Source organism: Marmota flaviventris, chromosome 8 (assembly GCF_047511675.1).
Source record: "Marmota flaviventris isolate mMarFla1 chromosome 8, mMarFla1.hap1, whole genome shotgun sequence".
In the NCBI taxonomy this organism is placed as follows: domain Eukaryota; kingdom Metazoa; phylum Chordata; class Mammalia; order Rodentia; family Sciuridae; genus Marmota; species Marmota flaviventris.
The window spans coordinates 68,814,843-68,886,931 of record NC_092505.1 but is presented as its reverse complement, the minus strand read 5'-3'; the positions used below and the strand labels follow the sequence as shown (position 1 = coordinate 68,886,931).

The 72,089-nt window shown below is 35.6% G+C and overlaps 1 protein-coding gene across 2 annotated transcripts; it reads left to right on the top strand.

Annotated features, from left to right (window-relative positions):
* The first annotated feature begins 16,710 nt into the window (after nt 1–16,710).
* Trat1 (T cell receptor associated transmembrane adaptor 1) lies at nt 16,711–63,049 on the top strand. 2 transcript variants are annotated; one of them, XM_027943238.3, is made up of 6 exons: nt 16,711–16,882; nt 28,480–28,590; nt 34,717–34,753; nt 53,696–53,757; nt 56,488–56,573; nt 61,287–63,049. In XM_027943238.3, exons 1-6 carry the CDS (start codon nt 16,876–16,878, stop codon nt 61,566–61,568), a joined length of 585 nt encoding a protein of 194 aa, XP_027799039.2. In that variant the 5' UTR covers nt 16,711–16,875; the 3' UTR covers nt 61,569–63,049. The 2 variants fall into 2 exon arrangements, with proteins under 2 accessions (XP_027799039.2, XP_027799038.2); XM_027943237.3 differs by having other exon boundaries at nt 56,485–56,573.
* The last annotated feature ends 9,040 nt before the right edge of the window (nt 63,050–72,089 follow it).

Sequence of the window (72,089 nt, the reverse complement as noted above, 5' to 3'; positions counted from 1 at the left end):
GTCTCTCACAATCACTAGAAGTGCCAGCTACTTTATCTCTTCTTACAGAATACTTAAGTCTATCTAAACATGATTAGCTGATCTGCAGAGCAGTTTCCACTTGGGCTGGTGAGAACAATGTTGACATTTTTAATCTTGGGGTTAGTAGCAAGTCTGTCTGAGTTGGTTCTCGGGGAGTAGGGTGGCGAGTTGAGAAATATCAGAAAGGTATCCCTTTAACTTCTGAAATCTCTTAGTTATATTAAGATAACAATAGCCACACTTCTGATAAATGGTCAATTCTGTTCAGTCATGTCTTGCCCCATGCTTCCGGATATTGCATCCCATAAATATTTGTCGAATGAATAAATGTGTGAATGAATGAACGAATACCATGAGCAATTTGACTACCTCTAGGAGGTGTGGTCATAGAACTGGTTATTCTCTCATGCACTCTAGGTTGTTTTTAAAGGAGAATACTATATTTACTATGGGAAATTCATATTAGAGATAAAGCTAAATGACTGAATGTCATTGGCTATCATGATTATTTTTTTAAATCAACAAATATTTGGTAAGTATTTACTATATGCAGCCACTTCCCGGGTATTGGTCAACTATGGAAGGAGGAGCAGTCTAGGAGGACTTTTTGGATCTTGATGATATTTGGCTTAGATGTCGCTAAAGGAGTGCTGAAGAAGATAGATCAGGGCCTGACTTCTGGAGCTTAGAATCTATGGAGGAAAATACACAATAAACAAAAACTTGATCAAGAAAGTTTCTATTTCTATTTTAAGATGCTATCCAGAAAACAGTGAGATATAACTAGGTGTAGTATATTGTGAAAAATGTGTTCCCTACTTTATTTAAAGTTACGAAAGAAGGCATAGACAAATGCAAAGGCCAGAGGGAATAAAGAGTTTATCTTAATTACAAAGGGGAAAGGATGCTTTAAAGGAGTGATTGGCCAACTTTTGTCCTAAGAGGCTTGGTGTTAATAGCTTAGTCTTTGTGGGCCAAGTGTTCTCTGTTGCAACTACTCTAATTTGCTATTATAGCACAAAAGCAGCCACAGATGGTATATAAGTCAATAAATGTGGCTATATCATGATAAAATTTTAATTGCAAAAACAAATGATAGGGTGGATTTAGTTCACCAACTCTTGTTCCAGAGTACAGAGCAAAAGAAAAAGCATTAAGTGTTAAGATTGGTTACTGTGTAAGGTCCAGACCATATGGGGCCTTAAGGGATAGTAAGTAATTGGGATTTTATTTTTAGGGCAATGTAAGCCCATTAAGCAAAGGAGTGATTTGATCTGATTTAATTTTAATGTATTCTGGAGGTTATGTGGGGAAAGGATCATAAAATCCATCAATGTAGAAAAGAAGCAAAGAAGCTATTTGCAGTGCTCTGGGCAAGAAATGGTGATGTTTGTCCTGGAGGGGGCAGCAGAGAGGCATTCTAAATGCATTGGTCCCTGTGTGTCTTCTGAATATGGGCGAAAGATGCCCAAGTAGCAAAATGGGCTCCACCTTTCTTTTGAACTAGTAATGATAGCACTATTATCAAGATGTAGAAGCCAGAGATGTCATCAAAAGTTGAGTTTCTGAAAGTTTTTGACAGTTCTGTGAGACATCCTATATCACCTTGATGGAGAATACCTAAATAAATAATTATAAGTAAAAATGAATGACATTTTTAAAGAAGCAGGTGAAAGATTGAAGCAAATACCAAAGCCTCTCTTAACTGATCATGATATATAGAGATGCCAGGCTGTGAAGCTACATATCAAATGCAACTCAGGACTTTGTTAAAGTGTCTACAACCATCACTTTCTGTGTCAGAATAGATCTCCTTCTTCAGTGTAGGAAGTTGACATTTCCACCCTGTGTCTCTGTTTCTGCACTGTCAATAAGCAAATTGGCACAGCAGTAAAGGGGGTTTGATTGCAGATAAAAATAACTGGTGTGAGAGACACAGGATGTTACTTGTGACCAGCAAACAATGCTGCAAACATACTGCTATACCTGTTTCTCTGTTGGGTTTTGACCACATCCTAAAACACAGCTCAATGTGTCAATATTGCAGATTTAGTTTGCTTGCTTAACTACTAATCTTTCTTTGGCATAAGAAAAGAGTAACAATATTTTGTTGTTTTTTATTAAATTCAATTTAAACAGGATGCTCCTAGAAATACTGATTCAGCAATCTCAGAAATAGAAAATCAGTTAATAAACTATGAATTAGGACACATGTTAAATAATGTTTCCCACTCCATTCCATGTTAGTAGGTGAAGTTGAAAAAAGTGTCTGTTGGTTAAATATATTTAAGAAGCATATTTTTTTCTGAAGCACACTCTTTGTTTAGATCAGTTTATGTATGGCAGCACATTTGAATGGTAATCACTAATACCACTAATAAAGTGAAGCAATAGGAATGTATAGCTTTTGGTGCTTATGAACTTACTGAAAACACACCACAATTTGATAAACACACAAGCACACACACACACACACACACACACACACACACCATAAACACTACATATAGATTACATATTTTAGCAAAATCTTCTAATGAGTTATCATCCCAATTTATAATTATAGAATCAGTATGGATTATGCTTTGCTGAAAGTAACAGAATCCCCAATTTTACCTTGCTAAATCATTTGGGCTTATTTTCTTAAAGAGTAAGAATCCCAGAGTTATGTTTATTGCTTCATTTAATAGCTCAGTAATGGCAGAACAAAATCAAAATTTCTCTTGAGCCTTCCCCTTGTTTGCAAGAAGTCTGCTGCAGCTACAGGTATTCAAGAATCAGGATGAGGGAATCAGGATAGGTAAGAGATTGCCATCTACATTTGCTCTTTTTAGTAAAAAAAAACAAAGGATTTTTTTTCAGCATCCCTATTACAAACATTTCCTTGGGTTGTATTGTGTGGAATTAGGTTATATGACCATATATAACTACAGCAAAGGGTGAGAGGGTAGGGAAGACTCTAGAAAATCAGAGAATAGGATTCTAATAATTGGTTTGGACACTTCCAGTGGAGCCGGGTACATCATTGCTTCAAATAAATGTGACCATAGGGAGTAGCTGGATCTTGGGTAGGCAAATAATGGCCTCTGCTTTGAAGACCCCACATCAGGCAAGCTGAGTATACCTCATTTGTTATTTCTCAAATTGTACTGGACACTGGCAAGTACTATCCAGACCCCCTTTCAGGAATAAAAGACTGATTACCCAGTTGCTAAAAGATGGGTTGCTTAAAAATAGGTCTCAATAATACAAGGGGGAAAAACGAATGTCAGTAGAGGGGGCAGAGAGAGAAGAGGGGAGGGGAGGGGAGGGGAGGGGGGATAGTAGAGGATAGGAAAGGCAGCAGAATACAACAGACACTAGTATGGCAATATGTAAATCAATGGATGTGTAACTGATGTGATTCTGCAATCTGTATATGGGGTAAAAATGGGAGCTCATAACCCACTTGAATCAAATTGTGAAATATGATATATCAAGAACTATGTAATGTTTTGAACAGCCAACAATAAAAAATTAAAAAAAAAATAAATAAATAAATAAAAAATGAAAAAAAAAAAAAAAAGAAAAGAAATGTAGAAGTCTTATTGGTATCAATAAATTATATGTATGATAAAAAAAAAATAGGTCTCAAGCTCCAGGGATTGCCTCAATGGAAGAGAATCACCTTACCAAGAACACACCCCTTTCCAGTGCCACCAGCATGGAAATTGGTCCCTCTCTTCTCTTTCACACTCTTCCCATCTTTTATTCCCTCTCCCCTCACTCCTTGCTCTTCAGAGCTGTTTTACCCATGTTCAGCGCTGGGGGTCTCCCTCTGCCCAATCCTACTTTTCCTTTGCTTGTAAAAACTGTTGATCCCTATAGCACCCCTTTATCCAACCTCCTGCAGGCTGATATCCATTTCAGAGTCTCCTTCTGGAGAATCCACTGGCTTCAGAAATAGAATAGAAACTTAAATGTTCTCAAAACATGTTCCTCTATCTATTTTAGTTTTCAAGTTTATTTGGGATCTCAAAGTAAATTTTTTAAGAAATTTAAAGTTATTAAAGTTAAGATGGAAGTTTTAGAGACTGGAAATTCCAGTGAAGTTCTGTGTCACTCAGCATTGGCAAGTGTGATAAATATCTGCCATATGCACCAATTGTTCATTTCCCCAACTGAGTCAACAGTTGATTTTGTTTATAAAGATTTATTTTGGGAAGTAAATTTATTTTTCAGAATACAAAATTAATTCCCACTCATTGTAACATTACAAAAAGAAATAAAAGTTTAAATAAGAAAATCACTAATAATCTGAATACCTGCTCATTATTAACCTTTGGGTAATGTCTGTCCAGACTTTTAGAAAGAGCTAACAGCTGTCTCTTTGGCTTTTTAGTTAGTCTTGGGAGACCCTGAGGATTTCACCAATATTCAATCCTATTGATAATGTTACTGGAAGGAATTTTTATGAGTTTTACTAGAGCAGAGGCACATGCAAAAAGAATCTGGCTAAAGAGCAGATATAGGAACAACTACCACACCTCATTGTGGAGACATAGTAATGAATAACTATCATTAATGAGATGCAGCTGCCCCCAGAGGATTGGGGCTAGTCACAAGCAGCTGGGAGAGCAGTATGACCAATGAAGAGACATGTAGGAGCCCTAAGTTGAGATAGTCTGTACATTTTCATTTTCGTTTCTTTTGATTGTGCATGCTCTATAATCAGCATGGTGGAGACATGATATATTTCCCTCTAAGCATTGCTTGAGCTGTGTCCCATAAGTTTTGATCTTCTATTTTCACTTTCTTCTAGCTTAAAGTATTTTGCAATTTCCTTGTGATTTCTTCTTTGTTATTTAGAAGTCTGCCATTGAACTTTAAAATATTCGGAGATTTTCCCAAAATCTTTCTGTTATTGATTTCTAATTTAATTTCATTATTATTTTTAAAAGACTATTATTTTAATCCCTTTAATTTTTAAAAACTTTCTTTATGGACTGCCTTGCAGTCTATGCTGATGATTATTCTATGTGCACCTGAAAATAATGAGTATTTTGCTGCTGCTATGTGTAGCACTCTTTGAATGTCAAGTAGGTCCTGGAATTTAATAGTGTTATTCAAGACTACTACATTTCTTACTGATTTTCTCTTTATGACTACTAACTCCTGAGAATAAGACCTCCTAAATCGCCAATTATAACCACTGTATTTTCTATTTTTCTTTAAATTCTGTCAGTTTTTGTTTCATTTTTGGTGCTATAAATGTTATAGGCATGTATATTAGTAATTGTGTCTTTCTGATGTATTCAGCTTTTTATAATTAGGAAATATTAACAAATTTATTCTCAAGTGATATCTTTGTCTTGAAATCTATTTCATCTCATATTAACATAGTCATTCCAACTCTTTTGTCACTGTATGCATGCATATCATTTTTGATGTTTTTACCCTTACCTATTTGGGCCTATTGAAGACAAATAGTGAGGTCTTGATTGTTTATCCATTTTACCTCTGCCTTTTGATTAGGATATTCAGTCCATTTACATTTAACATAATTATTGATATGGTTGAATCTGTATCTTCCCTTTTGCTATTTGTTTTCTGTATATTTCATTTCTCTTTTTTTCTTTTATTTCTCTATTTCTGTCTTCTTTTGTTTTTAACAAGAACTTACGGAATGCTGTTTTCATTCCTCTGTTAGTATTTTGGCTAATTTTAAAGATTTTTTTTTAAAGATAGATTAAAACATCTCTCTAACTTTCATGATTTGGTTAATGCTAATAGTAACTTAACTCCAGGGAAATATAGCAAATTTGTACCAGTAAAACTTCATTTCATCTTTCCATTTCTCTGTTTTTATTTTATGCAATAATAAAGCATGGCAGAAGAATGTGGCAGAAGAGCACTTTACCATTGGCAGAAGCCAGAAAGCAGAGAGAAAGAGAAAGAGGGGGGTAAGAGAGGAGATATGGAGGGGCCACAGGAAAGACAAACCATTCTGGGGCACACCTTCAGTGATCTATCCTTTCCAGCCACATCCCAACTCCCTATAGTTAGTTCATTCAAACTAGGATGGACCAATTAGGTTACACTTGTTGTCATCTAATCATTTTACCTCCAAATATTCCTGCATTAATACAGAAACTTAGGACCTTTTAGGGGATGCCTTGTATCTAAACCATAACATACATAGACAGAGTCTTTTCCCTTACATAGTTTTTTGTGATCTCCATTTCTTCCAGTAGATCTGAGATACAATCTGATAGTGTTTTCATCAGTCTGAAGCTCTTCCCGTGTTTTTCCTTGTAACTAAAGTCTGCTAGCCATGAATTCTCTCTATTTTTGTTAATCTGGGAATGTTTTTATTTTGCCTTTTTTTTTTTTTTTTTAGGTATATTTCCCCATGGTATCAAAACCTTATTTTACTGGGTTCTCTCTTTCAGCATTTTGACTTTGTCATTCCTCTGGCTTATGACATGCATTGTTTTGGGTGAGAAGTCACCCATTGACCATATGGTTGCTTCCTTGTATATGATGAGCTGTTTTATTCTTGTCACTTTCATGATGTTCCCTTTTGTTTGGCTCTTAGATGTTTGAGTAGGATGTGCCTACGCTCTTCTTCCTTTGTGTGTATGTTAATTGAGTTCATTAGGTCTGGAACTAAACCAAAATGCAAGTTTTCAGTGATTATATTTTGAAATTATTTTCTGCCCCTTTTTTTCCCCTCTTCCATGACTCTCTGATAAACATGTGCTAGAATTTTTGAAATTGTGTCATAGTTCTTTGAGGTCACATTTTTTTTTTCTTTTGAATCATTTTTGTCCCTATTCATTGAATTAGGCAATTTCTATTGATTTATCTTTTAAATCACCAAATCTTCTACTATCTCAAATGTGCTGTTGAGTTTACTTTGTGAATCTTTATTTTTGTTCTTATTCCTTTCAACTCTCTTGGAATTTCCATTCAACTCTTTTCTATAGTTTCTATTTTTGTGTTGAGACTTTCATTAGTTAACTCATTGATTTCACATTGTTCAATTCTTTGGATATATTTTCTTTTAATTTTTTCAACATATTCATATAGCTGCTTTGAATTGTCTGCTAAATTCAATATTTGGGTTCCTCAGAGTTGGTTTCTGTTGGTTGCTAACTATCCCCACCCCCCACCCCCCCGCACTATGATGGGTCATAGTCTTCTGTTTCTTTGCATGTCCACATAATGTGTATGTGAAAGCAAAAATCTGAGGGGAATATGTTTTTATACCTCTGAATTCTATTTTATTTTTCTAAGGCTCCATTCTTGTTATTGTTTGTTTGTTTGCTTAGTAACTTGCTTAGACTTAACTACATAATCTCTGTTCCCCACAGTGTGAATCCAGTGATTTAAAAAAACTCATTTAAAAAACTCAGTTCTGCTTCTTTAGTGCCACCCCTATGTCTGTATAATTTAGTGAATGGCATCTCGATTACCTCTGACTTCCCCAGCCACATCCTACTGAGCTGTATGTGGACTGAAGAACACATTCTCAGCCAGTTCTCAAGTCTACCTTAGTTTCCAATAGACCCTGTTGGATTCCTACCACAACAGGCATAGTTTAGCACACAGGTAAGGATGTGTGTGTGGAGAACTTATGTCAGCTCTACTTTGTCACTTACTTTTACATTCGTGTCTAGTGCTACATTCCTCCCAAACCAGACTGGCACTTTGAACTTGCAAAATTGTAGTCTTTACCTATTATTGTGAATTAAAACTAATTTTAACCAGCAACATGTAGGTTTTCATAAGTTACCTCCATCAGACTTCAAATCAAATATACAAAGCAATGAAGGGTGAAGGAGAAAGAGCAGAAGGATGGCTAGTGTAGGGCAGATCAGAAGGCCATGGACTGTGTATTCTTACTCCAAGCTGTAGCAATTTTCAAAGAATAAACATTTATCTGTAGTTTTTCTTTGCTCAATGAGAGTTGTTTTAGACAAAACCTCTTCTCCTAGGCCAATCCCCAAATACCAAAGGCTGAATGTTTTCTCTGATAAGTGGATGCTAATCCATTATGGGGGTGGGGGCCATGGGACTAGTGGAGGAACTCTGGATTGGGCAAGGGTGAGGGAGCAGAGGGGAGAGGGTGGGGGATAGGTAAGATGATGGAATGAGATGAACATCATTACCCTAAGTACATGTATGATTGCACAAATGGTATGAACCTACTTCATGTGTAACTAGAGAAGTGAAAAATTGTGCTCCATTTGTGTATAATGATTTGAAAAGCATTTCACTGTCATGTATAACTGATTAAAACAAATAAACAAAACAAGATAAAACCTCTTCTCCCCTAGTTTTATAATTATTTTCTACAAAGGGGAATTCTATGATCTTTTCATGCTACACTACCAGAGTACCTCCTTCCTTTTGACTTTTAAAATAGTACATTTGTATAATTTTGAGAAAAGGCACAATCAGCCAGGTGCCATGGCTCATACCTATTATACCAGCTATTGGATAGGTGGAGGCTAGAGGATTGCAAGTTTGAGGTCAGCCTGGGCAACTTAGTGAAAACGTGTCTCAAATAAAAAAGGGCTGTGGATAGATAGCTGTATCAGAGGATTTGATGGTATTTCTTCAATATGATAGGATAGCTGTATTTTTTTTACTTAACTATTATCTCTGCAATCAAGAATCAATAAATGGATGAACTCAAACTAAAAAGTTTCTTCTCAGCAAAAGAAACAATCTGTGAGGTGAATAGAGAGCCTGCATCTTGGGAGAAAATCTTTACCTCTCACCATCATATAGAGCACTAATCTCTAGGGTATATAAAGAACTCAAAAAGCTAAGCACCAAAAAAACAAATAATCCAATCAATAAATGGGCCAAGGACCTGAACAGACACTTCTCAGAAGATAATATACAATCAGTCAACAAATATATGAAAGAATGTTCATCATCACTAGCAATTAGAGAAATGCAAATCAAAACTACTCTAAGATTTCATCTCACTCCAGTCAGAATGGCAGCTATTATGCATACAAACAACAATAAGTGTTGGTGAGGATGTGGGGAAAAAGGTACACTCATACACTGTTGGTGAGACTGCAAATTGGTGCAGCCAATATGAAAAGCAGAATGGAGATTCTTGGAAAATTGGGAATGGAACCACCATTTGACCCAGCTATCCCTCTCCTCGGTCTATACCCAAAGGACTTAAAAACAGCATACTGCAGAGACACAGCCACATCAATGTTTATAGCAGCACAATTCACAATTGCTAAACTGTGGAACCAACCTAGATACCCTTCAATGGATTAATGGATTTAAAAAAATGTGGCATATATACACAATGGAATATTACTCATCAATAACAGAGAATAAAATCATGGCATTTGCAGGTAAATAGATGGAGTTAGAGAAGATAATGCTAAGTGAAGTTAGCCAATCCCAAAAAATCAAATACTGAATATTTTCCTTGATATAACGAGACTGATTCATAGTGGGATAGGGAGCAGGAGCATGCGAGGAATAGATGAACTCTAGATAGGGCAGAGGGGTTGGAGGGGAAGGGAGGGGGCATGGGGTTATAAATGATGGTGAAATGTGATGATCATTATTATCCAAAGTATATGTATGAAGACATGAATTGGTGTGAGTATACTTGGTATACAACCAGAGATATGAAAAATTGTGCTCTATGTGTGTAATAAGAATTGTAATGCATTCTGCTGTCATATATAAATAAAAAAATATTTACCTAACTATAAACCTATACCTCCCCTCTATCTAAAGCCAAATTAGTATCATGTTCAATGTTGAAACGCTAGAAACATTCACATTCAGTATTTCACAATTAAGGGTGATGTGAATTGAATGGAAGGTGTTTGTGTTTTTTTTTTTTTTTTTTTTTTGTAAGTACTCTTAATTATTTTGAGGAAGTTCCCATGTTTTCCTACTTTCCTCAGTTTTATTTATTTTTTTTAAGTCAGGATACATGTTGGTATTTTGCCAAATCCCTTTTCTGCCTCTATGAGATGATTATGTTTTTGTTTGTTTTCTTTTTGATTTTTAGTGTGTTAATCTGATAATTTGCATCATCTATTTTGGATTCTAAGCCATTTTTGTATTCCTGGAATAAACCCCACTTGGTCATGATATATTATTCCTTTAATATATTGCTGGATTACTTGTTAAAGTTTTGCTAGGAATTTTTTCTATTTTTATGAGAAACAATTTGCCTGTAGTTTTCTTCTCTTGTAATGCCAGGATCTGATTTTGTTATGAGGGTAATACTAACAACATCAATACCAAGTGCTTAATGAGCATTTCACATTTACCAGACTATCCTAAGTAATTTGCATTTATTTTCAAATTTTTATTTTGACATGAGTTTTGACTTTATGAACAATTGCAAGAATAGTACAAAATATTCTTATATACTTTTAATTCAGTTGCCTCAAATATTACCCATCAACCACATCCACCTATTATTTCCTCATTATCTCTCTGTCTCTGAGGTTTTTCATTTTAAAGATTCGTATCTTTTTTTAAGCTCTGGGAAATTTTCATTTGTAGTTTACTAGGTCTTTCTGTCCATCATTTTTATTACAATCTGCAGTTAAATTTTATTCTTGATTTTGTTCTTCTATGCAGACCAGTTAAACAGTATTTAGGACATCTTAGGTATTGCTTCAGGGTCAATAAAATCAACCTGATGAATTTAGTTAAAAAAATCTCAAAATAAATAACTTTTATTTACTCTGGAAGATGTCTATTTATAAAATTATGAAGTCCATGTTTGGCAGGCAGGTAGTACCTGTCTAAAATTAAGTTCATTCCCTGTGCCCCTTACTCATATGTTTATAATTTCATTCTCTGTGCTTGACCCTTCTTTGAGGTAAAGAAGGGTGACTTCTATTGACTATGTCATCAGCACTGCCTTTCCCTGAGGAACAGAGGAGGGCAGGACTGGGCTGGTTCCTTGCATGGCCACAGCATGGCAATGGCTATGCTTTTTTGATTACTTATTTCTTACTTAAAGCCATGCCTCCTGTCAGGCAGCCCCTTCCTTCCTTCCTTCCTTCCTTCCTTCCTTCCTTCCTTCCTTCCTTCCTTCCTTCCTTCCTTCCTTCCCTCCCTCCCTCCCTCCCTCCCTCCTTCCTTCCTTCCTTCCTTCCTTCCTTCCTTCCTTCCTTCCTTCCTTCCTCAGTACTGGGCATTGAAACCAGCACTGCTACATTCCTACTCCTTTTTATTTTTCTTTTGAGACTGCATGTCTATAAGTTTCTGAGTCTGGCCCTTGAACTTGAGATTGTCCTGCCTCAGACCCACAAGTATCAGGTATTTACAGGTGTGAGTAACCACACCTGGCGTCAGCCCCTTCTTACAGTTACGTATCTCCCTGGGTTCCAGTCACTGTTACTCCTCTGAAACTGTCAAGCCAGGGTGGTCATCAGCTCCCTCTGTGGTTAACCTGAAGTGCTTCACTCTCCCTTGTGCTCTGTCATGCTGCTTACACCTTTGTAAACAGCCCCTACATTTAATTCCTTCTACCGCCTTTTTGACCCTTTGTGTTGTTTCCAGCCAGGACCCGGAGTGGTGCATCAGTTCTCCATGGTGTTCCTAGTTCTAGTGGTTCTCCAGCTAGATTCTCTCTGATTTTGATCAAAATTTAATCAGCTACATGAATGAACAACTAGAAGTAGATTCACTCTGTAAGTTATTCTGAGACTTCTAATTGTTACCTGCCCTAGGGCATTTGAAGTATAAGGGCTCATTTCTTTTTAATCTTAAGAAAATAATTTCTAATGATGCAACTTCATTTTTAGGTGGTAAATTTGATATTGTCGTAGTATCTCTCCAATACGCCAGGCCCTGCATGTAGGAGGAGGCCAGGAAGTAAGAGCTAGTTCAACAGGAACTAGTGTTAAAATACATACTTCACAACAGTAATCCTGCAAAAATCTTTACAAATAAAGGGATGTTACTTTGAAGCAATATTTTTTTTGAAATGCTGCACTGTCTATATTCCTTTCCAGAAATTGAGTATTTAGCCAACTAAAGCTATGAGAAGTCTTACAGTAAATAAACTGATTTACTTTGTTTGAACCAATTATATTTCAGATAAGAGCAAAACTACCTAGGATACTTCAGCTTTGTTGATAGTCCTTCCTCTAGGGCATTTCATAGAAATCTGCATAATGGGCCAAATTTTTGTTTTCCAGAAAACTTGAATGCTTATGACTCTCATGTGTAGGAAAATAGACTATATTTGCTATTAGAAATGTTCTGTACCGCTTCTGAATTTTTGTTATCTGTTCTTTTATTTTAATGTTTGATTTTCCAATAATTCTATTTCTGTAAGGCACAATAAATGTAGTAAAAATACTCAAGAATATTTTACCAAGTCCATGCATTTTCTATTGATTTTCAGTTGTTTTTTCTTTTCCATCTGAATAATTATATTTTTCTGGAGGATCTTAGTCTAGACTCACTGTAAATGTGAATTATAAATACAGTCTAATCATATGCAATTGTATTCACTAATTTTGAATATTTTCACATTTTAAAACAGAATAATTGGAAGCACAGAGATTGCTCCCTTTATTCTTCTCAAAAAGTTGTTTGCTTACTTTGCAGTAGCTTCAGTATGATTAAAGAATGATTCATCAGAATGAAGAAAAATTACAGAGAGAAAAGTTCTGTTTCCATAAAATGAAGGTATTCTAAACAGCCTTTAAAATAAAGGAACATCTTTTATTCAATTATAACAGTAGTATGTGTTATTGAAAACACTGTAAGCAAGAAAAAAGTACAGCTATAAATACATTGTAATATGTACTCTTAACAGTTTGGAACACTTTGAACCACATACAGAGAAAAGCATAAATATACTACATTGATAAAGAATAATTATAAAAACGATAGACGGTCATAAAAAATGAGGTTTGAAAACTGGGCGTCTTTCAACACTCTGTGACCCATTTTTTTGAGTGTGGAACTTTGAATGGCAGCTGCCTTGTTGATAGGTTTTTCATCTCCTTTTGGCAACAAAAACTTCAATTTTGTTGACTTTAAAATTCTAATTTCTTGACAGGTACCCATTAAAACCTTCTCCTGCCAAATTTCCTTTATTTTCAACTGGTTCACATTTGTCAGAGCATTAGTCTAGCTATCTTTTAAACTTCATTTTAATAACCCATCTCATTAAAAAGTACTACAGTGGCCTCTAGTTTATTTATTATTTGAACATGGCTCATGAAACTATTATTCAAATCTCTGAATGCACTCACTAATATATTCCACAACAAACATATATCCATAAGCCTTTTTATATTCTCTGTGTGCTCAGACATCTATATTTTAATTAAAAACTATCTTTTCTCCCCCTTGGCAAATTTTAAACATCTGTGGAGCTATCTAATACTGAGGCACAGACTTTCTGTGTGACCTTAGACAGTCTTATTATATATCCTAATTACATGTCTATGGAAAGGGGGCACATTGTAATGAAGATCACTTTTCAAAAATATAATAATAATTGACATCATGAAGCGGTTTGGATTTCTTAGACTAAATTTTACTATTTTGGAGACCTTGATTAACTTTTTAAAGCTAATAGGTAATTCCCTTATTGAGCTGAAGCAGGACATGCCCTTCCTTGGTCTCTGCCTGTCTATTCTGCTCTTGTCTTTGCAGATCCTTACAGACTTGTATATGTAAAATCACAAGCATTAGGCAGAGAAGCCCTGGGACAGTGGGCTTGGTCTGGATCTGCACTGGCTGGGCTGTTCTGAGAGATACACCTCCTGGGCCAGCCATAGAATTCTACCATTTTGTCTGTGTCACTCTTGGCTGAGTTTGACCTTCTCTACATTCAAGGCCAACTACTGAACACTGTTACTATTTCTGGAATTGCACTTCATGAACCAGCCAAAATGTAAGCATCTTTCTCCATTTTCTGCAAAATGTAAGCATCTTTCTTCATTCTTCCTGTTGTGTTCTAATAACAGGATGTTTACACCTGAATTTCTGGTCCTGACATTCTTTCTCTCTCCAGTGTCCTCTGCATGTTCCAGGTGATAAGTGATACCTTCTTCGCCCATGTTACAAATTCTTGCTTTGGTAACCTGTACAATCTCCTCTTGGGCTTCTACCCTCTTTTCCAGTTACCATCTTTTAGGATCAGAGCTCAACTCCTCAAGGCCCCCACACAAATGGACCCTCTGCTTTTGAACTTATGTCCTAGTTATCCAAACCTGCCTGGATATTTGGAATTCAGCTCTTCAGCAATCTCCATCTCCGTGTTCCATCTAATTCTAGGATGGCAACTTCTGATTCTTGTTTTCCTCTGGTCCCTGCATGACTACTTTTCCCTTGAAGTCTTGGTCTGTGAGCATTCAGGCCTGCTTCATTGAACCTGTTACACTGCTAATAGATGGCTGCTGAACAAAGTTCTCTGGCCAAATAAGTCTAGAAATGGCTCCAATAAAAAGATTATTTAGTTTTCCTTTTTGCAGGATATAGCTTTTAAACACTAATATGTATCAATACAGGTGAAAATGATATATAGTCTCTCTCTATCTATCTATCTCTCTATATATATACATAGAGAGAGAGAGAGAGAGATAGATAGATAGATAGATAGATAGATAGATAGATAGATAGATAGATATTTTGTACCAAGGATCAAACCCAGGGGCACTGTACCACTGAGCCACATCCCCAACCCTTTTTGTTTTTTATTTTGAGACAAGGTCTCATTAGGTTGCTTACAGCCTTGCTAGATTGCTAAGGCTGGCTTGGAACATGTGATCCTCCTGCCTCAACCTCCTGAGCTGCTGGGATTATAAGCATGTACCACCGTGCCCAGCCAATATATTTGTTTTGTAAGCATTTGTTTTCTATGAGTTTCTTAAAGGCCTATTATTTTTGAAAATGCTTTTTAAAGAAGATTAGATTAGGGAATCTCAGAGTCTCTTTCAGTTTATAGACCGATTCTGTGATTCACAGGGAATATTCTGGAGAAAAGTGTAAATTCTGTTAGTGTTTAGCCAACTCCTCCAAAGACTGAAAAAGCACCACACATTCATTACCAGAATGTTGTTTTCTATAAAGGAGCAAAGAGAAAGCAGAAGACTTTGCTATTGGTTTTTTTCTTTTCTTTTTCTTTTTTCTTTTTTTTTTTTTTTTTGGTATTAGTGTAAGATGTTTACAATGTAATATTTTTCAGCCACTAAAAGAAATGAAATCCTGTTATTTATAGCAACATAGATGAAACTAGAGGGTATCATACTGAGTGAAATAAGCCAGGTACAGAAAGACTAATACCACATAATCTCACTCATTTATAGAGGCTAAAAAGTTTATTCTTTAGAAGAAGAGGTTAGGGTAGTGCTTACTACAGACCAGGAATTGGAAGAGGAAAGGGAAGAAAGAATAGAGGGAGGTTAGGTACCAAAATAGGTCTAGATAGGAAGAATTAATTTTAGTATTCTGTAGTCTATAACAAAGTTGGGTAACTATGTTCTATAACCATTTATGATATATTTTAAAATAACTAAAAAAGAAGAGTCTAAACTTTCTCTACACATAGAAATTATATATGTTGGAGGAGATGGGAATGTTAATTACCCTAATTTGATCGCATATTGCATACATATATTGAATTATGTATTATATTGTATCCGATAAACATGTACAAATATTGCTCCAATTAAAATTTTATTAAAAGAGGGAATTGTTAGAGAATAAAAATAAGAGATTGAAAAAAAACGACATTGGAAAGAAATCGGTCTACTGGGCATCATTACCAATGGCATACAAAAAATAATAAAATAAACAGGGGTGCTAGAATATGCATATTCTAGGGCTCTACTTTAAATATTCTGCTTCACTAGGGCCCAGAGTTTTTAGCTAGTGCATTTTAAACTAGTGCCACATGGCATACTCATATGCATACTAACATTTAAGAAATTGTAACATTGAGACTCAGGAATGGCAGTGGCATATGAAAAATAATAAAATAAACAGGGGCCCTAGAATATGCATATTCTAGGGCTCTACTTTAAATATTCTGCTTCACTAGGGCCCAGAGTTTTTAACTAGTGCATTTTAAACTAGTGCCACATGGCATACTCATGCATACTAACATTTAAGAAATTGTAACATTGAGACTCAGGGATGGCAGTTGAGCTTGTTTAACAGGTGGCTCCAACTTAGAGAGACTTATGCTGGCTGATGTGAGACTAGCAGAAAATAAGTTGGGCTCTTAGTCTTCCAGTGGGTTACTGTACAGTAGACATATGGTGCATAATAAATACTCAAAGGTTTTAATTCTCTCCTCCATCATTGTCTCAAAGAAAACCCAACAAATAGCTGAGCACACCTGGGGCTGCTTACAATTCATCATTAGTTTTGCATTCTTTACTTTATTTTCATGTGAATTCCCTTGTGAGGAAATACCTGGATTCCAGAGATAAGAAAGAGTCCTCCTAGATTAACTCAAACTTTGATTTAATTATTCATTTTAAAATTAGACTCAGGTATTGACAAAAATTCAAATACCAGAGTATAGAGGCCTGAGGGATTTTTTTCTTCCCACGTTATTCAACAATTAAGTCTAGTGGTTTCAGATCTAAACTCTAGAAGCCTCCATCACCACATTTCCTGTTTGTAACTGAACAAAGTACACACAAAAGACTTTAAGAAACAGAAGAGAAGAAAAATAACCTGAGACACTGATAAAGATAAGTTTTAGTGTCATGCTGCTTCTAACATAACCGATCAACATTACTTAGGAAAAAAAAAGTTTGTGGGAGCATTTTTAATCCATCCATTTGCTTTATGGCTACATCAGGAGTTCTCTGAAAAAAAAGAAGCATGTTAGGTAAGTGGCATTTTCAAATCTTTTGTTAATTTTCATGTCAAAATTTCACTTAATTTCCAAGTCCTCACTAAAAGATTCTTAATATTTGGAAAGTAAACTAGTTAGCATAATTATTTTTAAAATGTGCATTAAACTTTATTATAGTTGGAAAATATGTTGAAATACATTACTGAGCATAAATTGAGAATAAATTGACCATTGTCTCTTGAATGAAAACACAGTGGGCACTGTTTTATAATAAAAAGTTGTTGTAGCTGTTCAATAAGTATTCATTGATAATCATGCCATCTGAAGTATTTGTTATTTTTTAAGAAACTATTTTATTTTGAGCATGCAAATTACTTTTTGGTTTAGATATAAAGCAGGAGAGGAGTAACTACATTCTAATTTTTTAGAAATCAGGCACTACAGTGTCTTCTTAGTAATCAATTCAATTGTCAACATTCAGAGAGACAATTTTAAAACAGTCAGTGAAAATTCAGTCTCTTGTGCCATGCATCATAAAGTTTGAATCAACGTAGATTTGATCCTTCGTTCCTTCTGCAGTCTTTATGTACATTTCATTTCTTTAACAAACATCTTTTTACTTAAGAGAAAAAAAAATTGCTTACCATGTAAAGTTGGAAAATTGTGAAATATATTTTTAAAAAAGAAATTAAAAAATCTTAGATATTTTTCATCATCTTAAAAACTACCAATATTATGTTGTATAGTTCCTTGTAATTTTTATTTTTATACATTCTATATAATTTGCATTTTATAACTGAAATAATAATGTGCATAAAATCATGTATCCAGCTTTTTTCACTAACAAACCTAACTACTTCCTTTTTATTATAAGCCTAATCATTTTAAATGAATTCACAAGATACATGTATTTTGTTAATTACAATTTTCCTGTCATTCAATTATGTTTAGACATTTATGCTATATCCAGTTCTTAAATATTTTAAAAGACAGAAAAATGACCAACTCAATAGTTTCTCCTATATTAAGGAACATTTTTTTTAAGGAAAGATAAGTAGAATTGGAATTACTGAATAAGAGATTATAAGCATCTTAAGTCTCATTATTGCCAAATTGCTTCTCCAAGGATGATGCAAATCCCCTCTTATCCTAGCAGTGTTCCTCCTTAACAGTCTGGTCTCATTTAAAAATTTTCGTAAGTACGACATGCTAGACCATTATATTACTTTGATTATATGCATTACTTTGATTATAATGAGGTTGAACATTGGATATATTGCATGGATTTAGTTTCTATATTTTTAGTTGTAGATGGACACAATACTTTTATTTTATTTATTTATTTTTAAGTTGTGCTGAGGATTGAATCCAGTGTCTCAAACATGCTAGGCAAGTGCTCTACCACTAAGCCACAACTGCAGCCCCTGCATAGATATTTAACAGCTTATAATTTTATCATCTGTGATTGTATCTTTTGCTTCATTGTTGTGCATAAGGGGCAGTCACAGAGTGAAGGTATCATATGTTTTAATTTCTGTGAATTTGCTTCCCAGTGTTTTGTTTGATGGATCTTAAAACCAATGGATTGGATAAATCACCCAGGGAACATAAGCTAGCATGTGATTTTCACAGTTCTCCTCCTTCTCCTTCTTAGCTTAGTAAAGAACAAAAGCGATTGCTCCAATTTGCTAGTGCACTGTAAGAAATTGACAGAGCAGTAGTACTGTCACTGCCATGAGCTGATGATGGGGAGCGTGGGAGGGTGAGAAGGCCAAAGGCTGAACATGACCTTTCACTATTTCCAGGACTAACGACTCTAAATGAAGAAGGAATATGATGAAGTTTCCTCCATAGCATTTTGTAGTTCAGAGTGTCCCTTCAGGTGCGATAGGAAGCTCCTTCATGTCATTTGAGACCTTTCACAATTTCATAGAAGAGGTACAAATTTAGTATTTGCCCTGAAAGCCTCAGAGACCTTAAAAGCCAAAACAAAACAATATGAAAGAAAAGAACCAGACTTTTTCAAATTCAGATAAGCAAGATAAAAACTACATTAGAACACAGACACAAAAGCACAATTATTCTTAATTAAGTAAAAAAAAAAGGCTGAAATGAAAGATGCAAACTTTTTTCCTTTTCTTTGTAGTTATTACATCATCAATAAACGTGCTGCTATCACGATTCAAACTATACTTCTACATTCACACAAAAAAATCAGCATTAGCTGAATCAAATGGTAAAAACAGTTTGGTTACTGATAATTTAAACAATGATTTACAATTTAGTTTACACATTATTGTTTTTAAAATAGGATTCTAATTGTGTTTACTAATTTTCTTTCCATAAGCCTCAATCACCTCTTTGAGAAGAACAAATCCTTTCTTTTAAAGACTTATGAATCATCATCTATATATGTATATATATGTGTGTGTGTGTGTATATATATATATATATATATATATATATATATATATTTAGATGTAGATAGACACAATACCTTTATTTTATTTATTTATTTTTATGTGGTGCTGAGGATTGAACCCAGTGCCTCACATGTGTTAGGCAAGGGCTCTACTACTGAGCTACAGACTCCAAATCATCTTTTTTTTTTTTAATTGGTTGTTCAAAACATTACAATGCTCTTGACATATCATATTTCATATATTTGATTCAAGTGGGTTATGAACTCCCATTTTTACCACGTGTACAGATTGCAGAATCACATTGGTTACACATCCACGTTTATACATACTGCCATAAATGCAGATGTTCTTAAACTAAAGATGGATCAAAAAGAAAGTTCCACCAGGTAATTTAAGTCATATTTAGCTGTGATGTTAAGAAAAGTCAGTCCAGGAAAGATTGACACTTGAAGGCCATGACTCTGAGAAATGTGTGCAGAAATTGCTGGTGGGTAATAGATCTCATTATTGTGTAATTCTCCAAACATTTAAAATTTCATGTAATTGTCTTGGCATTCCTACATTAAAAGTAAAAAAAAATTAACAGGACTTACTCGAAACATTAAAAGAAACATCGTAGGTAAGTATTTTGTGGGATTAAAGGTTTCATGCAATCATGCTGTCTTCTGAGTCTCTCCAAGGTATTTCTCTAATAAGAAAACAATAAGTACATACATAAAATGAAGTAACTGACTACAGATAAAGAGAAGTTCATTGACAGCAGGGCTTTTGGCAGCTCTTTAAGCCCAACAGGATTTCTGAAGTTTACTAATCTCAATTAAAATTTCATTGTGAAAGCAGCAAGGACACTAACACTGGAGAAATCTTAACACACTCTCTTAAAATCTGCCCACTACCTCACTCCCATGTGTACACTTTCTTAATTAAATTCCATAAGTACTGATAGAGAAGAATCATGATGTGTTAGAAAGGGGTGGCCTGATGTCACACAGATGAAGACATGAATTCCTGTTTTATAGTCAGTTTAGTGAGCTTCAGTGATTGGCACACAACCAGTCATACAACTAGTGAATTGACCACTCTCATTCTCTTTCTTATACTGTTGGAAGACATTTCACAGCCAGTATTTGCTATTTTTCCTTCCCCAGTACAGCCTACTCCACAACCCACACTATGCACATCTCAAAAAAATCCTCTGTTCATTAATAGACATTCATTAAACTTGGTGGGTTTCCAATCTTGCATTAAAAACAGTGTGTTATTTGCTTAAAAGACTCAAACTATTAGCCCCTGGCATTTGAAAGCTAGGTAGAAACTTAAATCATGATTTCCCTAGCTGTCATTTGCTTACTAATAATTTTTCAAGGCCTTTGGCTTGTTAACAGTGTAAATTGTTGAATTCAAATTGTGTGGATGTTCTTTTGAAATTGATAAAAGCTATATAATTGAAAGTAGCTACAGTTAATGAATAATGACTCTAAAGATTGCACTTGTTGGGCAAGAAGTTTTAAGTACTTTGTGCACACAGTGTTTTAAGAGGCACTGTCCCATCCCAAGTAGATTCCCACAGGCTATGGGAGACATTAATTCTACATATGGAGAGTTCTTGAATAAGAGGAGTAGGGAGTGTGTGTGTATGTGTGGGTGTGTGTGTATGTATTTCTACAGACTTGTTGAAAATGTCCACCATTTAGCTACTCTATATCTGCTCTTATGTGTTTTTATGCGTATTGTTTTATTCTTCAAAGTTGGAGTGTTTATTGTTGGTAATCAAAAATGTGTGGAAGGTATCAAAAATGTCATGAAATACAAAGCTTATAAATGAAAATCCTCCCGTTGAAAACTCAGTTCATATTACTAATGAAAAAAAAAATCTTGGGAAACAGAAGTATTAGGAACTAGGGACTCCTAAAATCAAGGGAGAACTGGAGACCCTACTGAGCTACCTTCTTCACATGGCTAGTCACACTCTGCCTGTTATGATTTAGTTTGGGTTTTAAAAGGCCTCCAATTACTTATGTGGAACAGATTTGCTTTTTCAATAAATGAAAAAAACACAATCCTTAAGTACTGCACACTGTGGTCCTAGTTCTTGATTTAATATTGTTGACATATTCCATGAAATTTATTAGAAAATTTCCTAAAATTTTTAGTATAAAATGTAGGTTTATGATATTGATTTAGTTGTTTCTTTGTAACTGAGAGCAAAATTATCTCCTTGTAGCAATTAATGGACTGTTATGACTTTTCCAAGCTTCCCTTTAGTGGAAGACAGAAACTAAAACTTCTATTTGAAATATAATTTTGTCCAAGTGATAGGATGATTTATAGCTAGATTTAGTGTAATTTTAAAAATAAGATTAGGGCTTTCTGCTTACGTCCTTGAAGTATGACTTTTTATATTGGGCTATATTTTATTTACCCAAACCATAACTATTTATTGAGAGTATGCAAAATACTAGATAAAAGAGGAAATGGAAAAAAAACCTAACTAGAAAAGAGATTGATTTTATTACTTTTCCCAAGGATCATAAATGCTAAAGATTTGTTATTATTTTCTATGTATTTATTTTCTCCTCCCCTAGAAAGAGGGGTGTTAGAAATGGATAATAATAGTGTAAAAGATAACCAAATGAGTCAGGGTAAAGGGAAAATAAGGATCAAGAGACACAATTGGGCAATGAAAGTGAGAATCATGTAATACTAGAGATTTACTTAAGGAAAACTGTAAAGTCAGAGATGGTGATCAATTAAAATATTCACATGGGCTCTAAACATAAAAATGTACCAGATCCTAAGGAGACACATGGGTCCTTAAACTTGAGACACCAAGTGATATATTAAGCGATGCCTTCTAGTCCTTAGTACACTATAATTAATGAATTTTATGGCAAGTTTCATAGGCTGCTTCTTTTTCTTAAAACATATATTATTTTTCCCTGATAACAAAGGTAGATAATATGGAAATTAAAAGAGTAAAGAGAGCGAGAGTTTTAGCTTCTATTTTCTGAATACAACCTGAAGTTCAACTCTGTTGCCACGTTGGGGTAGATTGTGTGCTTTAGTGATCTATCAGATGGATGTGGTGTTGATATCCTCCTCTTAAAGAAATTTTGGGAACATAACTGGAACATGTTGTAGAATAGGAAGCCATCAAAGCAAGCCCACTTAACTTCCTTTTGGGGGAAAGTTCAGATAGCTTCATTCAGGCAGGGTCAAAATTACTATCCAAAATCAATTCTACATCCTTTTCACACATGACAAGCAAAAGAGCATGTTCCCAAATTATATGCCGTAGGGATTTGATGTACCATTTCCATGCTGGATTATTTCCAAAGCAGAGTTACAAGTCCACATTGCCAAAGGTAAATTATTAATACATCAATTAAATGCTTAATTTTAAGCAATGTAGTGTTCTGCTCAACTTTATAATAAGTTAGTTGTAATATGTGTTATTAGGAAAGATATATTATACTATATATACTCAATAATCATCCTTATCCTACTTAATTGATAGATTTAAAATTTAAAAAAGAAAGATGGACATCTTCCAAAAAATAATTGGGATTTAATTGGTACTTTAATCCTTCTTTCTCTGACAATAGCAAGACAGAGTAAATATTTGGGAAGCTACTCTGGTTTATGAAGAAAGAACCATGTTACTAGCATATAGGACAACATTCTTGTTACTAGCATATAGGACAACATTCTTGTTAGTAGGACGGTAGAATTTAACTAGTACAGGTAAACATTTGGGATTTTAAGATAAAAAATTGAGAAGAAAGTGAAAACATATGCCCATTTTATGCTTCTAAAATTATTATGTATTCTGTCAGAAGAATATTTCTGCTCACGCTGACTTTGGTGATTGACATCCTGGTTTTATGCAGCCATGTATTTCCCAGGGTTCTCTCACAGAGCTCACAGAGTCCAGTAGTAGTTTCCAAATAGCTTTTCCCACATAATTTAGTGACACTAAGCAAACTCTCAAAAGAAAATAAATTTACATTTATAGTGATGGACGCCTCCTCTAGTCTAGTCTGATGGCCAGCTGTTAACACCAACTTCCTTATTTCAAGTTTCCTGGAAAAGAAATGAATAGCTTAAGTTTTCTTGGTAAATATAGATTCAGGGAAGACAGAATTAAGGCACTGTTGATCAGCACTTTAGCCAAAGCCACAGTGATTTAATGAGTTACTCTTCTATTCACAAGCATGGATTTCCCAGCTGCTGGGGTTAGATCTTTTCTTCTCAATAATGCTGGAGGTAAGTGGAAGGGAATCTTCAACTACTCCTTTTCTGGGTTGTAGATATGACTAGAACATATCTGGTCAGAACCTTTCTGTTGGCTCTTACTCATTACATCACCCTTTTTAATTTCATCTTCATTTCTTCAGGGAGCTGACACATGTGTAGTGAGCAGTTACATTTTGTTGACTTTGTTGCAGATACAATAGTAGGAGTCTTACCAGTAAGTTAGTAATCAAAGTTATTGATTATTAAGCATCTTACTAGTGAGCAACATTATTCTAAAAAATCTTATTACATCTTACTTCACTTAATCCCACAACAGGCACTATTATTATCACTATTTTTTTTCTTTTTACCAATGAGGAAATTGGGGCATGAAGACAAAGATGAATAGGCAGTTTCTTCCCTTTGCGGAGTTCACAGTTTACTAGGGGAGATTGATTGATACACAAAATTATTATTTTTTTAAAGGTAGAGGGGTCTGTGAGATGTCACCTGTTAGAGGACAGGCAGCACTGAGGGAAAGCTTCAAAGAGAAGGTAACCTTGTAGGATGCCTAGTTATGTTTTAGATGACTAAGAGGAAAGGCATTTTAAGCAAAGAAGTGAATATACAGAGACGTAAGCACATGAAGTAGAAAGCACACATCTATTGAAAATTACAAGTGCTTCAGAATAATAATAATGGGATATAATTGGGAGTTTTGTGAAGTAAATCCCAAAAGATATGCTGGAAATCTGAAGTATCATTTTGTGGAAATAGTTTTTGATAAGGAATGAAAGAGGTCATGTCCTCTGTGTCTAAAGCAGAGGTAGGAACAGGTACCTTTTCCTAAAGAATCTATGTCACAATCCACAGAAAAATTTTTAAAGGGACAGTTTTCTCTAGAGTCCATTGGAGAGGGGAGTATAGGGATATAGTGTACAGGAAGATAGCTTGGTCAGGAGCGGTAGTTAATGTGGTGTGGATCATCGGAAAGAGCAAATAAGCATAAGCCCCATGATATAATGGGAACAAAGGTCAGACTGGCCTAAACAAGTCCACATACCGTGGTATTTTAAAAACTTGGATATCAAGAAATCAAAGTTCTTTAATTTAGGTATATACTGTGGTCCAAACATTCATCTTCAAAATTTTTTAACCTGAAATATGAAGCTATGTATATATTTTAGCTATACAAACATTTGTCACAATTTGTTTATAACTAAAAAAAAGCAACTTAAGTGTTAAATGATAGATTGCTTAAATAAATTATGGAATATTCATAAAATGGAATATTAGGCTGCCCAAAGAAATGGAAGCATATTTTGTTCATAGGAAAAGAAAGACATAGTAAAATTATTTTGGGGGGGGGAAATAGATAACAATCTAGGGTTTAATGGAATCTTATGTCTGCATCCATAACAATTTCTACACAAAGAAAAATAGGTTTGGAAGTATAACTCTGAGGTTAGGTGCACCCCCTTACTCAGTTGAAAATTTGCATATAACTTTTGGCTCCCTTGAATGTAACTACTTATAGCTTGCTGTTGACCATGAGCCTTACCAATAACATAAAGAGTTGATGAAGACATTTTAAAAATATCATGTGTAATATTTATGGTGAAAAATATGTGAGAAGCTCACTGCCATTTGCAACTTGCTGGCGAGAAGAACAAATTTCTTATACAGGGATGATTAGAGTCATGGGATATTTTAAGCAGACACTTGAGCTCACAGCAATAGTAACTGGAGGTGGCTATGAAATAATTACAGTAGTATTACTATAATTAATTTCATGCAGTTATGATTTAATATTTCATCTTTATGTTTGCTTACTTTTTTCTCAATTGAGAATGGCTCTATGGATAGTCTATGTTTAGTGAATAAAGTTTTAATAAATTTCAACTCTTTGTAATAGAGTTGTGTATATATTTTATGGAAGCAGTGGGTAGAATAGACTATCACCTACATATATTTTATACATTTATGACATATCTTTTTCCTAATTTTTTTCCAATATCTGGACCATGGGGTTCATCGTGAATTTTTTCTAATTGTTGCAAATTTCCAAAAAATGATATCCAGGTACAAGTGGACCTTGCAGTTCAAGGCTGTTGTTCAAGGGTCTATATAGTAACCAAAGTGTTCACAGTGATTGTCTCTTGATAATATGGATAAGCCTGTTTTATCTTTTTGTTTTTGCTTATCTGGGCTTATTAGTTTACTAATTATTTTTTGTTTTGAACATAGATGATGTATGTAATACATTTGGCCTTTCTGTAGAAAGTAAAATTTGTTAAGTGTCACCAGTACAGAGACTATAGAGGGTGAACTTGACTGAATAATTTGAAATGATAGTTGTAATATAATTCAATGGAATATGTAGTGTGTGCCCTCAGATTTCTTTAACATGGGGGAAGGATTTAGAACTGCACCTAGACTATGGGTGCTTCAATGACATTTGCAAGAAGAGGAAAAGAGAAAGGGTCTTTAACAACAGAAATCACCCCCTTTACCCCTGTATTGTGATAGGAAAGAGGGAAACTCAGACCTGTCTGGGAAACGAGACTACTAGCTGGCCTCCTTTGCATAGTTATAGTTGGATCTACCACCTGAAAATGATAGTCATCAATGTGGGGTGGGACTGAAGGTGGGGGCAGGATGAGCAGGTGAGGAGCAATCTCTCTCTGAAAGCTTTCTTAATAATTCCCAAAGTACCCTTTGACCCAGCAATTCCACACCCAGGAACTCTTGTACAATAAGCTCACATATCCACAAAAATGTTCAATGGTGTTTTCTGCATTGTGTGTAAAAGAAAATGTTTTAAAAAATTAGAATGCCCATCTAATGGGAAATGCCCATTTAGGGAAATGACTAGACATTACAGCAACACTGAAAAAATCTAGGCAGCCACTAAAAATAACATAAACACACTATAATAAAAATGGCTAATTAGTATAATAGTCTCCATTTATGTTTTGGTAGAAGATCTTCCAGGTTACTCTATATTGGCATTGCTGAAATTTTTTAAATTTATTATCACAGAGCACTTTTTTTTAACAAGTAGGTAAAACTGTAAAAAAATCAAATAAATAATTCTAGAAATGCATACAATAGCATGCAATACCCAGAATTTCTGTTAATGTAGTTAATTGTGTTGTCAAATCTCATAAATACTTAATGAAGGCATGTTTATGAGAAATAAATTGGCCTCTTCTCTCCAGAAAAACCTGGTATTAATGAATAGGCAGGTCTCTTGCAGAGGTAAAAAGACTTTTTGGGTCTTTAAATTTTCTTATAATTTATGAAATGTAAACATTCCCTTAAATGAAATAAAACCACACATTTTATCATCATCATTAGTTATTTTTTTCTATTTATTAGTTATTCTTGAAAAAATATTTTAAAGCACACATAATGGCATCACAGAATAAAAGATAGAATAGCCTAATTCTCAGTAAAGATTATTATATTTCCAACATATAGAAATAACATGGCACTAAATTAAAGAGGAAGCATGAGCAAGTGACAATTTTTCTGGCATTAAAAGAGATTTGAACTAATTTGAATAAAAACAATGTATATATGTACAAACAGGTGACATGTAAATTAGATGCATATATATAGACATATTTATACCATAATACGCATACCCATTTTCTGTATTTAATCACTCATATGCATAACTATGCTCATTTAAAAATCAATGATGCCAATTCAAGTACACAATTCAAATGTCAAGAGTGAGATTCAGAAAATACGGAGTATTGAGCAGCACAAAAGTTATTTTGGTTTAGAAAGTCTTTGCTGGATACTTTAAAAAGAGTAGGGAAGCAAAACTAATTTCCCTTCTGTTACAGTATAGTCTTTACTGGGTTTAACATGGTAGTATTTTCATTTCTTTGAAGAGGTCTAAAATGGGCTCTGATTTTAAGTGTCTCATAGCACAAGGTTTGGGACCATGAAGAAATATGATCTCTGTTATAGCTATTTTCACCTTGTATTTCTAATTATGTTTAACGTCTACATTCACAACTTAAGTAGAGGTTCTTGAGCACAAGCATTCTGTTCATTTTTAAATCATTGATTCCTAGTATAGGACATAGTTCTTGCTACAGAAGTGATTTCTCATTGATATTTGTTGAATAAATGTATATGTTGTAATGCAGAATTACAAGTTATTTTTCTGGGGTCAGCATATGATGTGGGCCATACAGAGATATGACTACTAAGATATGTATAATTAGGTTAATCATCTGACAGTCCTTCATATAGGTGTAGAGATAGTCATAAACTATCAAGTGCATCTTACATAATATTCCATAAAATGTCTTTCATGACTCAGAAATGAAACAAAGAGAGTTTGTGCCTCTCTTCACAGAGAGGAAAGAGTGGCATAATGAACTCTCTGCTGTTCAGTCATGGAGTTCTAAATAGTATGAGGAGAGCTCCTTGGGGCCAGTCCTAACAGAACTGAGTTGCTTTGATTCCAGAATTATTGTTGTTTTTCAGTACCTGATGTCCTACACTGCAAGGCTTGATGGAAGAGAACCAGTGGTTTTCTGCAGGCAGGGAAAGCACACATGATTTTAGTCTGGATATTAAAGAAAGGGAAAAGATGGCAAATTATGATTCTTGATCATTAGGATATTCTTGTTTTGAATGAAGGTTTTTATAATCAGTGACCACTAGTCACCTTTTAACAGCCAGACTAAAAATATCTTCCATGTCATCAACAGTAGGAATTTGGGAAATTTGTTTCCTTTTGCCCATGCTGAATTCAAGGACTTACTGCCTACACCCACTTTGAAATCCGTAATAAGCTTTTGGTCAATGATGATTAATTTCTTGTTGGAGAACTTTTCCTTTATTACGAATGAATGCAGCCATTTTCATTGTGAGAACAACCAGATCAAAAAAAAAAAAATGAGGAGTTAACTACTATATCATGGATGTATTTCCTTTTGTTTCCAGGAAACTCTGAATGCCCCTTTTTTCTCTGGGGACTTCTAGCCTTCTTGGGTTTGGCTCTGGTTATTTCGTTGATCTTCAATATCTCCCACTATGTAGAAAAGCAACGACAAGGTAAGACATTTTGACATATATGGTACCTGCGTGAATGGAGAGTGTAGTCACTGGAAAGCCTACAGAAGTAGACAATTTCATGAAATGTCATCCAATAAAATATTTTATCTGCAGAAAATTTGATTTTTTAAAATCCCAAGTGTTTTCTTAATTTAACAATGCAATTATATTAGAAATGTGAAAAAAAAAACCCACCAAATTTAGCTTTACCTTTGCCTTAGGGTATAGACTTGCAAGGGATTACCCTGGTAAAAATTTTCCCCCTCCAGTTGGACAACTCGTCAAACTGCAGCCACAAAAGTTCTCTCTGATACATGAAGAGGAGAGAGAGGAGTGTCTCTTTAAGGTTCAAGCCTATTCAAAATCTCTCGGGGTCAGCAGGCCCTCTGCAGATCCAAAGAGTGAGGTGGCTTCAGAAGAGAAGTGGAAAGGCCATTGATGGAACCATGGGCTTGTAATCAGCCCATCCCAGGGACTAGGAGAACAGACCAAGAGGATCTGCTACTGTCAGTGCTTCTTTTTCAACAGGCTGGACAGCAGTTTTAACCAGGTGGATTTTACCTGCATATACCATGATTAAAGTAGTGTAAAGGTCAGTAACTAGGACAGCATGCTGTAGGCATTCAACACAGGCATGCTGAGTACATGGATTCATGGGATGGAAGAATGAAAGTTGAACCATTTCTGGGAGATATCAATATTCTAGGTCCAGGAAACTTTTGAGGGACAGACTCTACATGGGCCAAAAATAAAGACAATAAAAGATAAAAGCATTGTTTTTTAACAGATGAAAAGAAATAAAACTAAGCTTGCAAAGGTAAGGTAGACACATATGTCCATGAAAACTTGAATCAATTGAGAGCAATGGTCACATTGCAGGGAGTGCCCTTGGCCCTCTCAGGAGTAGCTTCTTAAGTGTTGGAAATGATAATGTGAAATATGGAGAAGAAGGCATTGTCATACAGATTTTAAAAAAAGATTAGAGGTACTATAAAATGAAGTGACATAGCTGAGGTCATGCATTGATTCAATAGCAAAATCTGAGTTAAGTGCCCCATTTTTCTAATTCTCTATGCAAAATGTTTCTACTAGTACATACGCTTTTGTGTTGATGAAATGTCCTCACCCGGAAACCTAACATTCTTTTAGGACCTCTATACCTCAGATCTGTGTCTAAGGGGAAATGCCAGGCAAGCAATGCTTTTTCACTTACAAGCTTTCCATAATTATTGTTAAAAACAAATGTATCTTCAAACAACCACATTTTATAAGGCAGGTGTATAAATGACTCATCATCAGACTTTTTTTTACAAAGTTTATTTCTTTTATAGAAAAATACAAGCTAAAAGTAGTAGAGGATAGTTTAATTTCTTATTTGAGATCTTTTATGAAGGCAGATGATGATATTACCTGAATTAGAGAAAGACAGTTTGAGAGCTAGAGAGGTAAAGTAATTTAAGGTGGTAAGTATGACGAGAGCGATCATTTGAGCTAGTGCCTCACTTTTCTGTTGATCCAGGTGGTAATTCTTTTAAGATTTTTGTGGGACAAGATAATCAGTGGACTGACATGTCTAACTCGAGCCCAAGTCTCCCTGGAGACTCCCCTCGGACCTGTTTGTCCTGCATAGACAGAAGAGATTCTGTCCTCTCAGTCAGGTTTTCTAAAACTTGGTCTGTAAATGCAATGCTCTTGCATCTGACCTCATGCAACTTTTTGTGTTTGCATTTCTGTGTTACTCTTTGTGGCTAAGAAACTTGCAAGGTCTGACTCCACCTTGGCAAACAGTGGGTGAATAAGTTTTGCTGGTGTATTAAATAGCTTACAAAAGAAAATCTCCATCCTTGTGACAATATAATATCTGCACATTCAATCAGATAAACAAGATAAGCCTTTCCTTGATGTTTTCTGTAGCAGCTGGGTAGAAGCTTTGAAATAGAGTTCTCTTTTCCTCCCCAAACAAATCTTTCATTTTTATGTGATTCTTTGTCCAGATCTGTTCTTTTAGGAGGATTATATTTATTCATTTTTCTGATAGGAATGCTTTAGCTTTTTCCTTCTTTAAATCCAAGGAACATTACTTCTCCAGTTCTTCCTCTCTGTTTTGAGAAGGATAAAAAAAGTGCACGGTTTGCACATACATCAAAGTCCTGTCAGTGTATCTCCTCTTCACTAGAAAATAATACACATTTTTCACATTTCTCATGGAAAATTAATCAGAAAGATTCTATTGTGGGGATTAAACCATGAGCTGTTGTTTCTTGATGTAGTGTATAGTGCTTAGAAGGGTGTACCTTTTAAAGAAGAAAACATAAAAGCAAATACATTTGCTTCTCATCCTCTCTTCTGTGTACCCGACCGCAAGAGTCTGCATCTGAATCACAGGAGAGGATCATGAAAACTCACCCAGCTCTTCTCACACACCATCTTGCACCCTTCACCACTTTATCACAAAGCAGACACTTTGTAATTTTGTTAAATATGATTGAAATGACTAGGCAGCCTTTAAGTCATACCATTTATTTTTAAATAAACTCACCAGCTCTCATGCCAGACCCAGCTCTTTTCAGAAGCCTGAGCTTGCTGACCTTCACACTTAACTGTCACCCCTCCATTTTCCATTACTACTTCCCATTTAAAGAGATTATAGTTGTTCACCTTCCTCTAGGAAGGACTGTAAAACTAAAATCATCCAAATATTGATGGTCCAGCTCCAGATTACACATTTGAATTCTAAGAATAGCCCAGAATGTGGTGTCCTTGAACTCTCTCAGTGTGCTTCTTCAGTGTAGTTGATCTTGATGGATAATGGTTCCATCACTTATTTTCTTCTCTTTCACATTGATTTAGTCCCCTTTCCTCTCATAGAAGCCTCACACATTTTTCTATTGTGTTCTTTATACAACTACTTCTATGCCCTTTTCCCCACAAAGCTTTTTGCTCATACTTTCTTGTGGTGGATTTTGCTCCCCTCCTCCACCTCCTCCACCTTCTCTTTCTCCTTTTCCGCCTCCTCTTCCTTTTGTGTCGTTTACTCCTTATGATATATTTCCCTTTTACATGGTGGCACAAGGGGACTCATTGTATGAGTATACTTTCCAATATTCATACTCAAGTACTTCTCCTTGGAGAATTCATATTATCTTTTAAAAATATTAGTTTGGGGAAATACTTTTACTTACTCCACTATCTACCTATCTTTTTTTTTCCTATCCTTATTAAGCAAGGATATTATTTTATTTTCAGATATTTTTCATTCACATTTTATTTTCAAATTATATATATATATTCTTTATTTTCTTTCATATTAATGTTCATCTGGTGACTGTCCTCTTATCAAAGTGGAGATTTCAACAATTTTATTGCAGGTCAAGCTTTACTTATAAATATTTTTAACTTCAATGTTGAAATACCATCTTAATAATATCAGCCTATTTTCAGCTAGCTCATTTAATAAGGAAATGTCCCAATTCAACTGAACACAATTAAATTGTGGCTTGTTATGTGGTATGTATTTAGAATATGTAACATGAACAAGTAACTTTGTCATTTTGTAAAATGTTTTCACAGAAATCATCTCATTTGTTTTTTAAATATACTGCATGACACAGGAGTAGATTTATTCCTACCTTGTGAATAAGCTGAGAATCAGAATTTTTAAATAATTTGCATGTTGTCACATAACAAATGTATTGCTGAGCTCGTATCATATCCAGTATCTTCTGATTCCTAACCCTAAATTTGTTCTATGATACATCAGACAACAGTTTTACTAAGTTATTGTACATAATTTTAATTATAGGTAGATCTGAATAATAATTCATGGCATGAGTATAAACATTTCTTTCTCACAGAAAGAAATCAACACATACTATATATATATATATATTTTATTTTCCACATTACAATTTTATGGTCTATAATAACTAATTAGTTATTATTGTTAGTTACTGTATAATTATTATCCTTCTAATAATATTGACATATTAATTTATATATCTCAGGCTTCCTGATTTTGCTGGGTGCTCATTAACTTGTAACTACTGTATTGCATCTTTCAGATCACCTTTGGCTTTCACTGGCATTTGTGTGTGTTTACATTCACAAGTCTAATCTGAAAGTAGTTGAAAATAACTGCCTCTATTATATGCAGTTCATGGTAGGGCATTTCCTGTGGGCTGGAAGAAGTGTATTTCTGACAGGTCCCAATGGGTTACATTCATTATTTTGTGTTCCATAGCAGCTTAGTATACATGCTGTGCAAAACCTTTCCTCCTTTGGTCCTTCACAGAATTCTTCCAAACGCATCACAATGTAACATGTTCATTTCATCTGGCAATTTGACTGTTTTCATATATTCTTCCCCCAATATTACTTTACCAGTATATAACTCCTCTGTAGGATAACAACATTGTTGCACTAAATCTAGCTAAAAATAATCTTCACAGCTGCTTGGTGACTTATACTCAATTATTTGAAAATGTTATTGCTAGTTCTTTACCAACTCTCAGTGTTTTTCCTATATTAAAACTAAAAGATAAAGTTACTGCTGTCTCTGGGTCATTGCCATAGACTTAGATAATATCGGTCTCTATTTTTATAGAATAGCTTCTGGAAGGGTTTAGCTTTTATTTAATGTCAGGTTAAAAAATAAGAAATTAAAATATAATAAATATCATGCTATATATCTAGTTCAAAATCAAAGAAAATTTATTGATGGATGGATAATGAAAATCACAATATTGATCTTAATTACCAAAAATGTTCATTATGAATTGATTGCCTTCACCAAATAAATTTCTTAAAACTGTATTTTCCAATATCTTTTGAATACATATTTAACTAGAAATTATTGACCTTTGATGTGCAAGTTTCAAGGTTCAACAGTGGGTTACTTTCTGAGATTTGGCACATAATTGTTTTTATGGTTTCATTGTCCAATATTATATTCCTGGTCAGTCTTGTATTTTCAGACTAAAGAAAACTATTTCTTTTAGAAGCTATTTTACTGTTTTGATTAATTTTAAAGGTTAAGTTTCACCTTTTCCCCAGTCTCTTCTCCCTAGAACTGTCACCTGTACTTACCACTATTTGCATGTAGATAAGAAGGATTTATGATTGGAACTACTTTCTTAGCATCACTTTTATGTTGCTGTTCAGATGCCAAAAAATGTTAACACTTTAAAAATAGATAGGTAAATAGATAGATAGATAGATAGTAAAAGGACTTTCTCTTAGGATTATTATTATTATTTTTTGAGGGGTAACAAATAAAAGCCTACTCAAACCAATATGGCAAAGAAGGAAGCTAACAGAAGGATGCAGAAGTGTTGATGGAATTCAAAGGCAGAAAATGTGTCCATGTTCCACAATGGACAGGAGCCACAAGGAAGGCAGGAATAGAAGTTCCAGCTTTCTCTGCCTAGTGTTTCCTCTGCATAAAATGGCCTTGCCTCTGGCTTCTGTATCATTTCATATTACCATGATAGAATCTGATTGGCCCAAACAGAAGAATGTCATCTCTTGTAGTAGTCAGCTTCAATCACTACAATGAAATGCCTGAGGCAGCTAACTTTATACAGAAAACAGGTTTGTTTAGCTCATGGTCTTGATGATTCAAAGTGCAAACAGCATAATGCAAGCTCTATATTGCTGCTTCTTGACCAAATCACCTCATGGCAGATAACAATGGCAGGAGCATGGGTTGAAGTAAGTCATAGCTGCTCCAGCCAGAAGGCAGAGAGGGAGTGGCCAGTCTTACTCCTATTATATTAACCCTCTGCTGAGAACCACTTAGGGGTTCCTGAGAAAATACCTAATCCCTTCTGAGGGTAATATACTTAATGTCCAAGGACCCCCCCACCCCAGGCACCAGTTCTTAAAGGTTCCACAGCACTTGCCAATACTGCCATTCTGGGGAACAAGCATTTAAAACATGGACCCTCAGGGGACAATCAAACCATATTCAAACCATAGCATCTCTAGTTCAATTAGTGGTGGCCTGAATGGCATGATCAAAGATGTTAAATTACACGGAAGCTAAACTCCCCTCAGAACACTCTGTAGAAGATTTAGCAAATGTATGCCAAAGTTTCTTTTAATTTGTATATTTTGGATATTTTTCAGATAAAATGTACAGATGCTCTGATGACTTCATTCCCAGGTATGTTGAAATTGAATCATCTTTTATGTTTCCCAATTATTGAGGGAAAGTAACAAAGGCTATATTGCTTATAGATTTGATTCAGGGATGTTGCACCTGGGTTAAAATAAAATGAAAGTGAATTTTAATTATTTTTACTCTCATCTGAAGATTAGATGCTCTAACATTATTATCCACTCTAGTTATTAACAAATCCTGAGTCAATCAAACAGCCGAGTGAAGAATGAAACGAGACTCTAACCTCGCATCTATAGTTCTCATTAATTCCAAAAGCAGATATACTAGATTATGATTCAACTAAAATTTTAAAAGCACGGTTGAATTTTATATAGAATTATGCTGCACTTTGGAATCTGGAGTAGAGAAAAATCTGGCAATATCTCATATACCAATAAGCCTAGTGGCCCGCTCTTTGTTTATAAGGGTCATGTGAATCAAAGGTAAGTGGAATGAATCAATTCTCTAATAGAGCATCCAGTTACAGTTATTCTTTAATATTTATTCCCTTTAATATTTATTGATCTAGTTACAGAGAAATTTGTATAGTTTAATACTTTTAAAAAATGTTTACAGCATAAATCATAATAAAGAAATTTCATTTTTCTGACACTAATGTGTCATTTCAGTGGAGATTCCATTTTAGGAGTAAAAAACAATCTAAATAAAGAGAATTTCTTAGAGGTCTTCAAGGCCTCTTCAAGGCTCTGAAACGGTAGACTGACAGGCCTTTGAAAAGCAGAGAACTTTCTAACTGCATAGCCTTTGGGATTCCAATGGTTTTAGTTGTTCTCTACGTAAAACGTCTAACAGATGGAAGATCTGGGCTGCAGGCAGACCTACTCACACACAAAATTTTTAGTTTTATGACTTTTTTTTGCATTGGAGTTTCTATAAAGCATGAGATAATTTTCAAGTCATTAGTTCATATCAGGAATGATTTGCTCATTACTCTTTTATTTATTACCAAAAATATGACAAAAATAATCCTATATAACCATGGAGTAGAGGCTAATCTCCTTGATGACTGATTGTCATCTGAAGGTTAATTAAGATGCAGTGTGATAGAAATCTGTGACTAGATCATTTAACTAAAGAATGGTTTGTGAATTAGAATAGGAGGAGTTGGAAGGGAAATTTGGTAAAATACCCATCTCCATGTAAACAGGCTCTTTGCTGCAGGGCATAGGTGAAAAAGAAGCTGGTTTTGATTGTTTGTTTGTTTGTGGTGGTACTGGGGACTGAACTCAGGGTTGTTTTACCACTGACCTATGTTCCCAGGCTTTTTTACTTTTTATTTTTAGACAGAATTTCACTAAGATGCCCAGGCTAACCTCAAACTTGTGATCCTCCTGCTTCAGCCTTCTGAGTAGCTGGGATTACAGGCAAGCCTCATAGTGACTGGTTCTTTATAACATTCATTCATTCCATAAATATTCACTCAACAAATAAGCACTGTTTTAGACAATTGCAAAACCAGATCACTAATGACCAAACCCAAGGGAAGATCTACACTGCACAGAGGAAAACAAAGATCATCACTATGGCAACCACCAGGAGACAGAGTTCTATCACTTCAGCCTGCTGCATCTTTGGCTTCTGGTTTCTACTTGCTTGTGTCTTGTGTGACAAGACACACAACATACATAATTAACTACATGTAGAAGATCTATTAAATACAGATATGAAGCAATGGAAAACAAAAGCCTAGAACTCATTGGGAGCTAGTTTTTCAGTGCTCAGGAAAATTGTCCAGGAATAGTATCTCATTTGCATGTGACCCCCTTGCACTGGAATTAAGAGACCTCAGAAAGCAGCCCACCTTGTTCTTGTTTTTTTTTTTTTTTTTTTTTTTTTTTTTTTGTACCAGGGATTGAACCCAGGGGCACTTAACCACTGAGCCACATCTCCAGCCTTTTTAATTAATTTATTTATTTATTTTTCCTTTAGAGACAGGGTCTCACTGAGTTGCGTAGGGCCTTGCTAAATTGCTGAGGCTGGGTTTGAATGAGATCCTCCTGCCTTAGCCTCCTGAGCTGGCTCCACATTGGGTTTTATACCCTGGAGCAAAATGCTATGGTGGGCTAATGATGAAGGATCCCCTGTCTCTATGGGGGACTAGAGTCTGTTCTGTTGAAGCCAGTTACTCTTCATCCCTGGAGGTTGTTCTTTAGAACATTTTTACTTGTTCTTGAGAATTACAAATGACAGAGGAGGAGAACTTGATTGTTTCAAGGCCACCTGGAGAACTGTCCTGCAACAATAGAAATACAAAGATGAAAAGACACAGATCCTTCCTTCAAGGATTCAATCATCTCTTATCTTGTGTAATAAATCTCCACTTAGGCAAAATCTGAATATGCAACACAGACGTTATCTATAGAAAAGCATGCTAATTCACAGCATCAGGGTATAAACTTCATAACTTCTCTATTTCTCTTGATTATGTAGTTCAAAAATAAAATTACTTTTGTATGGGAGCTTTAAAGCTCTAGGAAAAAAAAATCTACAGCCACTAAAATTAAAAATGTTAAAACAGAGTAAATGGAAACAAGGCCATCTTTTAAAGGTAAGTCTAGAATTAGTTATGCCTTTTCAGTTCCAAAGTGGCTTATAGCAATAAAGAAGGTAGTTAGCTTCCATCACACTGGGTTTTCCATTATGCTTCTTCCCTGCCCCCAACAGCATCTGTCTAGGTGGGAAGCTAGGCCAAAAGGGGAAAAGTTTTTCTTCTTTCACCTTCATTGTCCTGCTTCGCCAAATCCCTGCTCTTCCTGTACTTGTAGGTCAGAAACATGATCAATTTAAGAACAGCATAAATCTACAGAAAGTCAAATACTCACTTTCTGGTATTTACCCTGGGGCCACTTTGTTTTTCATTTAAACTGTAATTCTGTACAATTCTTGGCTTTTTATTTGTGTAAGAAAGTTAGTGTAGTGGGAATACCATGGGTCTAGGATCCAGACTACTCTGAATTTTAATCAAATTCTCTCAATGGTAGTTTTGTAGTGTTGGGAAAATAAGCATTGGTGAATTTTACAGAGGTTAGTTGAAAAAAAAAAAGGTGCTACTTTATTGGATGAGAATTAAAATCTAAGACTACTCATACCCATTTGAAGCTTGTTCAGCCTACTCTAGGAAAGCAGTCCTGGATTACAATTACTTCAAGTTTATCATGACTCCTCAGTTTTCAGTTTCTCTCAGAAAGCTTGGGACATGTTCCCACCAGCATTACAAAACATCTCTGCTCAGCTACTCTTCAACCTTAGGGCTATTTCCTGGATGGTTAGAGCTCTGCAGGATGGGACCCTTTTAATTTCCCCTCTGTGCTAAATACACTCATCAAATATAACTAGTGCCCTAAATATAACTAGTCTCCATTGTCTTCTTGACCTTTTCTCAGGGTTGAGAATGCTGAAGACAGTGGAACTCCTGGATTGTGTTTTCCTGATATAACACACTCCCAGTGGGGTATGCAAATGAGCCCCTTTTCTGACTGCTACTCAAGTGTCTCCGAGCTTTCCACCCTCCTGTTTTAATGTACAAATAACCATAACCCCAACCTTACCTGTATGTAACTGCATAAGTCTAGTCCCCTTCATAAGTATTTTTTGTAGTTCTAATGATGACATTTTATTATGATAGAAATGACTTAATTAATTGATGATAATATATTAATCCATAAAGTAAGTGGATAAAGGATATAAAAAGTTTTCCAGCTGAAGATAGTATAAAACCATTTTAATTGTTTAGGATTTTTTTCAAGAGTAAACCTTTATGATTCTTATTCTTGCAAAATGGTGCAAATTTCTTTTTGTTCCCATTTTTTAGATTTTAATTTGTTATATATGACAGCAGAATGCATTACAATTCATATTACACATATTTTTGAGTTCTTTATATACCTTTATATACCTTAGAGATTAGTGCTCTATCTGAATGGTTTGTGAATTAGAACAGGAGGAGTTGGAAGGGAAATTTGGTAAAATACCCATCTCCATGCAAACAGGCTCTTTGCTGCAGGGCATAGGTGAAAAAGAAGCTGGTTTTGATTGTTTGTTTGTTTGTGGTGGTAAAAATTGGCTCCCAAAACATAGGCTCTTTATGCACTTCACTGATTGTTTCTTTTGCTGAGAAGAAGCTTTTTAGTTTGAATCCATCCCATTTATTTATTTTTGGCTTTAATTCTTGCACTATAGGAGTCTTATTAAGGAGGTCAGGGCCTAATCTGACATGATGGAGATTTAGGCTTACTTTTTCTTCTATTAGACGCAGAGTCTCTGGTTTAATTCCTAGGTCCTTGATCCACTTTGAGTTGAGTTTTATGCATGGTGAGAAATAGGGGCTTAATTTCACTTTGTTGCCTATGGATTTCCCAGCACCATTTGTTGAGGAGGCTATCTTTTCTCCAATGTATGTTTTTGGTGCCTTTGTTTAATATAAGATAACTTTAATTATGTGGGTTTGTCTCTGTGTCCTCTGTTCTGTACCATTGGCCTACAACTCTGTTTTGGTGCCAATACCATGCTGTTTTTGTTACTATTACTCTGTAGTATAGTTTAAGGTCTGGTATAGTGATGCTATCTGCTTCAGTCTTCTTGCTGAGGATTGCTTTAGCTATTCTGGGTCTCTTATTTTTCCAGATGAATTTCATGACTGCTCTTTCTATTTCCATGAGAAATGCCAATGGCTTTTGTAAATGTGATAATTTTCCTTGTTTCCCTTTCAGAGGTTTTGTCACTGATATACATAAATGCCTTTGATTTATGTGTGTTGGTTTTGTATCCTGCTACATTGCTGAATTCATTTACTAGTTCTAGAAGTTTTCTGGTGGAATTTTTTTGGGTCTTCTAGGCATGGAATCGTGTTGTCAGCAAATAGTGCTAATTTGAGTTCTTCTTTTCCTATCTGTATCCCTTTAATTCCTTTCGTCTATCTAATTGCTCTGGTCAATGTTTCAAATACTATGTTAAATAGAAGTGGCAAAAGAGGGCATCCTGTCTTGTTCCAGTTTTTAGAGGGAATGCCTTCATTTTTTTCTCCATTTAGAATGATGTTGGCCTGGGGCTTAGAATAGATAGCTTTTAAATATTCAGATATGTTCCTGTTATCCCTAGTTTTTTGAACATGAAGGGGTGCTGTATTTTGTCAGATGCTTTTTCTGCGTCTATTGAGATGATCATATGATTCTTATCTTTAAGTATATTGATGTGATAAATTACATTTATTGATTTTTGTATGTTGAACCAACCTTGCATCCCTCAGATGAATCCCATTTGATCGTGGAGCATGATCTTTTTGATATGTTTTTGTATTTGATTTGCCAGAATTTTATTGAGGATTTTTGAATCTATGCTCATTAGAGATATTGGTCTGAATTTTTTTTTTTGATATGTCTTTAACTTGTTTGGAAATCAGGGTGATATTGGCCTCATAGAATGAGTATGGAAGTCCTCCCTCTTTTTCTATTTCCTGGAATAAATTGAAGAATATTGGTATTAGTTCTTCTTTAAAGGTTTTGTAGAAACTTTGCTATGTATCTCTCTGGTCCTGGGCTTTTCTTGGTTGGTAGGTTTCTGATGGCATCTTCTATTTCATTGCTTGAAATTGATCTGTTTAAATCATGATTCAATTTGTGCAAATCATACGACTCTAAAAATTTGTCAATGCCTTTGATATTTTCTATTTTATTGGAGTACAAGTTTTCAAAATAATTTCTAATTATCTTCTGTACTTTTGTAGTGTCTGTTGTGATATTTACTTTTTCATCATGTATGTTAGCAGTTTGAGTTTTCTCTCTCCTTCTCTTCATTAGCACGACTAAGGATTTATGAATTTTATTTATTTTTTCAAAGAAACGACTTTTTTTCAATTATTTCTTGTTTCAATTTCATTGATTTCAGCTCTGATTTTAAATATTTCCTGTCTTCTACTAATTTTGGTGTTGTTTTGTTCCTCTTTTTCTAGGGCTTTGAGATGTAATGTTAGGTCATTTATTTGTTGGCTTTTTCTTCTTTTAAGGAATGAATTCCATGCAATGAACTTTCCTTTTAGAACTGCTTTCATATTGTTCCAGAGATTTCGATATGTTGTATCTGTGTTCTCATTCACCTCTAAAATTTTTTTAATCTCCTCCTTGATGTCTTCTGCAACTCATTGTTCATTCAGTGGCATATTATATAATCTCCATGTATTGGAGTAATTTTTTTAAATTTTATCATTGATTTCTAATTTTATTCCATTAGGATCTGATAGAATACAGGATAGTCTCTCTACTTTTTTGTATTTGCTAAGAGTTGCTTTGCACAGTACTTGGTTTCACATATGTTGGGGATGTGAGGACAGAAGAATAGAGAGGGAGAAGGAAACAAATAAAAACTTGAAGGAAAAAACAAGGATTGTTTTGGTTGGTGATCTGCATCTTTTTTGCTTCGCTTCTCATCCAATAGGTGGAGTTGTCTGTTCTTAGCTGGTATCTCCACCCTCAGGATGTTGGTTACCAGGGTATGAGGGTTGACTTGGGTGCAGGGCACCTGGAGGTGGGGTATGGCACTCACAGGTCCCGATGGGAGGTTGCACCTCAAGGATCTCCTTTGGGTCCTGCTTTTGTGATGTGGGCGCCTGGTCTTATCTCCTCATAGTGCCTGTAGACCTCACAGTTCCTGGTCTCTATGTTAGTCTCTAAAATGTGTCTCATTCACCCTCTCCTTTCTACTTCCTAATATGGGACCTTGCTCTCTGGAGGTCTTATGTATTGCCCCTTGACAGCTGTGCATCTTTTGCGGACAGCTGTTTTGTACTGGGCAGTCACAGTGCCAGGTTAGCAGCTGCTGGGGAGAGGGAGGAGTTAGAAACTATGGGTACCTGGCTATCCTGTGTTCCAAACTGGTAGTTGCCCCAACTAAAGATGGAGATGTTGGTGACCCAAGATGGAGGCAGCTGCTTTCAGTGAAGGGGTGTCAAGTCAGGTCGGCAGGAGCTGCTTGATGGCATTGTGCGACATGTTCAGAGATGGGCTCTGTGGCATGTAGAGTTGTGGCTGTTGGCTGTCTTCACAGCCTTGGCGATGTCCGCGGGTGCAGGCAGGCTACCATGTGCATAGGGGACTATGGCAGTAGCTTCCAAGTCCCAATATGGAGGTGACGAGGGGATCCCCACTTTGGTAGATGGGGGTCCACACGGGAGTGGCAGCTGGAGTTCCTGTGCGTGGGTAGTGGCTGAGTGTCCTGCATGGGAACGGCGTCTGGGAATTTTGCACTGGTGCTGATGCTAGTGGTCCAGCTAAGGCACCCGTGAGACCTGCATGGGCGAGTAGACTGGAGTCTGGAGCCCCACGCGGGCACTGGGGCTGTAGTTCCTGAGAGGGAGCAGCTGTTGAGGGGTCCTCAATCACTCTCAGAGAAGCAGTATTCCCACTAGTTGAGACCCAGGTCACAGAGCAACACAGAATGCCGCCTCCCTCTGGCCTGCCATCTTGGATCCCCCATTTCATAAGTATTTTTGGAAATTCCTAAGAAGTCTTTATGTGCTCTAAAAAATATTATTCTGCCTTGTCCCTTTGCCATGCCCAGCTCAGTATCACTGCTCCAGGGTCTCTTTATAAGTCTTCATTCTGGTAGTTCTTTTTAGTCTGCTTTCCCCACAGATCTGGCAAGAGACCCTTCTTTTCTAAGTACCCTAATGCACTAGCAAGCTCTTTTTTTGTTTAAAAGACTTCCAAAGAATCGGCCATTTTGGAGAGGAACTTGAATCCTAATCAAGAGAATGAAAACTTGGTATTAGATATGAAGGCTGAGAGTCCAGTGGTCTCTTCACAGGGGATTCACTTCTCAACCTCCAGCCAACACAAAACAGTTGACATTGTTCTCCTGGATCAAGATTTCATCACTGGTGCCCTTTTACTCTAAATTCAAGATGCACATACCCATGGCACAGTTCCGGCCAGGGGAAACAAAACTTCAGTAGTCACATGCTCAGGAACACATCACTCTAAACTCCCATTTTCTCTCCTGCATCAATATTTTTTCTTTCTCTCTTGTATCATTCCCCTCAATATATAAATGACTGTATTGTCCATACCTTAAGACAAATAGAAAATGCTCCCTCTATACTAGATTGTCCCACAGATACCTCCCCATTGTTTGGTACCATTTACATAAACCTTGAAGTTTCCATCTCCATTCTGTACACATTTTTCTAGTTCTTCCTCCTCTTTTCCTCTTCTGTCTTGAATTTACTCTAATCAATCTTTGGACCTCTCTAATCCACAGCCCCTGTCAAAGGACATCAATGAATTCCACTGTTTCAAATATCATCTTACTGGATCCCTCAGGAGCATCTGGCACTCTAACATTCTCTTGAAACATTTGCTTTTTCTGGATTGTGAGCCATTATACCCTATGCCCTCTGGATTTTCCTCTTCTCTTTCTGGCAGCTCCTTTTTCTTCTATGTTTCCTGGACCTTAAATAACAGAACATTCCTGAACTCCTCTAGTGAATGTCTTCCCTACCCATACTCATTCCATAAATGATTTCATACTCCAAGGTGCCGCAGTCTGGCTGGGCACAAATGCCGCAGTCTGGCTGGGCACACAATCACGAGCCACCACACAGCTTGTAGATTCAAACAGCAACTCTTTATTCCCGAACTCACACCAGCCGTCTACAAACACGTTCTGGGGAAATCCACGTTCTCTGCCCAAATCCACCTCCACTGGGCTTCTGTCTCCCAAAAAATACTGTCTGAATCCCGTGAGAACTCAAGGGGAACTCAGGCAGCAGGATACGCCCTATTCCCAGCAGGAATAATCTTAAACCTTAAACCTGGAACCTAAACTGGGAACGCCCTAAACCCGATTATCTTAAACCGGGAACACCCTAATCCGCCCTGGTCCTTGAGCAAGGTCACCTACATTCAATGTCACTGCAACATGAGGTATGCTGGCAAGGAAATTGTCATACCTACTTGGCTAATGGCTCCCAGCATCTCCCCCCTTCTGATTAATTAAACAAGAAGCAATGTGGCTTAAGGACCGTGCCTGGTAGGTTGTGCAATTCAACATATGGTTCTTACCCGTCATGGGAAAAACTGACCTTTAGGCGTCAGCCTCCTGTCTTAGGTTGATACCACTGCAATTGGATCATACCCGTCACTGACTACCGGTCCAGCATACAGCCATACTTGTGGATAGGTCTATGCACCAGTGGGGGGGTGAGGTTCTTTACCTCACCTCTGTTGGCCCCCAAATTTGGCCTTGGTGCCAGTGGGGGAGTGAGGTTAATGTGGCTTAAGGACCGTGCCTGGTAGGTTGTCCAATTCAACATATGGTTCTTACCCGTCATCGGAAAACTGACCTTTAGGCATCAGCCTCCTGTCTTAGGTTGATACCACTGCAATTGGATCATACCCGTCACTGACTACCGGTCTAGCATATAGCCATTGGCCCCCAAATTTTAGACCATCACTAGCAGAAGGGAGGAGGATACAGAAATGCCACGACACCAAGCCAATTGACGGCTCCTTGGGAAAAATTGCATCACTGGTGACACCATCAGCAAAGATATGTCAGCACTACCACAATTAACATGGGGTGCGCTGGCAAGTAAATAAAAATTGCATCACTAGTGACACCATCAGCAAAGATATGCCAGCATTACCACAATTCGCTGCACCAAACGATAGTTACATAGTCCAGGCAAGTTCTGCAAGCAGTTCAAAGCAGAGGAATCTATCAATATGTCCATTTCCTCCCAAAATCCGTTTCCTCCCAAAGTAAGTTGACTCTTTGATTGAGCATTACTTGTTGAGTTATATTCATTGATGCATCAGTTTATACAGTTTACTGTGATAGCTATCATAGAAGCTGTAGTCTGGTTTTATCTTTGTCTTCACCAGCACTGGGATGGAGATAGGAATTCTGGCAATGATGCTAAAGAGACATTATCCTGAAAAGAATTATTAAATATAATGAAAAGGAAAGGTGAAAGTAAACAAACAGATCTGTTAACCTACTTTAAAAACAATCCTTAACAGCTGTTTACCTAATTTAAATTAAACCATTTAAATCACGTGAATAAAAAAAAAATAATAATAATTCGGATCCATTTTTTCATGAGCGCTCCTCATATAAGAAATATGGACATACGCACATACAGACATACAACACAAAACACAAATATGCACACAAACGTACAACACATAAGAAAATAGTAAAGGCCTTGTAGCTTTACCTAGGTGAAATCTCCATTGCAATGTTTAAAAACTTCACAGTTAAAAAATAAAACTGATCAGAAAAACATTAACCTAGGTTTGTATGAGCTCAAAAAATAAAAATAGAACCTTATGATGTGGAAAAATGCAATAATAAAATAGCTATTGAAAAAAGCATCCTGGTTAATCACTGTCGCAGATGTAAGAATGGCCAAGCTGGAGTTCTGGATATCAGCTGTTATGGATTTGAGTCAAATCATCTTCTTTTCGATCTGTAGAAATTGTTTTAGTTAATCTCTCTGGAATCCAAATCGGCTGCTGTTCTCCCTGTGGAAAAACACAAACAGACCCCCGACTCCAGACAATCACTGGGTCAGGACCTTTCCATTGTCCTGTTAGAATATCTTTCCAAAGTACTTTAGGCTTATGTACATTTTTTGGATACATGTGTCTTTCCGCAGCACTAAGTCCTGATGAATCCAAATTTAAAAAGTTTAGAGTAAAAAGCGTTATTTTAAGTTTATCTTTGGGGGATATATACCCCCTTCCAATTCCCTCTTTTTGCTTTAATAAGTATGTTTTAATAGTTTGATGAGCTCTTTCAACTATGCCTTGACCCTGTGGATTGTATGGGATTCCTGTTATATGAGTAAAACCAAATGATGAGCAAAATTGTTTAAAAGAGGTAGAGGTATAGCCAGGACAATTATTGGTTTTTAACTGTTTAGGAACGCCCACAGTGGCAAAATTTTGTAAGCAATGAACTATAACATCTTTAGTTTTTTCTCCAGCATGAAGGGAGCCCATCAAAAATCCGGAAGAAGTATCGACTGTAACATGTAAATATTTTAATTTTCCAAATTCTGGCAAGTGTGTGACGTCCATCTGCCAAATATGGTTAGGTATCAGTCCTCTAGGATTGACTCCAAGATTAACTTGTGGTAAAAATGTCACACAATTTTGACATTGTTTTATTATATGTCTGGCTTGTTCCTTAGTTATTTTAAAATGCTTTTCATGAAACCTTTTATGAAAATTTGTAGCTTCTTCAAATGTAGAGAAAATATGTATGCCATGTGTAGTTTTATCTGCTAAATCATTGCCTAAACTAAGGGCTCCAGGCAATCCTGTATGTGCCCTAATATGTCCTATGAAGAATGGATCTTTTCTGTCCCAGATTAGACTTTGTATAGTGGAAAACAAAGAGAAAACAGTAGAAGAAGGGGAAATCCTACCAGCATCTTCAAGAGATACTATAGCATTAACTACATACTGACTATCAGAAAATAAATTAAATACAGAATCTTTAAACATCAAAAAAGCTTGTAAAACTGCATTAAGCTCTACCTTTTGAGCTGATTGTTTGGGTACTAAAAATGTAAAAGTTCGATCTGGGGTAACTACTGCTGCTGTACCATTATTAGACCCATCAGTGAATATATTTGGAGCATTCATGATTGGTGTTTTTCTTGTCATTTAAGGAAAAACTACAGGATGCTTAGACCAAAAAGAAAACAAAGGATTAGATGGTAAATGATTATCAAATGAAACATTAGATTTACACATGATTATTGCCCAAGTTATATTCATTGATGCATCAGTTTATACAGTTTACTGTGATAGCTATCATAGAAGCTGTAGTCTGGTTTTATCTTTGTCTTCACCAGCACTGGGATGGAGATAGGAATTCTGGCAATGATGCTAAAGAGACATTATCCTGAAAAGAATTATTAAATATAATGAAAAGGAAAGGTGAAAGTAAACAAACAGATCTGTTAACCTACTTTAAAAACAATCCTTAACAGCTGTTTACCTAATTTAAATTAAACCATTTAAATCACGTGAATAAAAAAAAAATAATAATAATAATAACTCATTAGCTAACTCATCAATTTGATCCATAGTATATGGAGTAATAATTTTATTGGGAGAAATTCCAAACACTCCCTTTGCTGCTTTTATTCCTTTGAGTATTAATTGTCCTACAGCCTCAGGATACCTAGTAAGAATAGTGTTAGGAGAATAAGATAAATGTATCCACAATAATGGACCTTCTTGCCAAAATACTCCTGTAGGAATATTTTTTGTTGGTAGTACAATAAATAATAAAGGCAAACTTATATCAATTCTATCCAAATGTATATTTTCCATATACGTTTCAATAATTTTTAATGCCTTTCTTGCTTTAGGAGTTAACATGTGGGGTGAATTTGGATCTGATGGACCTTTTAGAATATCAAATAAAGGTCCCAACTCTCCTGTTGGTATACCTAGATAAGGCCTTATCCAATTTATGTCTCCCAATAACTTTTGAAAGTCGTTAAGTGATTTGAGTTGATCTACTCGTATTTGAATTTTTGGTGGACGGACCATGGCTGAGGATAATAGAACTCCTAAGTAATTAATTGGAAAATTTAATTGTACTTTATCTATTGCTATCTCTAGATTATAATTTTTTAATAAGCTTGTAAGTGTGGCATAACATTCCAGCAATATGTTTTTATCTTTATGTGCCAATAATACATCATCCATATAGTGAAATATTTGTAGTTCAGGATTTTGATTTCTAAGTGGCTGGATTGCTTTGTTAACATATATTTGACACATAGTTGGACTGTTAGCCATCCCTTGAGGGAGTACTTTCCATTCATATCTCTGATCAGGACCTTCATGATTTAATGCAGGGATAGTAAATGCAAAACGTGGACTATCCTCGGGATGAATTGGAATTGAAAAAAAACAATCTTTAATATCTATAGCTAAAACATGCCAGGTTTTTGGCAAAGCAGACAATTGAGGAATCCCTGATTGAGCAGGTCCCATAATAACCATCTCATTATTAATGGCTCTTAAATCTTGCAATAATCTCCATTTACCAGATTTCTTTTTGATGACAAAAATGGGAGTATTATGGGGAGATATGGAAGGTTGTATATGTCCTTCCGCTAATTGTTGTTTGACCAGATCATGGGCTACTTGTATCTTTTCTTTAGTCAGGGGCCACTGAGGAACCCACAGTGGTCTTTCTGATTTCCAAGTAATTTTGATTGTCTCAGTGGCCCTTTCTGAAAATCCAACCCATGTCTGTCTGTTCCTTGATCTATTTGTATTGGTGCTGCTATACCTTGCCCTTGTTTTCCTAATCTTTTTTCTTTCCTAAAGCCTTGTCTAGCCCTAGTAGTGGGCGCATTAGGATTGATGTTATTTGTTAATGTCAAACCTAATTGATCTAGGACATCTCGTCCCCATAAATTTATAGGAAGATGATCCAATACATATGGCTGTATAGTTCCTTCACATCCTTCAGGATCCTTCCAATCTAATATCATAGAACTTCTATGGGGATTAGTCGCCACTCCTAGGCCTCGAAGCGTTTGAGTGGCTTGTTGTAATGGCCAATGTTTTGGCCATTCTTGACGAGATATGATGCTAAGGTCAGCTCCTGTGTCCAGTAGCCCATTAAACTCATGACCTTGAATATTTAGTTTTAGCATTGGGCGAGAATCTAAATTTAAAGACAACATAGCCCAATCTACACCTGTGGAGCCTAATCCCCTGGAACCTCTTTCTACACTATGACTAGGAAATTTATTATGTAGGCTGGGTATTATTAACAACTGTGCTATTCTATCTCCAGGTGAAATTACTGATATACCTCTTGGAGAACTAGCTATAATTTTTATTTCACCTACATAATCGGGATCAATTACCCCAGGACTTATCATAAGTCCTTTTAATGTAGATGAACTACGTCCCAATAATAAGCCTACTGTTCCTTGGGGAAGAGGTCCTTTTACTCCTGTGGGAATGATTTGAGCTCCCATCTCTGGAGTTAATACTGCTCTGGCAGAGGCGCAGATGTCCAACCCTGTGCTCCCTTGGGTTTGTCTGATGAGGGATTTAATGGACAATGTGTCCTGGGCACTACCCTGATGGTGTTGCTGGGTTCCTCCACTGCCCTGTATATTTGTGGTTGTGGGCCCCGGAGCATTGGGCCCCCGTCCGTTTTTTGGCAATGGAGCCTGATGCCTTTCTCCATGATATCGTGGATAAATACCTGGTCTTTGTCCGTTTTTTGATAAGGGAGTACCTTCTATGGTGGTTTGAGAACGGCATTCATTAGCCCAATGTCTCCCTCTACGGCATCGTGGGCAAATACCCGGTATTCTATTCCTTTGATACCTACTTTTGTTAAACCCTCCTCCTATGGGGCAATTCCTTTTAAAATGTCCTGTTTGTTCACAATCATAGCATGTTTTTGGCCTGGCATCTAAAGCCTGTTGTACTTCAGCTGCCAAGACTTGCCCTTGTTCATTAATATCTCTACATAATTTAATATATGTGTTTAAATCTTCATGTCTCCATGGTCTAATAACCTCTCTGCAGCAACGATTTGCTTGGTCATAAGCCAGTTGTTTTATTAATAGCATTGCTTGTTCTGTATCCCCCAAAATTTTGGCAGCCGTTTGAATTAGCCTATCTACAGAGTCAGCGTAAGGTTCATTAGCTCTCTGTATTACCTTAGATAGCTGACCTTGTAAATCTCCATGTCCTTGTAAAGTCTTCTATGCCCTAACTGCGTCTGCAGCAATTTGTGCATATATAGCAGGATCATATTCAATTTGTTACCGTTGACCCTCATAAGGTCCTTTTCCTAACAACATATCTAGATTTCTTTGAGGGTAACCGGCTGCTGCATTTCGCCTAGCTGTCTCCACGCAAAATTCCTCATTGGCAACCTTCCATAACAAATATTGTCCTCCATTTAGTACAGATTTACACATGCTAGCCCAATCTGCTGGCTTCATGTCCAAGTTAGTAATGGACTCGACCATGCTTACCGTGAAGGGAGCTTGAGGACCATAGGTTGTTACAGCCTCCTTTAACTGCTTCACTGTTTTAAAATCTAAAGCACGGTGAATTCGCTGCCCTCCTGCCTGTTCAAGTACAGCGCATGCTAATCTTTGAGGTCCTGTCTCAGGATCCCATTTATCAACTACGGGGTTTGAGGGCCACTCAGCTGTCTCCATCGGTGGGGCTGTTGGTTGAATTACGCCCTCTTGTGATAAAACGGAGTTAGTAACAGCCTCCTGTTGTGGCCTTTTTCCTAACAACCCCTTTTCCTTTAAATTTTCTTCCTCTGTCTGACTAGCTCGAGAGACCTTCTCTTTTGCTTGATCTAAAATGTCTTTCTCCATGGTCTGAACCTCTAACAATTTACTTAACATCTTTTCGGTTTGTTTTTTACTAATTTCTAATCTACTATAAAGATAACGCAACCCAATAAGATAACACAAAACAAAGCCGAAACTGAATGAAACAAAAACGGAATAAAAAATCGTTGTATCAATTTTCTCTTCCTCAGGGCCGACAAACTTCAAACCTTTAGTCAACCATTTTTTCCAATTTGCCTGAGAAATTTCTAGGGATAGGCAGCTTGAAACAAAAACAAGATAAATCAAAACAATAACACATTGTTTTTTGAATTGGTCACCCATTCTTTCGCTCTTCCTCAGGGGCGAGCAATTTCACTTACCTCCAAGCTTTAGACGTTCCCCGTACGAGCCGCCAAATGCCGCAGTCTGGCTGGGCACAAATGCCGCAGTCTGGCTGGGCACACAATCACGAGCCACCACACAGCTTGTAGATTCAAACAGCAACTCTTTATTCCCGAACTCACACCAGCCGTCTACAAACACGTTCTGGGGAAATCCATGTTCTCTGCCCAAATCCACCTCCACTGGGCTTCTGTCTCCCAAAAAATACTGTCTGAATCCCGTGAGAACTCAAGGGGAACTCAGGCAGCAGGATATGCCCTATTCCCAGCAGGAATAATCTTAAACCTTAAACCTGGAACCTAAACTGGGAACGCCCTAAACCCGATTATCTTAAACCGGGAACACCCTAATCCGCCCTGGTCCTTGAGCAAGGTCACCTACATTCAATGTCACTGCAACATGGGGTACGCTGGCAAGGAAATTGTTATACCTACTTGGCTAATGGCTCCCAGCACCAAGGCTCCCAAAAACATATGCCAATAGAACCCAAACTTACATCTCTGCCTATTCAAAGAAATGTCTGTCAAGAAAATCAAGTTGGCATTTGCCAAAATTTCTGAAAGATTCTGAAGCTTGCTTTTTCCTCAATTTGACAATTTCTCAGTTCTTTTAAACAATTTTACTTAGGTTTTTTTTTTTTTTTTTTTTTTTGTGTGTGTGTGTGTGTGTGTCCCTGAGGATTGAACCCAGGGCCTTGTGCATGCAAGGCAAGCACTCTACCAACTGAGCTATATCCCCAGCCCCAATTTTATTTAGTTTCGTAGAATTGTCTTTAATTTTTATTTGGATTTTGGAAGCCTATGTTTATATAATAGAATTTCGGAACTGAAAAGAATAGAAATCAACTAGTTTAATAATCTTGATTTATAAATAAGACAGTTGAAACTTAAGGAATTGAAGCCCAAGGGCGTTTAGAAAGAAGTAATGATCTTTTTTTAAAGAAAATTGAATGAATTATTTAAATCCCCATAGATCATAAAGTATTTGACTAATTAAAAGATATTTCACCAAAAAATTAAAAATAAGAATTTAAAAAACAAGATAAAGAGAAAAATCTGTTAAAACACAAAATTTGGGCTACAGTAAAAGATATAATTAATTCATCCTTAAATTTTGGTGTGCGAGTAAATGTATTTATTGGTGAAAGGGCCACTTGAGTCATTCTCAGAGCAATGGAGAGTCCCAAACTCAGGCCCAAACTCAGATAGAGGTACACTAGCCTCTCCACTGTGGTCTGATATCTTAATTTATTTTAAAAAGTAATTACCATAATCTGCCACATAAAATACTGCCAAACACATGTTGAAGTTTATTACATGTCTGCAATAAGCTGGAGCTAGTTGGTATTTTTAAGTAAAAATACATTTTTAAAATTTGTTCGTTAGGCACTGCTCCTGAATAATAGTTTATTTGAGATGATTAATCATTTGAGACCTGCCTGTAGACACAGGGCACCGCATTATAAATCACATCTTATTTTCATTCATAGGGAATGAAACAATATTCATTTTTTGGACATGATTTATCATTTGCAGGTTGTGTCTGCTATCTATATGGGCTAGGAAAATGGATGGGTCATCTTATTAAAAATTTGAAAAACCTGAGCAGGGACCACTCTGTATCCTAATATTAAGCTGTGTTGAATTACTGGCTGGAAAGAAAGGTTACAGATGAGTTCCTCTGTTATAAGCTAAGTGAAAGACATGCTAGTACCTGGACTGTGAAACCATTTCACGCAGGCATTCTTTGAACTGCTATTTTTTAAGGATACTTACAATTTATACATACTGTGTCTTCTTTTAGAAGCATGGGGAATAATGCAGGTGTCAGGCCTTAAGATAAGAGTTCCCTTTTCTTTTGATGCAATTCCTTCCAGCTCTCAGTGACGTGTAATCTCCAAGTTAAAGCGCTTGGTACTATTTTATGAAATGCCACTTTTCACCACCTGATACGTTCCTCTGTTCCCAGCCTGCCATTGTGAAAGCTGGTTACTAGGGGTGTTGTCAATGGGAGGATATCATAGGTAGAGTGACAGTCTGATGACAATAGTAAGATGTCTATTTTAATAGTAGCATCACTCACATGAGGCTGGCAGGAAACTTAATCAAGGAACAAGAACAAATAGTCATGTGTTCTTGTCAATTTTCTTGACTAGAGGCGCACAAAGCTATGGTCCTGGTATGACTTCCTAGACTGTTTTCCTATAGCTGTTTAGTAGTACCACCTTCTGCAAGTCTTCCTCATGATGTGGACAGAGAACAGGCTTTAGGATCAAATTTGCATTACTATCCTAGCACTGCCAGTTACTATGTGTCTTTGAGAAATTGAACTACCTGCTATGAGTTTCAAATTCCTTATATGTACAATAGAAGTAAATATATGCATATTGTAGGATTGTCCCGAGGATTGAATGAGCACTGGCAAAGTGGACCGTTTTCATAATCGGTCATTGTTGATGACATTACACATAGGACTAAGGAAAACAAATTCATTTATTTGAATCTCAGTCTTCTCTTCTATAAAGTGGGGAATAATAACACTGTCTTTGCAGAATTTCCATAGGTTTTTAACATGGTGTATGTAAAACATTTAACCTAGCATCTAGATGCAATAGCTAATCAATCATTTTATTACAGCTGCCAATCTAATTAGTCTGAAATACATACTTATTAAACATAATCTTAAGGGACTGTTAAGAGTGATATTCAAGGTGAAAGAATATCATTAGACAGTATGGTTATACAGTTAGTACAGATAGGTTCTAATCTCAACTCTTCTATTTATTAGACTTATGACCTTGAACAAGTTCTATAACCTCTGTGTGCCTAGGGTATCTTATCTGTAAAATGGGAAGGACACGGTTCTTTTCTTTTGGACTTTTTGTGAGAATAAAATGTACAAAAAATGAAATGCACTTCAAGTAGCACCTGACACACAATGAATACTAAATAAGCATTCCCTAAAAGAAAGTCCCATTTTCAACTATTTAAATTTACATGCACACATTCATACATGGATGTGCTCACTCACAGATAAACACATCTACCTTGGTTGGTTGAGGCTGAATAAGAACATGCAGTATTTAACTCAGTACTGACTTTGGCTAAGTTAGGAACGTTAGTAGTGAATTATTCATAAAATGGACTTTAATCATGTAAATTTTTTCCTTGTTATAGGGTTGATGAATATTATATTGAAGACACACCAATTTACGGTAATTTAGATAATATAATCCCAGGTAAGTTTTATTCTTTCATAACCTATCAATAAGTAGACCCACATAATTCTACAAAGAATTTGACAAAACTCATTTTTCAAACACAATCACATTTAAAAAATCCTTGGAGTAACTATAAATTCAAATATATTTAGTATATCATTTAGGATATGCTTCCAATGGTGTTTATTATAAATTGCATTGATACTAAGAGTAAATCATCATCCTGCTTTTCTATATTCTCTTTCTTTCACTCTAGTAGTAATGAGAATACAGGAAGATCCTATTACCATGCATTTTGACACACAGAGAATTCATGAAATAAAGTTATTTCTAGAAAAGAAAATGATTTACAGAAACAGTGCTTTGTGCTCTATAAACAAAAGCAAATCTGCTATAAATAATATGGAACAATAAATACTTCCTCTGGATTCCTGTGTTCTAACTGGTTCTTTTAAAATAGAGGACCTGGAGCTGGATGGATGGCAGATAGGGAAAGAACAGCTAAATCATCACTAGGTGATTTATACATTTTTGTTCTTATATAACAAGTGCTCTTCAGTTACCAGCATCCCTTATTCCTTGAATAACCACCTAAAAAACAAAGCACCCTAGATTCCTTGAAATAGAAAGCCTTGGTCTAGTCTCAGAACTGGTGAGAAAAGCTACTGCCCTTTCCCTATCAATCTCCACTCAATTCAAGAGAGAAGACTCTGGGGTTATAACTCCTGTTCATCTCTAAGGACCGAACACAGAGATTTCCTGTAATGTACTAGATGTAGCTGAATATCTATACTCAAAACAATATGGAACCCTCCAAAAATTAGAAATGTGAGGTTTTTATCAGATCCAAGAATTTTCTTAATTATATCTTTAATTGCAAATTGTCCTCTAAGCACTGAACTCTAAAGAATCAGAAACTATTACTCAGAAATACATTGTTAAAAATAATTTGCCCTCTTGTTTCCCTTTGCAGAATTGTTGTGCCCATTAGTAATATTTGAGAATTTAAATTCTCATGTATTCTATTGACCATCCCTGTAATTTCCATACACAAGTAAGCTCAGGTGTCATTTCCCCATAATCTGAGTTAAGTATGTACTGGACTGGGTTTATGAACCTGCTATTTAACAACAGATGATTTTGATGCAGATTTTTTTTTATCGACTATGTTTTGAGAACCTTGGACTATTTTTCCGTCTAGCTTTTTCAGAAAGGGTTGAAAGATTATTAGATATCTTTTATCATAGTAATGTATCTTTTTTCTCTGAGGGCAAATTGGTGCAGTCCATATTTCTGTTAAGTAACTGTGCATCCTAAGTGGGGGTATCTAGTGACATATTTGGAAGAAGAAAGATGTGGATGATTTAAAAAACTCATCCTCATAGGATGAAATAAGTATAAGTCTGCTGGCTTGTACACACTGAACAGAAGTCCCAAATATATAGGAACAGCACTGTACAGACTCGGACCTTTAGGTTGTGACTGTGCTATCTTGTCACTGACTATTGAGATAAAAATCTTAATGTAAGGCTTCTTTTCAGAATCAGAATGTTTGATTCATGACTATGGATAAAAATTCTTACTCATAGAATTAAAGAATTGTACTTACTAATATATATATATATATATATATATATATATAAACTTGTACTTTTTGCCACCATGTATCTTTTGCAATTATATCTAAGTAACAAGGAATACAGGTAATCCTTTACACATGGGGTCTTTATAACATCTAAATGGTAGCTTAAGATGAGACTGTCATATCCTATAATGGTAAACATTTTTTATCCCAAGGACTTTTATTTGTCTCATTATTAATGCTGTGAAGCAAAAGACTTCACTGTCAGCCTGGCATGGTGGTGAACACCTGTCATCCCAGCAGCTTTGGAGGCTGAAGCAGGAGGATCACAAGTTTAAAGCCAGTGTCAGTAACTTGGCAAGGCCCTGAGCAACTTAGTGAGACCCTGTCTCAAAAAATTAAAAAATAAAGAAAGGCAGGGATGTGGTTCAGTGGTTAAGCATCCCTGGGTTCAATCCCTAGTACAAAAAAAAAATTAAAAATAAATAAAAAGAAAAGAAAAAGACTTCACTATCTGATCTGCAGGTAGCAGTTTGTGTTTCCTTAACCTCTTTGCAACTCCACCAAAAAGATTGTTAAGTAATTCTTTGGGGTTTCTTATTTACATTTGAATGTTTTTTTGGTCATGTATTTTTTTTCTTTCACTAGTGCATTATAGTTATACATAATAGTTGGGTTCATTTTGACAAAATCATACATGCATGAAATTTAATTTACTCCATTTCAGTCCCTGGTGCCCCCCGCCCCTTTCTCTCCCCTCCTCTGTTTCCCCTTTCTCGACTCTACTGGTTTTCCTTTCATTTATTTATTTATTTTTAATGGAAGCTTTATAGGTATACACAAAGGTAGAATTCACTGTGATATAATTATACATAATATAATTTTGTCAAATTCATTTTGCATTTTCTCCCCTTTCCTGTCCCTCCTTCCTCCCTTTCAATCTCCTTCTTCCACTTCACTGTATCTTTATGATATCCAAACTCCCCATCTTTTCCACTTACTTTATCCTTACCTCTGCATATGAGAGAAAACATTTGATCTTTGCTTTTCTGAGTCTGGTTTATTTCATTTAGCATGATGTTCTCCTGAATAGTGTGTTTTTATTTGTGCTCACATTCTTTACTTCTTTTCTGTTGTACATCACAATCTTTTCAACTCTCAAGAAGAAATGGATGAAAATTGCTATGAACAAATGAAAGCCCCACCAGAGAGACCTGTAAATAATATGCGAGAAGCTGCTCCATCTGCACACGTGAGTTTTCTTTTTCTGTACCAAAAACCAAGTTCAGTCTAGGTCAAAGCACATGGGCATGTTTCAAGAGCATAAGAGCATTGCATTCTGATATGCGCTGGAAGTAGTCTGCTGGAAATTTTGTAGCATGAATCAAATATCAAGTTCTGAGACCTGAGCTCTACAGCAATCAGAGGCAAGTAAACATAATCTGAAGCACACTCAAAGAGTCAAACTTATGTAAAGATACAAAGGCAAGATTTGAAGGTAAAAGCTGGATTATTCCTAAAGAATGCATGAAGATTTTCCTTTCAGAATAAAAAGTTCATGTGCAGCACAAAGATAAATGTAAAAGCTGACATTCATACAAACTCACAAGAACCAGACCTTAGAAATCCATGAGAAAGAGAGAGAATAACATAAGCTATAGTATAACTTAGCTGGATATAAAACAGCATACCTCTATTTTAAAAGGCAAATGTGTGTACATTGTAATATAATTCTCTGACTGTACTTTTTTTTTTTTTTTTTTTTGTGTGTGTGTGTGTGTGTGTGTGTGTGGTGCCAGGGATTGAACCCAGGGCCTTGTGCATGGGAGGCAAGCACTCTACCAACTGAGCTACATCCCCAGCCCTCTGACTGTACTCTTATGGCATGAAATTGTGAAATATACACACCGTTTGTATGGACAGGCAGGACAGAAACTTAAGCAGAAACAAAAACTCAGGAAAAATATATAGTTTCTCCTTTTCCTGTCACAATCAGTTCAACCTCATCAAACATAGCACTAATCCTTATTAAAAATCATTCAGAAGTCTTAGCCTTCATGTTTCCAAAGTGCCATAAATTTCAGTTAAAATAGTTCTCTTCAATTATATTATTTCTCCTTACTACCTTGAAATAGCATAAAGGACAGCATTTCCTAAGCAACTGTTAGGTGTCAGGCCTGATATTCTGTGCTTTATATGTACTATCTCTTTAGATGACTATGAGGAAAGCAGCATTATTATTCCCACTTTACCAATGCTTGTGAAGGTGAAAATCTTGTCCTGGGGCACCAAGGTACTAAGGATGGAAACAGAATCCAACCTATCCTGTCTAATGGAAAACATTCTGTCCCCCAAATGGGTCACATCTCAGAAACTTCCCATTAAGGTAGAATTTCTCTCTTTTTTATTTATGTGAATTCCCTAAGATATCAGACTTCTTGAAATTTTTATTATGAAATCAAGATGTGATGAGGTTGGGCAAAAATATAAAGGCTTCAAATCTATCATCTGATGTTCAGATAATTGTAAAATATATTTTAAGATAAAATATGCATGATATAATATGATCTGCTAAATCCATGATAATAAAAGGACACCTCTCATAGAAGATTAAAATATAACCATCCCATCTGAAATGTAGGGATTTTGCAGGACTTTAGTTGTAAAGTACTGAGAATTCTGAATAGAAGTTATTACATAGGAATTCTATAAATTAGCTTTTTTGAGCTACATCTGGTTTTCACTCAAGTGGAAATTACACAAAGCCATATAACATTGTTAAGTGTGCTCTTTTATAAATTGTATATTTAAATATACCACTCACACAATTAATCTCTGTTCTATCACATTCCTCTTACAAATTTAGTTTCACACATTAGAAGTAATATATTTATATTTGTTCAATTCCATTTTATAAGAAAAATCATGATCTATTCAGGTTGCCTTATCATACTTTGTTACTTTGGTCAACCACAGAAGTATAAAAAGTCTTCAATTTTATATTGTAAAACTTGAGGGAGAATATTTCTTTGTTAGAAAAAATGTAAATAATCTTCTTAGCCTTTGAAAGTGATATATGTGGTTTAGAGATTATAATTCCAATACCTCAATCTCCAATAACTAGAAAGAGTTGATTAGGAAACCTAGTAATAAAATGAATCCACAGGAGTCCCACATCATATAAAATTTGAGGGATACAAGTGTGAGCTTTTTCCTTTTGCCTTCATGTCCATCTCTAACCAACCTCTGCTTTCCTTCCTATGTCAGGCACCCTCTCTCCTTGTCAAATTCAATACTCACACTTATGCTCTTGACCATTTCTCATTTTTCTTTTAGGATTCTATACCTGCAAGTACTTAACTCTTCTCCATCTTACATTTTAAAAATAAATCATCACTAATTATCTAGTAATATGCATAAATATTCTCAATATTTAAAATGAAAACAAACAGAACAACAAAACTTGTTTTAACAAGTTTTCTCTCTAATTTCTCAACTGACTCTTAACATCCTCTTTTGTTTCCATTTTTCTCTGTAGGTACACATTCCTTTATCCCTGTCATCCATCCATACACTCAACTGAAACAGTACTTATGGAAGCCTCAAGTGATTATTAAATATATAATTTTTGGTTCTTTCTCAGGACTCACATTCTATGAACTCTACAGCATTTGATAAAGTTGACCAAGTGTTGACCAGACATGTATTATTTGAAATGCATTTATTACTTGAAATTTGAAATTATTTGAAGTGCAGAAGCCAAATTCAAACCACTTTGGCATAAAAGGAATACCATTGCTCTCTATGACTGAGAGATCTAAGGGTGTACTTTGGTTTTGAGATGATTAAATATGGAGGTGACCTCCATGTCTCCTCATGAAGTTACTGGCTTCATTATCTTCTCCTATCAACAGACTCTTTGACTAAGGGTGAGCAAGTAATTGGAAAGCTCAGATTTGTTTTTCTAAACCCTGGGAAAAAGACATCTTTCAATCCTTGAATGTATATATCAATCCTAAAAATTTTATCTAATTGGATCTGGTGAAATCACATGCCCATCCTGGGATACCCTCTATTGCTAGTGGGATCAGAGGCAACTGATGATTGGTCCAGCCTTGGTTACATGCTTAGTCTTTTGCTGAACTTGAGGTATAGCACTATAATTGACAGCCTGCCCAAAACTAGATATGAAGACTTTACCAAAAGAAGAGGGAGAAAATTATCAAAGAAAGAACAATAGAATAAAGTGACAGACCAAAAAAAAAAAAAAAAAAAGATAGGCATCCTTTTGTGTTACCTAATATCTTTCAAACTTCACTGATAGCTTTTCTGTCTGGGCAAAGACAAAGCAGATAACAGTACAAGGTATGGTAGGAAACTGTAAATTGTCCAGTTTTCCTGGAATACAGAATTTATGTTGGGCATAGTGGGAATAGAAATAGAAAACCTTAAAGGGCAGGATATGAATTTCAGACTTTAGTCTTTATGCTAAGATTTTGGGGGATAGGATGATAAAATGAAAGTTGTGCCTTACAAAGATACTTTAAACAAAGTACATGGGATTAATGGCAGAAGGGAAAGATTAAAGCAAGGATACCACTTAGGCAATTGTTGCAATTTTTTTTTAGAAATCACTTATTTTAAGAATAGAAAGTTTGACAAAGAAACCAGAGAGTTTGTAAGCAGAACCATCTTTTCTGCCTGACAGAAAATATAAGACATCCTACTCTTAGCATGAAGATGAGTACCAATAGGAAGATATCTACTCAAGAATTAACATTTGTTAATCCAAATGTTACTTCCTCACTCCCGCATCCACAAATTGATATAATTTTGGCCTATTCTTAAAAGTAAACCCCGAATACAGAAATCTTTGGTTGGTTCAATGGCTATCCTTAAGTTTTAGCCTGGAACTTCTAATAATTATGATATCATTGTACTTTTGGACAATAATTACAGCTTCCATACATATTATCTTTATCTACTGATCATAACTGATAACTGTGAGGCAGACATTACTACTTTTATTTTTAAGGCAAGAAAGCTGAGGTTTTAAAACTGATTTTTTTTAAAGTTGCTTGAGGTTCCATGATTAGTATATTGTAGTGTTGAAATTCAAATCTAGGTTTTTCTAACACCAAATTAAAGGTCCTGGCTTCAGCTTTGTTGCTTCTCCAAGTTGCTCTAGCATTTTATCCTTTTTGTCATAGTTCTGACCTAGCTCTAGGCCAGAGAGACTACTAGACCGTCTTACATCTTAGATGTGAATGGACATCTCCAAGGCCAACTTAAAATGAACTCAAAGGGGATTTGGGCACAGATACACAAGAAGGAAATAACAGGGAAGGATGGGAAATTTAATTCTTTGTCAAGTATCAGTCACTTAAATGGATGCTGTTATCTTGATACTTATGAATCTTAAAGTGTAGGGAAAAAATGGGGACTTTTGTGGGTACCATTAAATGACCTTGTAAGCACATGTAAAGTAGAACTTGTCATATGTTTAATCCCTTTCTACCATGATTATTTCCAACAAACTGAGGTATTTTTACTTGGTAAGAACAACGTAGGGTAAGAATCACCTGAGGTAAAGGTGGAGACAGGGACTGGTGAGCGTCAATCTAAAACAGTTATGTCCACTTTGAGTGGACATAAGAAAGAAATAAAAATCCAGGGAAAAGATTCATCGAAACATTCTTCAAAACTTGACAGCTTTTATAAAAATCATGAGTGCATAAAATATCAAAGACAGTTTTCTTTTGGTGAACAGTTGTTAACTTTGCACCTTTTTCAACTCAAAAGCTTTGAGTTGGTTATTGATTTTTGTTCTGTTATCCTAATTGATGGGTTAGGTAGCTGAAGCCAAAACCAAGTTACTTGTTTTTCATAAGACATACAAATTTCAGAATTTATGAAAGTGAATGAACAGACTAACAATGAAGAATCAACATACCATTCTCTTTAGGTGCCTGCTGAAACACAGATGTGCTACGCCTCACTTGATCACAGCTTCAAGGGGAAGCGCAGGAAGCCCAGAAAACAGAATGCTCACTTGTCAGAGGAGGAGAAAGACAAGCAATTACATGCAGTGGATGCCAGCATTTCTACGACCAACTTGGCAGAGAGTTTCTCACCAGAAAGCCAGGCAATAGAGGAAAACATTCATGATGACCCCATCAGACTGTTTGGTCTGATCCGTGCCAAGAGAGAACCTATAAACCAGGCAGAGTATGATCCAAGTCAATGATAATGCTCCTATTGGAGATGGTTTTGAAGAAAACAAGATCCCCACCTAGCACAGAATGACCTGGCAGAGTGACAGTCTGATCATTTGTTGATGGGATGGTGGTTTACATCTTATTCAGAGACTATATCCATATGCACTAAATGTAGTGCCATTAAAATTAGTGATATGTCCATGTATATAGAATATGTCAAAATGCACTCTACTGTCATGTATATCTAAAAAGAACAAATAGAGAAAAATAAAGTGCAAATGTAAAATAAAAATTAGTAATATGAATTCACCTAAAAATTGCCTAAGTAGTAAAAGTAAAACAAAATTCAGCTTGCAAATTAAGCCTGGTAGCAAAGTCAAAACTTTACAAAAATACCAAATAGAGAAATAAACAAAAAAGTTTTAAAGCATAAATGTGTTCTGAAACATGTTAAAAGAATCATAAAAAACCAATAATTAAACAACAACAACAACAACAAAGTTTTCCTCATTCACCAAAGTGAAACACTCTGTAATTAGAAGAAATTTTTGATTGAAAGATGTAGGAGAAATTAAAATACATATGTAAGAGAAGTGGGATAATCCTCTTAAGAGGTATTTTCCCAAATGGAATAGCTTCATTAGTTTAACAATTATTATAAAATTAATGTATCTTTCTTGCAACAATAAACTAATACCAAAATAAATTTAGAAATTCCACTAACTAGAGAAAATTACTATGGAAAACTGTCTATATATCCTTCTAGATATTTTACTATTGAGCATACCCATGAAAACACATCACTTGTTTCTTTATTATTTTTCACTAAAAAAAGAAAAGAGGATTATTTTATATATATTATTTAAACTCTCTTCATTTAAGGATATATTGTGGATTTATTCACACTGCTATATTTCACTATATCAAAATACAGTTATATACCATAATTTTAATGTCTGCAGGTATTCTGTTGATGGCTAAATCAAATTTATTTAAATATTTTGAAGGATATTTAGCTTACTTTTTTTCTTTTACAAATTACATTAGAATGAGAATCTTCTCTACATGTCTGGATAATTGTCTAATTTCTTATTAGATTAAATGCTTACAGAGGAATTGCTTTATTAAAAAGGTATTCATATTGCAAATCTCTGTAAGATAGATTTATGAAGGGTCAAGAGTTAGATCAAACTATGCATGCCGTTAAAATTCTGAAAAATACTCCTAAATTGTCCTCTATACAGTTATTTAAAAAACAAAAACCTCCTGTTATCTTTACCCATTGAGAAAGGGGAATTTAACAGGCTTATAATAGACATCTTCAACTTATCCCAGTCTACATGCAAATAATGTGTCACTTTGGTATAGAACTGTAGAATAAGATACTTCAATTTCTTTCTTTCTGGCTATGTATTACAGAGTTTATATTTTACACATTGTGATTTTCCCTCTATATGATTGATTATCATCTTAAAAAATTATATAATAATAAAAAGTGTTTTCATACTTATCCATGCTGTTTGAATTTCTGTAACTCTCCAGTTCTTTTTATAGATTTGGGATTCTGTTTAGTATCAGTATCTTTTAGCTTTAAGGACTATTTCTTGATTTATTTTTATTGTTGCATTATAATTATTCATAACAGTGGGATTCATGATACCAGATTTGTCCATGCACATAGCATAATTTGATCAAATATATTTTTTGTACATCAGGTGATAAAATACACCAATTTTTGTGTATCTGAAAAAGTATTTGTTTTCATTTTTGAAAGATATTTTCTCTGGGTTAAAAAAAAATTCATGTTTTGGCTGATGATTTTTTTTTTACTTATCTGCAGATGCTGCTCTGCTATCTTCTCACTTGCATTGCTTCTGATGAAAAATCTATGATCACACTTGTCTCTTCCTCTCTGTGTTTTATGTACTGTTTGCTTTAAGATTTTTTTTTTATCACTGGTTCTAATTTGATTATAATATGCCTTGGTGTTTTTTTTTTAATGTGCCTTACACAGGAATTTGGTGAGCATCTTCAAAATATGTGTTTACAATTTACATCAAACTTAGAAAAAAGTGACAGGTGGTTCTTTAAATATTTTTTTCTGTAACCACCCCCTTCTTTTTCAGGTTAGTCCATTATTTGCAAATTATCCCATATTGCACTGATGTATTCATTTTATTTCAGTCTTTTTTCTAATTTTGGATGGCGTTTCTTGCTGTATCTTCAAGTTCATTAATCTTTTCTTGTAAAATATCTAATCTGCGATAGTTTCGGATAAGATATATCTATGTAATTTCATATAATTGGTTTTTATCTTTGAAAACTCAGTTTGGGACTCACATCCTCACCTTTCAAGTCTTTTATAAAAAATGCTTAATCTTTCTTCTAACTTCTTAAATACATGGGATAGTTATGATAACTGTTTTAATCTTTTTATATATAAATTCTATCATTTCTGTCAGTCTGAGTCAACTGATTTTTCTATTATGAGTTGTATTTTTCTGCTTCCTTTAAATGTCATTTTTTATTAGGCAGAATATATTGTGAATTTTACTTTAGTGACAGCTAATTTTGCATTCTTATAAATATTTTTGAACTCTGTTTTGTAAAGTGTTGAATTAATTAGACACAATTTTATCTTTCAGAGTCTTGCTTTCAAACTCTCTCAGATAGGACCAGAGCAGCTTGTAGACCTAGTTAAATCTACTACTGAGATAAGAACTTCTTTAGTACTTAGTACCAACCCAAACCCCAATGAATGAGAAGGTTTTTCATTTCAGCTGTTGAAAAACAGATCCTATTCCCAGCCTTCTATGAGTAATGGGCACTATCTCTCTCTCTCTCTCTCTCTCTCTCTCTCTCTCTCTCTCTCTCTCTCTCTCTCTTCAGATGGATCTTTCCCCAAGTTTGGATAGTATCACTAGCACACACTCAGTATTGAACTGAATGCTTGAGGGGGGGACCCTTTAGATATCTTGTTTTCTTCTATATGCAAGCACTCTCCTCTACAGTACTCTTCTTGTTTTTTGACTTCTCATCTCCTATGACTCCATTTTCTCCGTTCTGCAAACCTAGTTTCCCTTTACCTGTGCCAGGGCCTGCAAACTTTCTGCAGTCCATACGATAGGGCAAGGGGAGGATTCATCTCATTTTTTATCCATCTTTCAGGAACCATTGATTGTCCTACATTGCTTGATGTTCAGTGTCTTGATTTCTATTGTTTCATTTATTTTGTCTGAATTTTACTATCCAATATCCTGGATAGTAATCAGTAGGGGCAAAATCAAAGGGTAAGTCTAAGATGTTATTTCATCTTGACCAGAAGCAGAAGTCACTTTATTTACTGAGTCCACTTTATTGCAATTCTACAATACATTTTTAGTTGAATTTAGTGTAACTTCGTAAGCTAACCAGTACACTTTGAAATGTTAATAAGCTATGAATTACTGCTCATCATGTAATGATTAAGGGAATATGTATACTTCACCTGCAAACTCAGTTTGGATTCCAGAGCTTATGTTTCAGAAGGAGCATAAGCTTTTCCATTTCAGCTGAAAAAAAAATGTACAGAGAAAAATAAAATAGAAAATTTATGACTAGAAAAGAGATAAATTCCAAAATCTTTAGCATTTCACTGAAAATGTTAAAGTCTCCCAAATCTCAAGATATGAACAATAACTCACTTCCCTTTGATATGAAATGACTTATTTCTGTTAAAGGCACATGATCAGTCTGCTTTAAATCTCTCTCTGAGCTTTTGTCTTCATCTGATTAACAATGCAGGTAACTATATTAAGACAGAAAAAGCAGAGAACATCAAATTTTATAGAAGGGAGAAAGACTATGAATTCAACAAAGATATACTCTTCAGTTCTGTTTGTCATTGCTTTAACCCCTTCTGAGGGAAACCATCCCAACTACCCCCAAATCCTACTAACTAGCATCACAAGTGGTGCTATTAATAATTACTTAGAGGTGGATTGTCTTTAAATGTAAGCATATATTCCATCACACCAATCATCAAATATAAACAATAATGCAAAAAGTGTTGGGTGTACTGGGGCACCCCAACAATTTAATGCACACTAATTAAACACTATAAGCAAATCACACAATCCTAGGACAACCATGAGTCCCAAAATGCCTCCGATGTCACGTGACTTCTCTTAGTCAATGAGAAGATGTTGTCCTTATCTGGTGGTTCTCTCCAGGGATGGCTGGATGTCAGTGATTGATGGAGTCAGTCCAGGGATGGATAGCAAGATGGGCAGTCTCACCCATGTCCTTGGAGCAAGGTGATATATATTGGTGATTGATTAAACCCAGTGAAAGTCAATGTCCACTGGTTATGTCCAGTGAGGTGATGTAATTGCAACTGGGCATGTTCTCTGCACATGTCCATGGAGCTGTGCTCCCTATCAGTTGTAACCAGTCATTGCTAAGTATGCCTATGGCTCATGCCTCTTACAGCTGTTTATCAATTGCAAGCAGACATGACTAAGCAGTTCAATGGCTGCTGTTCCTTATGACCAGCAACTTAATGAGTCCCAGAATGTCCCTGCATGTCTGTGGCAGATGCTTCTTACACTAGAAATTCATGGATGATGGGATCAGGAATGAGTATCTGAATCAAGACAGTAGATTCATCTTATGAGCTCATCTATACACAATATCCTGGATAGTAATCAGTGGGGGCAAATTCAAAAAGATTCCATGAGATAGAATCTGGGCCTTCAAAAGCAAGGCACACCTACAAGGGTTAGAAAATAAGAATAAGCACAAGATGGTAGAGAGTCAATTGAAGACTCCATAACTAATCAGATTAAGCAGAATACAACCATAACAAGAACAACTAATATTTATTAAGAATTTGCTAAGTGCAAGACACTACAATAAATGCTTACCTGCATACTGAATTCAATAGCATATCACCCTAAAACAGATATTATTATAATATTATAGATGAAGAAACCAAGTAAATAAAGATGAACTTGCTTAATATCACACAAACATTAGTAGGCAACAGAACTGAGATCCCTTGTTGTATTTCTCCTCCATGACACTCAGAATTTTTTCATATATTAAAAAAAAAGGCAGTCTTTCTTTCTTTTTTTTTTTTTGTATCAGGGATTGAACTCAGGGGTGCTTAACCACTGAGAACATCCTTAATCTGTTTTTATTTTTTATTTTAAGATACAGTCTCACTAAGTTGCTTGGGGCCTTGCTAAATTACTGAGGCTGGCTTTGAATTTATGATCCTCCTGCCTCAGCCTCCCAAGCCACTGGGATTACAGGCATGTGACACCATACCCAGCAAAAAAAAAAAAAAAAAAAAAAAAAAAAAAAGAAAGGCAGTTTTGATAAAATAAATATTAAAATTTCTCACAAATGTATAATTTTTTTCTCCATTAAAAATTAGATTTTTATATAACAGTGAAAACTAAATTTGTATACAATTATTATTATATTCACAAGTTCAGAGGAAATTCAATCAAAAAGATAAAATTGTACTTAGAAAATCACTTAGAAGAAAATATTGGGTAAGACATTTATAGATTTTAAATAAATATCTATTTTAAAACCTTGTTTTTAAAAGACCAACAATTAATTGCTTAGTTATTAACACTTCATCTAGTCTCTCAATATTATATCAAAGTGTTGAGGACAATATCACTCACTGAATGTTCACCAAGCTGTTACTGATCCAAACTAATTCGATCAATCCCAGCAGGCCCTGGAAGACATGGTTCCAGCGAAGATGAAAATCATATGACCCATAGAGGTCAACTCTGAGCACATGTTAGAGAAAAGGAACCATGAGCCGGCTGCAAGGTGCATGGCTGTGATCCCAGTGGCTTTAGGCTAAGGCAGGAGGATTGTAACTTCAAAGCCAACCTCAGCAGTTTAGCAAGGGCCTAAGCAACTCAGTGAGACCCTGTCTCTAATAAAAAAAAAAAAAAAAAAAAAAACAGCTGGGAATGTGGCTCAGTGGTCGAGCACCCCAGGGTTCAATCCTCAGTACCAAAATGAAAACCCCAAAAACAAAAAAAAAAAAGAAAGAAAAAAAAAATGAAGAGGTGAGACAGTGAGACTTTAACTGGGAGGCAGGAGTTGCAGCCTCTTGTTTAGGGGACTTGGCGAAGAGGGAAAATTGCTCTTTTGCCAGGGGCACTTCATTGTCACCATTCTCTAAGTCTTTAAACCTTCCAATACCTTAAGAAAGAAATACTTTCACCTGTGCTTGTTGACTTTTCTTTTGGCAATTTTGACACTTTGGGGACAATAACACATTCCTCATTTGCAAAATCAGAATGTGGAAGATTGATGCTATATGTCCCTTCTTTCACTGCTAATAAATAAAATTCTATTCATGCCTTATTTCATTTCTGCAAATAAAAATGAGTCTTAGGTTGGCTTTTTACTTTTTATGTCAAGTAATGGAGTTCCTGAATCTGGCCTTAAAGAAAATGAAAGTCTTCACAATTAACAAAAGAAGTCTAAAAGAGATGAAGAGATGTCCCCTCTCTTCCTGAAGTACAAGATAGAAACAGCTTTCTGCATCATAAAACAAATTCAAATAGTCTGATTTGATAAGGTATTAAATTGAGAACATTCACAAGAATATCAATCTTGTTTCCTGTGCAACAAGGAGACCTGTGTGAATATTCATAACTGTTAGCAGCTTGTTCTGTTCTCTCTGTTAATATAAATTTGTCCTTGGAAGTGTCATTGCAAGAAAAGATAGTTTCCTAAGACTTTGAAGACTTTAAAGATTGTTGCCATGCTCTATGATAATAACAAGGAAAATTCACAATTCTGATTAGCATCTTACTTGACTTGGTGTTGTTATAATCAACATCCCAGGGTTTTAAAACAATATAAATATGTGTAAGATTATTAGATCATATCAGAAAGACTCACTGGCACTGTTTTCTTGTCTTACAAGTCTGATGAAAAAAGTTAAAGACTATGACTGCAACTTTTCTTGTTTAAATAAAGAGGTTGAGAGTCTAGCTAATTTATCAAGAACTGGGGATTGAACTCAGGGGCACTTGACCACTGAGCCACATCCTCAGCCCTATTTTGTATTTTATTTAGAGACAGGGTCTCACTGAGTTGTTTAGCACCTTGCTTTTGCTGAGGCTGGCTTTGAACTTGCAAACCTCCTGCCTCACCCTCCTGAGCCACTGGGATTACAGGCATGTACCACCATGCCTGGCTCTTACAGAGCTATTATAAGGAACAAATTAAGCAATAAAGTGTAGAAGTAAACACTATTCAAAAGTGAAGAGCTGATATTAAAAACAAACAAACAAACAAACAAAAAAACACCTTAGAAGACATTCTCCTACAAGTATTTCTGTAAGCCTACTCTACCCTCATGATTTTATTATAATGGCCAACCAGGGCACCCATTTTACCTTCTTACTTTCTATCAATGACTATACACTGAATTTGCTTCTGCACCTACCCCATGGCTTCATTCAGCCATGACCCTGAGTTTTTCCCAGAAGAAAGAATATCAGGGAAGGACATAAATCGATTTAGAAGTTTATAATACAGCCACTGGAAGAAAGGATTTATCTTCCTCTTTCTCTGAGATTTTTGCTTCTGACATGATACTCAAAATGGCTACAGTCATCTTAGTACTAGTTTAAGGATTAAGCCAACAGACTGTGAGAATGGAGAAGAAGAAAACAACATAAAATACTCAGGCAGTTACAAATCCCTCTTTCTCATCCTGCACCATTGGTACTTACCCAGTTAAAGGACCATGCCCTGTGGATTCTATTTCTATATCTCATATTTTCTTTCTCTGAATATCTGGGCTTGCAGTGTCTTTCAAAAGCTTTGTAATTGACCTTTCTTCCTCAAGTCTTTTGCTTGTTATCAGGAATGTGTCTAAAACAGCTCAGATTAGACCATTACTCTTTTCAAAGACTAATTCTCATTGCATAGATTAATTGTCAAACTTCATCTCTAGCAATTAGAGAGATGCAAATCAAAACCACTCTAAGATTTTATCTCACTTCAATCAGAATGGCAATTATCAAGAATTCCAGCACCAATAAGTGCTGGTGAGGATGTGGGGAAAAGATACACTGATTCATTGCTGGTGGGATTGCAAAATGGTGCAAGCACTTTGGAAAGCAGTATGGAGACTCCCTAGAAAACTTGGAGTGAAACCACCATTTGACCTAGCTATCCCACTCCTCAGTGGAAATCATAATCTAGAGCCAATATAGATCATCCTTCTATATCCAAAGGACTAAAAATCAGCATACTACAGTGATGCAGCCACCTCAATGTGTAAAACTGTGGAACCAACATAGATGCCCTTCAATAGATAATGGATAAAGAAACTGTGGTATATATACACAATGAAATATTACTCGGCCTTAATGAAGAATGAAATTATGGCATTGCAGGTAAATGGATGGAGTTGGAGAATATCATGCTAAGTGAAGTAAGCCAATCCCCAAAAAGCAAAGGTTGAATGTTTTCTCTGTTAATCTAATGCTGATCCATAATGGGGGTTGGGCAAGGGAATAATGGAGGAACTTTGGATTGGGCAGAGAGGAGGAAGGAGAGGGGAGGAAAGAGAGGAGAGGGAGTGTGCAGAGGGGAAGATGGTGGAATGAGATGGACATTATTACCCTATGTACGGGTATGATTGCATGAATGGCATTACTCTACATCACATACAACTAGAGAAATGAAAAGTTGTGCTCCATTTGTGTAAAAAATTTTTTTAATTAATTAAAAAACTTCAATGAGAATTAACAATCACCTAAAAATTTGATTAAGAATACAAATATAAGTCACATACTCCAATAATTCTGACAGTAGATTTTTTTTCTTTTATTAGAGTTTAGAAATCTTTACTAAGAGCTCTGGTGATTCTTATATACTATGGTTCTTGAATGATCATTTCACAAGCACTTATTTAGATGTAAAGAGCCAAACTACTTCTCCAAGCGTCTTGTGTGTTCCTTGCCCTGATCTCAACACCTTTCAAATTCTACTAATTCACAATGTCTCCCACGCACCCACCACCCAGGACTACTGGTCTTCCCCAAGCATGCAATATGTTTTCAAGACCCTGTGATTTAACTTCCTCTGCCTAATGTGGCCAGTCATTCCCATCCTTGAGATTTAGTTTAAACATCATGGTTGTCATGAGATCTCCTTTGATCTGCTCTTCAATAGCATTTTGTGAATTCTTTGTCCTCCCTATATATTACAAAATCACATAAACTGATTCTCAACTTTGTATACTTTATTAGTCATAATCATTTTTGCATCTCCAGTATATTATAAACATTGAACAGATGAAGTTTTATTTTATTCATTATTTTAAATTCGGTACAGACCTAACAAGATATAATTATAAGGTGCAAGTGTAAATATTTGATTTTTTCAAATAAAATACCTTCTGTATCAAAAATATGAAGAGGGGAGAGTATATTAGCAAAATTAACCAAGTTTAAAAAATATATTTTATAACATAAATATATAAATACTAAATTAAAAATTAAATAAAACAAGTATATATAATGTTTGAGATTAAACAAGTTAGAGTAGCTAATTGCTAATAGAAACTGAAGAAATTACATGTGATGTGCAGTATAAAGAGACAAAGATAAAAAATGGGGAAAAATGTTAAAGAGACCTGGAGGACAGAGTAAGAATTTTTATGCAGATCTAACTTAAGTTCTTAAAGAAGAGAGTACAAATAATGGGAGAATTGCAACATTCAAAATATCTGAGAATTTTCCAAAAATGGGATAAACCAACACACAGGTTCAGTCCAATAAATCCAAACCTAGATATTTTATCACTAAACTGTAGAATGCCAAAGACCAAGAGGAAAGCTTAGAAGTAGCCAGATAAAACAGTCAGATCATTCTAAAGAAATTACTAGTTTGTCAATGCAGAACATTCAGTATGAGCAGCCCAATTATGATTATCAGCTTGTGCCTATAACTTTCTAGCCTTGAGCAACTGGTGTTTGAACCCAAGGTTAAGAACTGATTAGCTCCATGGCTGGCATAGAACCTCCTGTTGGACAGGGAGTCACCACAGCAACCAGGCAGTCTTAAATCCATGCCTTCAAACCAAAGAGTTCACAGGACAGTTCAAGACTCGTAATTCAGTCCCCTCTTCTGATGATTTGTTCCTCAAAGTAGAAAATGAAAAATTTCAAGTTCCTTCTCCCCTATCCCCAGAATATCTCTTGTCTTCATTGTTTCTTTGGGAGTTGAATTAAATGTGGTAAAGAGGAAGCTGGTGCTGGGAGTTGAAAAAGCAAATCTTGATAGTGGGAGGTACTGGGAGAGATGGAGAGAGCAAGCACACTAGCTTTTTTTTGTGGGGAGATAGTGAGTGTTAGATGGTATCTACAAGGGGCAGGTAGTGTGCTCCACTTACATTTGGTGCTTCAAGTTAGATGTTGGCTGTATAAAGTAAACATTTCTTGATAGAAGGAAGATATCAAAGGGAAGGCTGAGTATTGCATATGTGGAGTGGGAAAGATAATTTATTCCCAC

Coding starts and splice junctions, on each gene's coding strand:
- Trat1 (XM_027943237.3), top strand. Junction 28,591..34,716: donor TGTAGAAAAGCAACGACAAG/GTAAGACATTTT, acceptor GATATTTTTCAG/ATAAAATGTACAGATGCTCT. Junction 53,758..56,484: donor TTTAGATAATATAATCCCAG/GTAAGTTTTATT, acceptor TCAACTCTCAAG/AAGAAATGGATGAAAATTGC.